The following is a 72,089-nucleotide window of genomic DNA, read 5'->3' on the forward strand; positions in this document are numbered from 1 at the left end:
AAACAGAGCACCTCATTTTCATACCGTTCTGCCAGTATTTCATCCTTGCCTTGGCTATTTGCTTCCAGTTTGAACCATGTGTCTGGATAGTTTGGGTCCCCCCACAACCTGGCCACAAAGAAAACCGAATCAATAGGGGATCCATCCTCATTTTTCCCCAGCCACTCGGGGCAAGAACATGGGAGATATTGGTGGACAAAAAAGACTGAACGAGAACACACGACTCATTCTATTTGAACAATTGCTCTCTTTCTCTCTCTCTCTGCTTTCCTACAAACCTACAGTCTGGAGATACATTTTGAGCGTACCTTCCCCTCCCATCTATCAGCCATTTCTGGGTTTTCATTTACCTCTATTACACTCCTGTTGCATACATTATAAATTACATTTTTAGTGATAAATTATGGACCCTTGAATGCTAAATGAACACTCCCGTTGCGGTTGAAAACAATCATAGATTTCCCAGAAATGAGTCGAGGGTTTGTGGGGGGGGGGAGAGGGGAGTCAGAGGCGCCCAGGGAGATGCATATTTATGAGATGGGTGCTGTTTAAAAACAAAAACAGAAGCAGGCAGGAGTCTGGAGGGATTTCGTAAAGGACTTCCTGTTAAAAGGCTGTTGTGACTTGCTGGGCTCAAAACAACAAAGCCATTAGAGAGGGAGGAGCTGGGTGGGGAGGGTGGAAAAAGAATCCTGCTGTGACTGTAAATGTCCTGCCTCGCTTTCCGCTTTCTGCAGCAATGCTGCATCTGGATGCAGTTTAGGTTGGAGAAGAATGTCCAGTAGTCCTTGTATGAGTTTTCCTCACTTCCCACTTTGACCTTGCTCCTGCTTTGTGATTGGTCATCAGGCGGTGAACACGAGCTTCATTTGCAAGTCTGATTGTTCAGACATAGAGCTTTGAAGGAAGTACATACCTGGAAGGAAAACGTAATACCAGGAAGTTCTGCATTTCTTCTTGGTTGATGTTTGGCCTTCCGTCTTCCTATATCACTACATGCCATGTTTCATTCCACCCCCAAGCCTTTCATTTGTTTCCCTGTCGGCCTGTCCCACTATTAGGGCTTGTAGAAAGTAAACCAATACATGTATTAACTAGATATTGTCATCTTGACTAGATTGTTTATGGAGGATACATGCAGGAACTGTTCTCACCTGGACCAGTAACTGACTTTCACTGGGCAGGTTTTTCATCCTTCACAAAGGTAAAATCTTCATTCTTGACCATTTCAGAACTGATGGTTCCCCGAAGGGTCCTTTCCAACTCTGCTGCTCAGTGAACCCCCCCTCCTCACGCCCAACTTGTCCTTTGGCTTCTATCGCTCCCTTTAATTCTCTCCTGCCTCTGACAGATACAGCAGGGCCTTGTCAGCTCGGTTCTCGTCTTCCGACGGGCTGTACATCGCCGTCCCATTGTGGGCATCTGACAGCTGCTTCGTTAATGGGAGATGAGGTTGTTTTGCCTTTTGATGCTTCATTCCCACATTTGCAGATGATTAGAGCATGAATTATTGCTGTAATTAGCTGGCAGCTCTGGAAAGACCTGGCACTGAACACAGACACGGTGGCTGTCGAGCATCCAGGATGAGCATCCCTCTCAAGACTAGACCGACACCCTCTTTAGTCCACCCCTCTCTCCTTCCCATCATCAGCTCCTTCCTTCCTTCCTTCCTTCCTTCCTTCCTTCCTTCCTTCCTTCCTTCCTTCCTTCCTTCCTTCCTTCCTTCCTTCCTTCCTTCCTTCCTTCCTTCCTTCCTTCCTCCCTCCCTCCCTCCCTCCCTCCCTCCCTCCCTTCCTTCTCCATCTTCCTACCCTAATGGCCTCCACTCCTTTCCCATAAGTCTGAAGATACCTGTTCTCTCTCTCTCTCCACCCAACCCAATTCTTCTATGGGGTAAAATGATCACTCTATTTGTTCTGCCTAAAATCGCTGTCTCTTGTGACAGATGGAAGCTGTAACTAGGGCTTTGATCACGAACTGTCCTTCTGCCCTCTCCTCCCTTCCTTTGCTGATGTTCTTTCATTGATCCTGAGGTCTCGGGATCATCAAACGGTTGAAAGAGTGACATTTCTAACATGGAAGCTCAGAACACCAAAGGATGCATCTGGTGAACAATTAAAGCATTTCTGGGTAAATCTGGAGCTGATTCTGCATGGGAAGGGAACACGCACCATATCGCCTGAAACAGAACAAAGGAGAGGAGTGACCTGATCATACGGGAGCGTGATTGCACTTAAATCACCCTATACTGTGAATTCAAAGCTGAGATGTTGTTTGTTCATTTCCCCCATGTTCCTTATGAGCAGAAAGAAAAAGCAGAACACGGAAATGCTACTTCTCAACTCTTAATTCCAAAATCCATTTTAGCTGGGGGCAGCTGGGAGCCGTAGTCCAAAAATGTAACTTTTTCTGAGCTCAGGGTGCAAGACTGAAAAACTCTTCCAACTCTCGGTATCAGAGTCATGAAGCTTTGGACACTTTTTGTGTGTGTGTTGTTGTTGCCAACTGAGGTTCAGCACAAAGACCATGTTGATGCGGTGCGGGTTCAGATGGCAACAGGGGTGCAAGTAGAGCTGTCTGCTCTCTGTAAGAGCACTTGAACTGGGAGAGTGCACCAGACAATTGCCGAGCTTATGACTATGAACCAGGATTAAGTACTCTAGAAACTGGGAGAAAATAGAACCATTCATCCCTGGAGGGATAGAGCAGGAGAAAGAGTCCTAAACTTGTCTACAGATTCCCCAAAGGTGGCTTCCATGGGTGCAGGTCTGCTCAGTTGTGATGGAGAAGAAGCCAACGTGAGCCTCCCATCCTCGGACTAGCAGGAGCTCAGCCAAGGGAAGAAGGAAGGGGGCCTCGTTTCCCTTGTGAGAAGTGATGGAAAGGAATAAACAAGTCAAAATAGTTCTGATTAGTCCTAGATCTGACATCAGCCTTGACCAAAAAAAGGAAGAATAAGAGAGGAGAAGAGAAGAGAAGGAAAGGAAAGGAAAGGAAAGAGAAGAAAAAGACACACAGAGAATCATGGCATTTACTACATATTTCAGGCTTGGTTTGCAATTGGGATCAGAGTTATGGGATTATGTTTTATTCCTTTGCATTACCTTTTGATCAAGGGCCTGAACTGTGCAGTGTTCCAGTAAAAGCTCACATTTTTATCTGGAAATGACACTTTGAGCAGAAGACGCAACACTGATCACACAGCTTCGAAACTTCCTGGGATAATTTGCAGCGGCCGATTATGTCCTGCTAGAAAGAGGGTAAATGAAACACTGAAGGGTATCTGGTGAGAGTGTGGACGTTATTTGGAAAAGGGGACAGCTGAGCGTGTGACTCTGCCACCAACTTCTGGCTCCATTACAGAATGCCTGGATCTCAAGGATATGCAGGACTCCTGTCTCCTGAGAACAAGACCACAAGGTTGAATCAGTTGGATTGTAGCTGAGAAAATGCAGATGATATTTTCCAACCTTCTAAGCATTGTTTAACTTTGTCATAGTAAAGAAATCTCATTAAATCAATCATAGACTCATCAATCATAGAATCAAAGACTCTTGGGGTTAGAAGGGGCCTCAAAGGCCAACGGGTCCAACCCGCTGCTCAGTGCAGGAATTCGAGTCAAAGCAGATCTTATGGATGGTGGTCCAGTTTTCTCTTGAAGGCCTCCATTATTGGACCACTCACTGCTTCCTGAGGTCATCGGTTCCATTGTTGTACTGCTCTAACAATCAGGATTTTTTTCCCCTGATGCTCAGCCTAAATCCAGCTTGCTGTAGCTTGAGCCCGTGATTACAAGTCCTGCACTCTGGAATGATCAAGAAGAGATCCTGCCCCTCCTCGGTAGGACGGCCTTTCCAGGATTCAAAGAGTGCTATTCCATCTTCCCTCCTATCTCTTTATAAATAAATAAAGCAATTTCTTAATCGGCATCAATTTTTCTCTGCTGACTTATAAACTGGTACCAATTTGCTTCTGCAATTGCTGCCATTTATATATGAAAAGCCTTCTAAATGAGCTTTCATCGGGAACCCATTCAAGAATCCTTTCTTATCCCCTGCTTGTAAGTCAGCTGCCTTAGTGAACAGGCACCACAGAATAATTGCCATAGAATGGCCATGTCTGCCCAAGTTAAATGCGTACCTCCATTGTCTGATAACTGGGCATGATCACATATAAACCTCAAGATTCCTGCACGTATCTGTTTTTTTTTTCCACCTGGGAGTCTACAACGGCTCAAGGGCTACAGTGCTATTCCTCTATTTTATGGCCCTGTTAACCTGCAGAGTGTAACCTTCCTTTCTTTTCCCTACCTCCTATAAAATGAGTAACTCTTTGTCAGTTTAATCTTTTTCTTTCTCTTTGGCTCATCTTGAAAGGTTTTAGGCACAGTTTTCCAGGTGGCTCTGGTGAGCTCTCTGCAAGATGATGCTGCTCTGACCTAACCATGAACCATTGCACCTTGATGGGTGGTGTAAACACTGATTTGATTGATCATTTCAAGGTAAGTAGAAGGCTAGGCAATTTTCTGCTTGATGTGGGATAGCATAAGATGGTGGACTTCTTCTTGCTGGTTTCAGGAAATTTGTACGTTTCTGTAAGCCCTTTTTGCCCAATGCATAACACTGGAAAATGCACTAAGTGTTATCATGCTGCATGGACTTTTTGGGAGCTGTCCTTGGTGCTTATGGCTGCTTTGTCTGGTTTCAGATCAGTGCTGCTACATGGGGTGTCTGGAGCATCCTGACCACAGCAAGTGCTCAAGTTGGGCATCGTAGTATGGCCAATGTTGTTTCTCAAAAAGATATGACATTGAAGGATCCCCTCAACATGTGCCCAGTGGTGTAGGGTGGATTGCGGGGTCCATGTACAGATCGTGTTGGCTGGACAGCATGTTCCAGGAAGGCACTGAGCGGGCTTATGAGGCATCAGGGTGGAGATATTGCTGGAAGCTGGTGTGCTCCCTGGATCTCTGGAGCTTCTAAATCCTGGATTAGATCTGTGTGCAGACCTAGCCTGTCTGAGCTCATGTCACAGCCATGATTGGGAGGCTGGAACCTCTTGTATCTGAATTGCTATGGCATATAAATGGCCATCCAGAAAGGCTCAGAGGTCAGTCACTCTGTCTGATAATGATCCGTTCCTTAATGAAGGTGGAGGAGATGCCTTCTGTCTCTCGTCCTGATGAGGAGGGACATCAAAAGCAAAAGCACAGCTAATTTAGCTCAGTCGTGGGGAAAGCGGAGTGCTGATTAAGGTTCACGAGGCGGTCCCAACCGTCATCGTGTAAAACTGCAGTGAACTAAGATAATTAGCAGGTTTTGGAAGAGAGCTACCTGTCAAGTGGGACTCCCAGGCCTCCGTCAGAAGAGCTCAAGGCTGTAATTTGAGGATGTCGCATCTAACGCCGGGCTGGCTGCTGGCACCCACCCTCTTAAAACAGACACTGCCAGCCTCTGGGATTAGGCTGGCAGCCTCCGCCGTCTTATGGGGGGAAAAAGCTTCAGAGCAGCTGTGGCTTGATTGGGGGAGTGGGTGGGAAGAGGAGAAAGGCTGCATTTCATGGCAAAAAGACAGAAGTTTGTTCATTTAATCACACCCCACGGTTTATGCATGGCCTTGAGGGATCCCGGAAAAATAAGTAATGAGCACACGACTCCATTTATATCATAGCCCCTCTCCGTGCCTTTTCACCACCAGGAGACCACCTGGTGCAAATCGTGGATGCGTGCAGGTCCCAGCAGTTGTGAGATGTGTGCAGAACTGGGAACTTTAACAGTGTCAAAGTACTGTAGCCTCTTTTCTGTTAAGCATACAGACAAGTCAACTGAGGTCTCTAGTGAGACAAAGTTTTTAAAAAGTAAGAATTTTAACTCTGATCTGTCATTCTCAAATGTTATATCGGGTGAAAAAAAAAAGAAAAATAATGAGAACTGCTATTTTTTAATGCGCACTTTTGCAAATCAAGCCCGCTCCCTTAGTTAATCTTTAAGGCACTGCAATGTACTCATTTCCTTCATTTTTAATTTTTCTTTTGTTTCATCCTGCTATACTGGCACAGACTAGCATGGCTTCCTCTTCTAAAATGCTCAGGGGCGATCTTCTGAATACTGCCCCTCCCTTTTCACATGAAAATGAGAATTAAAACATTAAAACGCTACTTGGATCATGCGTTGCAAGTGCTTCTGTCTCGTTTTCTCTCCATGAAAACCCCCTACAAAAAACAGTCAAACAGGGAAAGACAAAATAGTCGCATAATGCCTTTGAACTGGGATTTGGTGTTTCTTGAGAACAGTGCCTCCGATTTTACAGGAGAGTGAACTGAATCCAGAGTTTAGCCAGAACTGTCCAAGAATGACCTAAGGTGCTATTTTGGGAGTAGGTTTCAGCACCATGGAAAGCTCCCACAAACAACCTCAAGCTAGCCTGCTCTACTCATGTGTGCACACACATATACGCCTTTATTTATCCTTGATAGAAAATGCTGTGGATCTTTGCTCTTCCTGGACCTTTTTCTGGACTGGATAACTCACTTCAAAGCATGCCATGCATTTTTAATTGCTCAAGGGGAGAAATGTAGGTTTTTTTTTCTCAAACTCCTTGGAACTTGCAGAGATCTCTTTTTTTTAAAAAAAAAACTTTTATTTTATTGGCTCTCCCTATTGGGAAAGAAGTTTTTGAAATGGATTTTAAAAAGAGAAAAAAAAGAGAGTCCAGGCTTTCATGACAGCTTGATTTGTGCTCTGATTTCTTAAAGTATGGAGGATGATGAAAAGGGGGAAAAAAAGGAAAAGCAGCAGATCAAAGAGCTATAAAGAGGAGTTAGTGGAGGATGGCGTAGGAGGGTGGTGGGGGAGGAACTCAGCACCAACAGAAGCAGGATGAAAAATGTATCCTTTCCCCAAACTTTTCCAAACTTTCAAGGTGTGTAGGCTTTTTTTTTTGAGGAGAGAGAAGGCATTGTGGAATTGTTGATCTCAAGCAATGGTCTGTACACTTTCTTCTTTTGACGGTGCCCTCTGTTTTAAGGTCTGCCTAAATCAGTGGTTCCCAACCTGGAGTCCTCAGACGTTCTTGGACATCAGTTCCCAGAAGCCTCCACCACTTTCTGTGCTGGCCACGATTTCTGGGAGCTGCAGTCCAAGAACATCTGGGGACCCAAGGTTGGGAACCATTGATCTAAATCAAACTTCGATTTGAAGACCATGTTTTGGAGATCCATCATTCACAGTGCACGCACAGTAATTTTCCTCAAATGAAAAAAAAATCAGTTTGAGGGTTGCATCTGTTTTGTGTTGACAGGTGTACATGAACCAGCTGGATAGATCAGTGAGTTAAGTAGCGGTCAGGAGTATGATTTTCCCCCTGTGCCTCTTGGGAGAAGAGCCAGCCTGTGTAGCCTTGGGTAAGTTGCACAGTTCTAGGGTGCCCCCTAGAGGAAGGGAATGGAATTCCACTTCTGATTACTCCTTACCTAGAAAACCCTAGGAAGGGCTGCCATAAGTCAGAATGTGGAGCCAGAGGTTGGGAGTTCAATTCCCTCCTCTGACTCCTGGGAGTAAGAGCCAGCCTGTGTAGCTTTGGGCAAGCTGCACAGTTTCAGAAGTACCTCCAGAAGATGGGAAGGGTAAACCACTTTTGAGTACTCTCTACCTAGAAAACCTGGGGAGGGTCACCATAATTCCAGAAGTGACTTGACGACACACAGTTGTACACTAAATTATTGCATGTTGTTCTATGCAAATGATGTCCCCCTTTGGTGATGTGCTTTCCGGAGACCACCATATTCACCTCCCCCCCATCCTGAGGACCCCCTTCTGAGGCTAAAACTTGTGATTCATCCTTCATTGCCTGGCAGGCCCTTAACTGCAACCAGCCCTGGAAGGCAGTGGAATAATGGAAAGTCAGGAACGGAGGCGAGACCACTGAAGGAATAAATTAACTCCCGGCTCTTTGCCGTCAGGCCACGAGCCTTTCTTGACGAGGCAGGCCAAACGAGAGGAGGGGGAATTGTGTTGGCGCCAGGCACTAAGTGAGTAATGGTAAGTACTTTGTAACGGGCTTCCAGGAAACAGTGGGAAGCAGTGGAGCCATATAAATGAATCCCGCTCTGCCATGACCTCTGAGAAAAACGTTCCCAAGAACTTTTGGGAGAAACCAGGGCCGGCCCTACCCTGAGACACCTTGAATTCATTTCGGCTTCCTTTGGCAGCCCCTGTTGTTGTTCTTACATGCTGTCATGTCGACCTCGACTAACGGGGATCCCATACGTGAGTGATCTCCAGAATGTCCTGTCCAAAATTGCCCTTCTCAGCTCCTGCAGACTCAAGCCTGTGGCTTCTTTAAGGAGTCAATCCATCTTGTATTGGGTCTTCCTCTTTCCCTGCTGCTTTCCACCTTTCCCAGCAGGATGCTCGATAGCCTCAGCTTCAGGATTTTGGCCTCCAGGGAGAGTTCAGGCTTGATTGGATCAGGGACCCCCTTGTTCATCTTCCTGCCAGTCCAGCGTGCCTGCAAAAGCTCTCTCCCAGCACCACATTTCACATAAATCATTGTCTTCTTCCTATCAGCTTCCTTTACTGTCCACTATGTATGAGTGTGTCCAGATTTCACACTCATACACAGTGATCAGGAATGCAATAGTGTGGACGTCTCGGTCTCGGTCTCCAGTGGCACATCCTTAGACTGGATGATATTTTCTAGTTCCTTCATGGCTGCCTTTCCGAGTCTCGGTCTTCTTCTGATTTCTTGACTGCAGTCGCCATGTAGATTGAAGACAGAATCAAAGTATGCAAAAATCTTACATTTCCCCTATTTCTAGTTTACATATATATTTTTCCCTTCTCTCTCTGCCATTAGGTATGATGCACCATGATTTGAATGGGTGGAGGCTCCATTTGTTGCTCAGCCACGATGCCTCGAGGGAACCTAATGAAAGCACACACGACCAGCTTGCAATATATACACTGAGGCACCTTTTCTCCACTGCAGACGCCACATTGCCATGCAATGTTACATTTGCTGGTGAATTGCTTTTGCAGCGCCGTTCAGTGTCTGCAAACACTGGCTGTTGCCTAAAACAGGGGCTCCCTGCTGACAGATATTGTGTGACCACAGTGGATGGATAGGTTGCCGACCCTAATCTGGGATATTTGCCTTTAATACAGATTTTCTCTCATTATTAGTCCCTCTTGTCGTTAGTATAGAGAGAGAGCAAGGCCCTTTGTCTGCAGGCAGAGAAAGTCAGACACCGACTGAGAAGCTGGCCAGAGATAGCAAAGCCTGGCAGGCTAATTTCTCTGTAATTCCCCCCCCCTTCTGTCTGCTCACAACAGATCCTTGTTGTGTGCTGTTATAGAATTGCAAGCATGTCTCAAGGCAGCAAAGGAAAAAAATCCAATCCAAAGGAGCCCAATTTATCTACCTGCACAGGGGAGTGTACCTGTTGCTTCCCTGCATGATTGCTCAGCGCTCAGACTTCACCTTCATCTAACAGGGCTGGGTGAATCCTCTGCCACCCTGTAGGAGCAGTAGTCAAGGCTTCACCCCTGATCAGGTAGAATCAGGATGATTCAGAGAGAGGATGCCTGCAGGGTGTGTCTTCATTGGGGCTGAATCTCCCTCTGTCCAGAACTCATGCCTAGACTGGTAGCTCTCTGTCACATCCCTCCCATGAAAATGGAGAACTCCCCTGCCATAACGTCACTGGATCGCCCAGAAGATTCCCAGTCTTGTTTGATTTTAAGGGTGAATTTGGTCGGTCACTCATGAATGGGAGAAGGATCTTCAGGTGGAATAGGCGGCTGCCAGGTGACTTGGGCTCCTGCTGAGCCTTTTTCACAGGTGCTGCTACCTGTACATGAACAAAACATAAGGCTCTGATGGAGCAAACCTTAGAATCATAGAGTTGGAAGGAGCCTATATGGCCATCGAGTCCAATCCCTTGCTCAATGCAACAGTTCATGTCAAAGCAGATCCTGATGGATGGTGGTCCAATTTCTCTTGAAGATATTCAGCGTTAGAACGCTCACCACCTCCCGAGGTCATGGGTTCCACTGTCGTACTGCTCTCACAGTGAAGAAGCCCCCCCCCCAATCTTCAGCCTAAATCTGGCTTCCTGTAACTTGAGCCCATGAATACGTCTCCTGCACTCTGGGATGATCAAGAACAGATCCTGCCCCTTCTCTGTAGGATGACCTTTCAAGGATTTGAAAAGTGCTAACCTATTCCCTCAGTATTCTTTTCTCAAGGCTCAACATGCCCAGTTCTTTCTGTCATACCTCCTAGAACTTCAAAGGGTGGAAGCCTTCATGTCTCTCCTGACCAAAATCTTCTCCCAGTCTGGTTGCTTCAGAACGGGAAATGGAGATTTCTTTCTTTCTTTCTTTCTTTCTTTCTTTCTTTCTTTCTTTCTTTCTTTCTTTCTTTCTTTCTATCTATCTATCTATCTATCTATCTATCTATCTATCTATCTATCTATCTATCTATCTATCTATCTATCTATCTATCTATCTATCTATCTATCTATCTATCTATCTATCTATCTATCTATCTATCATCTGTCTGTCTGTCTGTCTGTCTGTCTGTCTGTCTATCTGTCTGTCTGTCTGTCTATCTATCTATCTATCTATCTATCTATCTATCTATCTATCTATCTATCTATCTATCTATCTATCTATCTATCTATCTATCTATCTATCTATCTATCTATCTATCTATCTATCTATCTATCTATCTATCTATCTATCTATCTATCTATCTTTTTGCCTCAGGCAGCCAAAAAGATGGAGGGTCAACTGTGTTTCCACTTCTTCTTCTCCCCTCCCCCCCCTCCGGCACCACACGTTTTCCTCACGATGACACGAAGGGATGAACTTGAAATAATGTAAGCCACGGGGGCCGAGCTCATTCCTCTTTTTTCTTCCTTCCTTCCCTCCCTCTAATTCCAGTCGAACGTTCTCCATGGAAACATTCTGCTCGGGCTTATCAGCACTGAAGTTTGAGAAATACTGTTTGAGCTCAATCGTGCCAAAAAGCAATACGGAGACATCACACATCGCTTTCTTATTCCCAGCGCTTAATTTCTGCCATACTACAGTGCACTCCCCCCCGCAGATGATTTATTTCCTTTGCATGTGCCGGGAGGCGGGGGTACATAATTCTGGGCGTCTTCTATCAGATGTTGATAAAGTGGATTACTCAGATGCCTCATCAAATACTCCTTTAAGTTTAATGACTTTTCTGTTGCCGAGATCTTTTACAGGCAGAAATCCTCCGCCTTTACACAGAAGATAAAGTCTAATTGTTGATTTCTGAGGATGGAAATTTTTTACTGAGATTGCCCCAGTTTTTGCCTCTATTTCTCCCAGATTCATCTGGTGACACGGGAGTGCAGAAGACTCTGGAAACTAATAAAAGGCTTTAAGCTCAGTCAAACTCTGTTGACTTACTTCTGTTTGTGCTGCTGTCAATTCTGAGTTCCATTTTTGAATCACCTTCCACGTAGGGGAAAGAAATCAACTTGTGGATTACAGATCAATTTCATCTGATGCCTTTTCCTCATTTTTTTGGCCTGCCCCCAACCACCTTTGCATAGATCAGCCTTTGTGAGTGAGGTCTGCCAAGACAACAGTGTCCCATTTCCTGAAATATTAGGGCCAAGCCCTGAGACCAGGATGCAGGTGCTTGGGATGTCACAGAAGTGAGGCAGGTGAGGGTTGATGGAGATTAACCAAAATTGCTGTAATAGAACTATGCGTTGATGTAATAGCCAGGGGAAAGATCCTTTCCTTCATGGCCAGGAGGCAGCAGAATATATACAACCAGCACTTCCATCAGTTTTTGACATTCTCCTCTAGCACATACCTTTCATGTAACCTTTCCTACAGGCACACATAACATGTGATGGATAGCTCTATGTGTTTGGTCTCTGGCTGTGGAGCCAGAGGTTGGGAGTTTGATTCCCACTGTGCCTCCTTGTCAGGAGCTGGACTCAATGATCCACAGGGTCCCTTCCAGCTCTGATGTTCTAAGATGAATGTTTCCAGATCCTATGCTGCTGCTGGAGTTTTTGGAAAACTCACCACCAGCCCAACGAGAGGCATTTTCCAAGCAGCGCAGGACTGTTGTAACAAGAAGGCTCCAGATGTGTCTTACAGAAAGAACTGGCCACAAGGAATGATACAAAATTGTGCTGATGAGGAGAAGGACAAACCAGGGCTAGGTTTTGATGTTTGGTTTACATACTTTGAGTCCCTCAAGAGGTCTAATGATTCCCTGTAACCCAGCGTCTCCTGGGCTCTCAAGACGATGTGGGCATCTAAGAGGATACGTATGCAACAGTTTCCTAACAGTCAGATCCTGCTTTAACTGTCATGGTTCCATTGTACAGAACCTTGGGAGTTGTGATTTGGTGAGATAGGGCTGGGATTCAAGGGAATGGACCAGAAGCTGGATCACAGAGTGTTTTAAGTTCCTCACCAAACTGCACATCCCAGCGATCCATAGGGTGGAACACTGGCCATTCAAATGGCATCAAACCTTTAGAGTTGACCAGAGGAGGTCCCTTGGCCAAGTCCACCATAGAATAGTCTTAGTGACTTGTTAGGTTGCAACCTTCTGCTGAATGCAGACCAGGAGCTCTCCATATTTTGCCCACAGCTCCAAAGCAAAGGGCACAGGCCGATGTGCAATAAATGATTCAGATATTACATGTGATTCACTTTGTTACAGCTGCTACAGCTGCTGCTGCTGTTCTCTGCTGTGACGTTGCTTTGGATGCACGTCAATGCTAACAGCCATTTCAAGATATGAGAGGTGTTCAAGGAGATGTTTACTATTGTCACCACCTCCCAGTGAGTTTCCATGGCCTTGTTGATTCCAGTTCTTTCTGATCCCTTAACCCAGTGGTTCTCAACCTTGGGTAACCCAGGTCTCCTTTGAGTGCAACTCTAAGAAACCCGGGCCAGCACAGCTAGGGCTGAAGGCTTGTGGGAGTTGCAGTTCAAGAACATCTAGGTTGCCTAGGGTTGGGAACCATTCCCTTGCCCAACACTATCCTTTAACCACACTGGCAGCCTATATAAATGCCAGCAGTACTTCAGTCAATGTTGGTTTATGAATCAATTGCTCTGAACTTTAATATACGTTATAAGCTTTTTCTAATTCAGGGATGAGGGAACACTACATTTGAACCAGCAACCCACTTCCTCTGGTTGGTCATGATTGCTCTCCAATCTGGTGTATTTAAAAGGAAGGAAGGAAGGAAGGAAGGAAGGAAGGAAGGAGGGAGGGAGGGAGGGAGGAAGGAAGGAAGGAAGGAAGGAAGGAAGGAAGGAAGTTGATGATGGATAGATGGAAGGAAGGAAGATTCCATGCATTCCCACATTTATATTAGAAAATGTACAGTTTGAGAAGGTAGCTTTGAGCAAGGATGAAAGCAAGCTATGGTTGTGACTAACAGCAGCAGCAGCAGCAGCAACAGCAACAACCTTACACCTGCAGAGCAGGAAGGGACCCTCTGGATCACCAAGTCCAGAGCAGGACGGGACCCTCTGGATCACCTGTCAAGGAGGCCCAGCTGGGAACTGAACTCCCAGCCTCTGGGTTCGCAGCCAGAGATGTAAACCATGGAACTATCCAGCAGTTCATGATAATTTTGTCTCTGATCAGATCTGAAAATGATGTTTTTTAAATAACAAAGTCCAAAAGCTGGTTTGTAAGCCAATTCTAAAGGATTACTAACAGGTAAAGAGAACCTGCTGGCTTCACTTGGAAAAATTGCAAAAAGTTCCTCTACTGGTCTGCATCTTGCAGAATACCTCAACAGGGCCAGAGGCTATGGTCATTGTGATATTCTCAGCACTGTAAGCCAATGAAATAACCCTTTCCATCTGCAACAAGCTGGGACCTCCGCAGCTGCTTCAGAATTTCACAATGTCTGGAGGAAATTATGATAATATATACATCAGCATGTAGCAGTCAATTTTTTTTAATTTCACCATGCAGCTGGACTCACAATGCGCATCTGGGAAGCTGTGATCTGTGCACAAGTGCACAAGGGGGAAATTAGATACATGCTGTGCATTTGTGATAGGGCCCTGGAATAGAAATTCTCAGTATCATGGGCTTGCAGAATCCCCCGTGGAAGGTTTAGAAGAATTCAAGAATGTTTGGAAACCTAGGGGAAACTGTGTTTGTATGGTTCCAGTTTCGGCAGTCCAACATTCAATATTGGGAAGAGATAATGTTACAGTGCTACAGCTGATCCTTCAATGAATGGTCAACAAATAGTAGCTGGAGCTACGGATATCCATGAAGGAAGAGATGGTGTGTAAACCAACAGGTTGTGTTGTGTGGAGGAGGGGAGATTCAAATTTGGGATACTTGGTGCCCATCAGCAGAGGCAGGTATCTGATTTTGTGGGGGAATCTGCTCTGAGTTTTACATCACTCTTTTCAGGAGCTGTCCAAAATTCTGCACCTGATCTTTCAAATAGCACCTTGGAGAGCCTCTTTCAAGTTCAAATTCACACCAGGAGTGGATTTACCACACCCACAACATCAGAGTCACTTGTCTCCAGTGTATACAGGTTCATAGCTCACATGATTTTAGTGTGGAAGGTCCCAAGTTCATTCCACAGAACCATCTCCAGGTAGACCCAAGCAAGTATATTTTCCAGATCACTGGAGAACATCCAAAGTCGATGATACTGGTCCAGATGGACCAGGAGCTTGCCTTGGTAGAAGATAGCATCTTACATAAATATGTTTCACCTGGAAATTTTTCTTTGTGAAAAAAAATCCTTGTGGTGCATCTTCTGTCACAGTCAGTGTGGTGTAAAGGACAGAGCATTAGATTAGGCCTTCAGAAACCTGGATTCAAATCTCTGCTGGACACACTGGAGGGAGTGGGGTTGGCAATAGTGAATCACTGTTTGAACATAAGAATGTAAGAACATAAGAAGCTAAGAAGAGCCCTGCTGGATCAGGCCAAGGGCCCATCTAGTCGAGCTTCCTGTATCTCACAGTGGCCCCCACTAGATGCCTCTGGGAGCACACGAGACAACTAGATACCTGTCTCCTGATAACCCTTCCCCTGCATCTGGCCTTTGGAGGTACCTTTCTTTTGAACCAGGAAAACATCTCACATACCTTGAAAACCCTACTAGGTTTACCATCGGAAAAGACTTGTTGGCATGAAACCTCAACAACATAGTTGCTATGATTCAGTGATTTATAGATCACTGCAAACATCCACAGTACAGGTTGGACACCATAACGAGCCAATGAAAACCATCATAGGTTATCCTTGCATCATTTAGAAATGGTTGGGAGAACTGTTATCTCCAGCTGCAAATGAACAAAGTAGTAGTGTATAACTAAAAGACTTCAATCCACTTTCAATCAATATTCCATTAAAACATAACCAGAGAGACTCTGAGTTAACAATAACTCTTTCTTGAGAGGTACTCAAATATATTTCATATTCCACCGGGCCCTTCTCTGTTCTGCATCATTTTTTTTCCTTTTAAAACTAGCAGTTGTGGAAAAGATCTGGATATTTATGAGGCTGGTTGCTAAAGATGGATTCTTAGCTGAATTGTCTTGAGGGAGAGGAGATGTTTTATATATGAAAAAATTCCAATTGGTATCTACAAATTCTTTCTTGAAGGCAACTGGTCTCCTTGCCTGGGATCTCAGCTTTGATGTGCAGTAATGAGTCTGAAAGCCGAGGCATACATCATGATGGCCCCCATCGTCACATGGAGAGTCACAAAATGCAGGTAGTTGTCCATCAAAACTTATCCCAGTGGTTTTCAACCTTGGGTCCCCAGATGTTCTTTGCCTAAAAGTCCCCGAAGCCTTCACCACTAGCTAGCAGTCTGAGAACACCTGGGGACCCCAGGTTGGGAACCACTGACTAATCTCTTTCTTAAACTTTATTTGGTACAGAGCTTGGAAACGTTACTTCCTTGGACTGCAACTCCCAACATGGCCTGATGGATATCATGCAAAAGCTCTTAGCTTCCACATATGATCATTAGGGTCTTCTTGAGCTTTCATCTTCATATTCCCTGAGACCAAGCAATGATAGATTTAAAAGAAAAAGCTCTATTCAGATCCCTGGGAAATAAAGGCATGGAATTCACATGTGTCTTAGTACTGTACCGCACATGTGCTGAGGTTTCATCCGGAGGAGCCGAATCATCAGTTTCTCTTTCCCTGAGCTCCCAGGGCCAAAACGGAAGAATGACGGCAAATCTGGAGCCCAACACTTCCCTGAATCTTAGCATTGCATCGTTCTCCATACGCAGATGCAGAATCTACTTGTGCCAAACCCTCAAATGCTGGACGCATCTGAAGATGGCCCTCCCCTCCTCCGTCTGCTGCAAACCACTTGGGACCATATGCCACCTTTTATCTGGGCAAGTTCTTTTTACGCGCTTGCTTCCCTCTGTTGAGTCTCCCTCGCCACACAATGTTGAGCTGTGATAAGGGAAGCTTTCCTTCTTCCTGTCACCTCTGGTGATTGATCAGCTGTCGGCCTGCAATCCCAAGCTGTCAGTCAAAGCTTAATCCACCATGCTGGCGCATTCTCTTTGGTGACAGGAAACTGACACAGTTTCCATTGGACTTAATCAGCTCTTTAGGCTCTCCGAAGGCACCTGCATTTTGTTCTCAGGAGTCTGCACTTAACAAAAATAGTTCCAATGTCCCACCAAGATAGGAGAGGAGTTGGGGAAAATGATGATGCGGGAATGAGTGCATCTCCCTAAGATAGGCCCCTCTCACAGCAAGGAAGTTATCTCTCCACTCGAGAGAGCTGTGGGGAAGATTGCACATCATCGACACCCACGGTGGCCTCATTCTCTCTCTCTCTGTCTCATTCTCTCTTGACGTCTGTGGCCATCTGAAGTCATCTGCTAGAGGGAGATGGTTAAATGATAAGGGAACCCCACTGGCTTCAGGCAAAGACATCCGTGAATGGTTCCTGGAGTGAAATTCAAGGTGAATTTCAAAGTGATTGCTCAGGGAAAATAACGAGGAACTGTTGACAGAGGATGAGGGAGAAGGGAAATGACTGGTACAGGTTCCTCACAAAGTTTTGCCCAGAAGAGCTGTCAAGAGTGTAGCTCATATGTCTATTTCCCTCCACAGCAGTTGAGCTGGCTTTTGAGTCATCAAAGGGTCTTCTGTCACCTGAAACAACCAACGTTCTCAGCCTCCATTCCACCTTGTTATTCTTGTCTTAATCTACCTTCCAGAAGGCATATTTGAATCGCTCAGTAGCTTAGGCCTCTGGCTATGGAGCCAGAGGACAGGGGTTTGATTCCAGACCACATTGCAACTCAGCTCAAATACTTGAGAAGAGGTTGCACTGCGATCATCCCAAAGATATGGGTACAGTATATGGGTGGTAGCAACCATGATGGATTTTCTAAAGGCTTAGCTTTCAACTGAAAGAAATGGACACAAAAACCTGATTAATGTCCCAGGCCTGCTGGCTCCAGCATTAAAGCATGGTTAATATAAGGGTCTACCTTCTAGGCATGAGGAAAATATAACTAGGTTGCCTCCATGAGAGGTGTACTCCTCCCCTGTTCCATCGCTGAAATAGGAGTGGAGAAACCCCAGCTTTTGCCAGTTTTGCACCTCACCAACATGGCAAATTTGGTGTCAGTGGCCTTGGCCCACCCATGGGCAACCGCAGGCCACAGGCAGACAAGAATTCCAGTTTCCTGAGGAGTCTTTCAGTAATATCTTTCCAGCTGGGCTTCTTGTCACTTCCTCTCCTGCTGGAGAAAATAGTTTCTACTGTGTCTCTCCATTTAAGCCCCATTTAGGCAGACATTTAGAGCAGCTGTCCATGGTGCTGAACTCCTTTTGAGGGCAGGGTTCAGTCTTTTAGATAATTCCTCTAAAACCCAGGATTCATTGCTTCAGTGGGCCTGGAGTCACCAGCCTCGGCTGGTTGAGGGAGCTGTCTCTGTTCATCATGGAGAAATAGAAGAACCAATATAATAGCCATCTTCAGAAATCTGGAGGGATTTTACATGGCAGATGGGGCAAGCTTCTTATCTACACCTCCAGAAAATTCAACAGTAAGATCTGCTTAACAGTAGAACATTTCATCTTTGAAACTTGCATGCTGTTGTTTGCTGGAGCTTTTTAATGAGGCATTGGATGACCATGTGCCAGTGATTCTCTAGATTTCCTTGCTAGCAGAGGGTTCGACTCTATGATACTTGGTGGGTATCTTCCATGCCTACAATTCTATGATTTTATCTTAGAACATAATCTGTGACCTAAACCACTGAGCTATCCAGCTGTATTTTTTTAAGGGGCTACAGGCTTCTAGGTTTTCTCTTAAACATTCTGCCCAGACAGACAGTCCGGGTCTGAGTGAACTTGCTCACCCAGTGAACCTGTCAGAAAAAGAAGCAGCTGTCAGAATAAATATTAACTAAAAGTTGCTTACGCTGGCACATTTTTTTAAAGAGAGGGGGAAAAAAACTTTTCAGTATAAGTAAACGTAAAATGATTGCACACCCTTCAGGGACCAAACAGCATAGCCACTTTCATTTGCATTAATTAATTTAATAGCTTTATGATTGTAAAGAGATTAGGTGGGAGATGCATTGATCTATAAATAGAACTTAAAGATAGGGCTATAACAGAAAGATGAAGAATATGGAGGCCCCTCCTTTCCCCTTTCGTGTTTTTGAAACAAAGAGGAGCCCGACTTTTGTCTGTTTCTCCTCCTTCTCGTTTCTTTTAAACAGATTATCTTTTTTTTTTGGATGGGGGAAGGTGAGGCTGGTGGCAGCGGTTCATTATCATTCATGAGACAGATTCGCAATAATTTACATTGCCAAGGAGAGTGAAGAATGGAAGATGCTATAATGCAAGAAAATCAATTGGATTTTTAAATAGATGTAACTTGCATGAGATGAAATAGGGGATCATCCAGCCTGTTCTGCCTTCCAGACTAAATTCGCAGGCACCAGGAATGGTCTCACTATCTCCACCCACCTGGGGGAAGGGATATTTACAAGGTGTGATCAATCTCCAGTCAAGTCTCTCTCTCTCCCCCTCTTCCTCTTGGGCATGTCCTCAGTCATCTCTCCCCTTCCTTCCTTCCTTCCTTCCTTCCTTCCTTCCTTCCTTCCTTCCTTCCTTCCTTCCTTCCTTCCTTCCTTCCTTCCTTCCTTCCTTCCTTCCTTCCTTCCTTCCTTCCTTCCTTCCTTCCTTCCTTCCTTCCTTCCTTCCTTCCTTCCTTCCTTCCTTCCTTCCTTCCTTCCTTCCTTCCTTCCTCAATTTGGTAAAGAAGTGGCTCCAATATCAGGAGCCTCCTAGAGTGAAAGAGGTTAATGGGATTTGATAATTTTGCTGTTCAGCTGCCAGAGTCAGAGGGGGAGAATTATTCTCCACCGCCCTGCAGTGCACAAGATATTGGGAAAAGAGAGAGGCAATAGAGAGTCATGCTGAGGTAATAGGATGAAAAGTCTGCCTTTCTCTTCCTCTTTTTCTTTGGATCAACAGACTAGCGAGGACTTTGAAGAGGAGTCATCCTTTTCTCTTTTCTGCTGAAGTCTTCCGTATACAGCTTCTGCCTTCTCTTTATGTTCTCCTGGTCTGAAAGTGAGCTTCCCTGTTGGTCATTCAATGCTCCTAATCTATGTTTAGATTTATTGGTTCTTCCACAACAGACCTCTTGTTTTCCCCCTTTTGTTGTTTTTCTCTATTTCTTTGGAATGGTTATTATAAATGTATTTCTTTCCAACCTGGGAATCTCATCTTCCTGCACTATCTCTGGTTTCATTTTGGACTGTCTTATTGAAAGGTTTTCACGGTAAGGAAACTTCAGCAGGGTTTACAATCGCCCCCTTCTGTGCACTGCTAAGAAAAGTCAGCTTGAGTGTCATCACTGTTGCCTCCTCTGCCAGTGTCACCTTCTGTTACAGCTGCTGCCACCCAGGAGCTGCCTTGAAGAGGGTGGATGCCTTTTAGTCTGGTGTCTCAGCTTGGGTGATTCTGCTGGGATTCCAGACTCATAATGGAGTCCGGCCTCCTGATGGCTTTGCTCTCAGCTTCACTGATATACTCAAACCTCATCACCATGTTAAGATGTGCATGCAAAAATGAGAATATATCTAAAACCTAACATGCACAATTCCAGAGATGCACATAACAAAGTAGGCAGTGTTGCTGGGAATCAAACGTTGTAGAAGGATGATTTATCTCAGAATGTATGTTCTGAACATTGCACCTAACCTGCCATTACAAAATGGAATTCCACAAGTGCTAATGCTGTTTGATTGCCACAGCAGGGACCTTTGGTGAACTCCAGTATTTTTCAAAATAGCTTGCTTTGTTTTTGTGACCTCCCTTCAGGCGGTAAGTGTGCACTCCTGTCATTTGTCTGCACTTAACTGGTGTGTCTTCACAGGTGTGTCTGATGGGGACACAGGAGAAGGAATTCTCTGTTGCTGCCCCCAGACTTTGGAACTCCCTCTCACTGGAGGCCAGCCTGGACAGAGGTTAAATCCTAGTTTTTTTTTTCCATTTCAACACTCATTTCACAGACCAGAAAAAGGAGAAACACTGAGATGGCAGCAAAAGAGAGGACAACAATGTCTCCTCCCACATATATATGGAGATATATCCCTTTTCTGCCATGGCTTATATTTACTCATGATGAGTGACAGTTCCCACCCTACCCTGCTCATTTCTCGGGGGAGCTTCTTGATTGATTTCTCGAGTGGCGAGGAAATGGTAGTATAAAAACACTGGCAAACAAGCTGCGTGAGGCTGGGTCATTTTGTGCAATCGAACTGAATTACTCGAGAGAGAGAACATCCCACTGAGCAAAGCGTTCTCCAATGCACAACACCGTGGGGGCCATTAGTTTTGGTGCTGATTCAGCGGCCTGCTTCTGGACCCCATGCTGGCCTCCCCCACATGATAAGTTTCATCTGTTTCCGGCTAGCAGCCTCTCCAGAACTAGGATGCCTGGCCATCTCTGGTGCCGCAGGATGCTCAGGCTGGTACCCTGATGTGGACCGGTCTGGTCCCACCCCTAAAGGGTTTGGGAACGGTAAAGTCCAGACTATGAGATGGATGATGGAAGATAATCTTAAAATTTTAAAGGGCAGTGGGAAGCAAAAGTAAAAGGTGACAGAAATAAGGTCAGAATGCTGAATGCAGTTTTTCAGTGCCTGTCAGGTAGAGAAAAAGAGAACTGCTACAATAACTAGGGCAAAGAAATAGAGGAGAACAACAAAAGGGGAAAAGCAAGATCTCTCTTCTGGAAGATCAAAGAAATGAAAGGGAAATATAAGCCGAGATCAGGAATATTGAATGCCCAGCATACTATCTGAGCAGGAGAGGATAAAGAGAAGGTGGAAACAGCATACTGAAGACCTATGCAAAAGAGAGAAAAGGATGACAGACTTCTTTGAGGAGGAATCCTATGGTGAAGGATCTGCAGTTCTAGACAGTGCAGTGAAAGCTGCTCCAGAAGCACTGGGAAGAAATAAATCACCCCAGGTAGATGGGATACCAATAGCACTATTTCAAGCCACAGAGGCGGAATCTGTCAGAATCCTAACAAGAAGATGCCAACAAATATGGAAAACAAAACAGTGGCTCTCAGGCCAGCAATGGTTGATATATATTGCATTTTGGAGCTTAGCTTACTTTCTCTACCACATCAGGTACAGAATTCATGGCCCGGAACTAGATAATGCTATCGGAACCCTTTAGTTCTGATTCCAGTTTTTGGCAGCTGCGTGGAAACAAGCCCACTCCATCTTTCATGCAACAGCCCTTCCGATATTCAAAGATGCCCCATGAGTTGCCTCTCCTCTCCCCAGGGCTACATGTATCCGACATCTCCATCAACGCTTCTGTTCTTAGTCACCATCAGTGCTACTTGCTTATTAGAATCTTAGCAAGATTTCAAGGTGATCAAAGTAAATAAATTATGTTCATCCGCTCGGTTTTCTTTAACAGAACGCCTGGCTCGTTTCTTCTTACAGGCAAGAAACGGCTGAGTTTTTCTCCTTCTTGAGATATTTTCTGATGATGATGAGAAGTGTCATGTCTGTGAGAAATACCTTGTGTGGAGATGGTGCAAATTACAAGCAAAGTTGCGAGAGCTGCTGCCTTGTTCCACAAACTTAATTTTTTTTAGAAGCATTGAATGGCGGGGTTGTGTTGCTTGCGAACCACCAGCCATTCTTTCCATGTTTGTTGTCTATGTGAGTCTGTGTTTTTTGTCTTGGAGATGATCTAGTCTTTGGAATACGAGTAATTTAATGAGGTGTCTTCACATCCTTGTCCAAAGTCCGAACAAATAATCAGGAATAAGAATAATCTTTTTGCATACAGACTCCTGTATAGCTCAGTGGTTTAGGTCTCTGGCTGTGGAGTTAGAGGCTTGGAGTTCGAATCCCCCACAGGGCCTCCTTGACAAGGCTGGACTCAATGATCCAGAGGGTCCCTTCCAACTTCGCAGTTCTGAGACCGAATTGCTGGATAGCTCAGTGGTTGAGCCCTCTGGTTGCGGAGCCAAAGGTTGGGAGTTCAATTCCCCAATGGTGCCTCCTTGGTGGGGGCTGGACTGGATGATCTATAGGATCCCTTCCAGCTCTGCGGTTCAACGGTTCTTATTATTCTATGCTGTTTGACTGAAAGATGTTCAGTATCCAAATTTGTGCGGGATCTTGGCCTAGGACACATGGAACAGAAGACATACTTGTGAGAAACACAGAAGGAGGTGTGTGGGCCATGAGCACCTTTACTTTCCTAGACCTTCAGTTTTGGTCCTACTACTCCTCTGTAGAGTCTATGCTCCCGTCCTCCTCCAAGATTAAGGGAAACAGCATGATTTATCTCTCCATCCAGGAAGGGTGACTCACACACACACACACACATACAAACACACACACAAACACACACACACACTCACACACACACACACACACACACACACTCAGTCCCCCAGGGAAGGCTGCCTGAAATGCCTAGGGACAAGGCACTTGTTTTGATTCTCAGCATGCACAGTGTTTTCAGATGCCTGCATGGGAAGGTGAGGGGCTAGCAGTGCGCTGAGCATGAAAATCAGGGAGGCTGCGGCATCTATGTGGGAGTTCCTGCCGCCATTGTCAACGTGTCCTTCATAGTCCTTGGAGATGGCCTTTTTCTTCTGCTAGGAGGCAGTGAGTGGGCACAAGAGGACGGCGTTGTTTTGGGGAAGCAGAGAAGCTTTCATTGGGTGTCCACACCAACCCACAATGATCATGCTGTGCTGAGATTCATCCTCTTCCCTTTACATCAAAGCCAAAGCTACAGAGGAGTTTATATCACGTTTTGTAAGAGTAATTGGTATTTACGCTAGCAACACACATCATACTAGCATTCAGCCTTTGGCTATTAAGCAAGAGCAAAAACTCTGGTAAACTAGTAACTGGATAAAAATAGAAAACTCATCTTTACTACTCCAGGAATCTATTCGTTGATAGGGCAGGAAGAAGAGTCCTAAACTTACAGAAACCCCTGGTCATCCCCTCCCCCCCCCCGGTGTATCGCACCTGCTCAAGCGTTATGGAAGCCCATGTAAGTTGCACCATTTACGACAAGGAACAAGCAAAGTGACCTCAGAGAGAAAAGAAGGAAGGAAGCTTGAAAGTCTACATGCTGATCTAGAAAAGACAAGAGGGGACAACATATGGCTGGACTATCTGTGTATCTACTGACCTCCATTCACATGTCTGTGTAGCTGTTGTGTTCCAGCTAATTTAACATACCGTTAATTAATTGCCTTACACAGAGTGAAACAAGGGCATAAATGGGGATTTCTTAGTGATGCAGCCCTAAATAATTGGGTCAGATGGGGACCACAACATGGATGCAACTCTCAGATGTGCTTTTAATGGTTATCCTGCCTATTTTAGTTTATAACAACCCATTTTGCCTTGCATTGCCAATTTTACCTGCTGCCCTATCTTTACACATCTGGCAGGTTTTTCTAAAGGTTTCATTCATACCACCTAAATAGAACCTCTGCCTCTAGGGGCAGTATACCTCTGAACGTCAGTTATACAGGATAAAGAATGGGGTGGAATGTTACTTTCATGCGTTGTATATGTCACCACCCCAAGGTGTCCTGCTGAAGGCCACCATTCCTTGCATTTCAATGTGATGTGCCCAGTAGATGTCAGTAGAAAATATGATAAGCACAGAAAATGACTTGGTGAACAACTCATGGATTTCCCCACTTTTCACTCTGCTGCCAGCAGCTGGGTCTGGGAGGTTTGTGTTTTAAAAGCTGACTTTGGGTAGGGCTGTGAGTCTACCAGCTTTAGAAGGCAGCTCTGGGCTTAGCATTTCAGCTTTCTGAAAATCTCTCTTTCTCATCATTTTCCTTGCAAGTTTCTAGCCCTCAGGACTGTGAAAATAAGACCTGAAAGTACTCCCACCAGTTACAGACAGAAGCTGAAGACAACTACTTTTCTAGGTTCAGGATTTGGATTTTCTGCCTCCAGAATATTAATTAGTTGATTAGCTAGCACGGAGAACCCACCTACCTCCCAGAGTTAAGTAGCCCTGAGCTTAAGAGAAAGTACAGGAATGATCTTTTCCTTCTGATTTTCTGCTCAGTACAAGATGATCTAGATCAGTGATTCTCAAAGTGGGGTCCCCAGATGTTCCTGGACTGCAATTTCCAGAAGCCTTCACCACTTGCTGTGCTGGGCAGAATTTTTGGGAGTAGTCTAAGAACATCTGGGGACCCCAGTTTGAGAACCACTGACCTAGATAAGGGCTGGGGGGGGGACACTGATCTCATGAGCATGATGAATCTGATTTATGTTTAGTGCTTCTCAGTCTTGGATGTTCCTGGACTATAACTCCCAGAAATCCTGGCCTGCACAGCCACTGGTGAAGACCTCTCGGAGCTGCAGTCCAAGAACATCTGGGGACTCAAGGGTTGGAATTGTTGATCTATTCTACACCCTGCGGGAACTATTTGTAGTCCTGACACTTAACTTCAGCACCTTGGAGAGCTCTGACCTAAACCTGAAGCAGCTTTCCATCTCCACTTCTCAAAAAAGAGAGAGTGACTGATGTCTTCTGGATAGAGGGTAGAGCTATGTATGGACAGGGGCCTTCTGGGTGTACCAAGAGGTGCAAATGCCTGCTCCCCTTCCAGGCATTACAGAAACGACCCCTAAAAGGGTCTTATGGATGAGCAGAACGGGTTCGCTCCTAACACACCACATACCATCATGGTAGAAAACACAGGAAGAGGAGTAGGGCGATCTCTAACTTCCTGGAAATAAAGAAATAAATGACTGCGCTTCTAGGAACCTCCGCCCAGTCAGTTTCCCTGCCTGTTTTGGTTACAACAACCAGCACTTCATAAAGAGCTGTTCTGAGGCAGGCTGGGTCGCATCTTTCCACCCAACACAGCAGGTGCCCTGAAGCTTGTTAGCTCATTTCCATCCTCTCCCCCTTTTATACTTTATATTCTCCTGCCATTTCTTTTTGTCTGTAGAACAATGCAGTTGGGTGTGTGTGTGTGTGTACCGAGAGGGGAAACAAAATCCTATCAGAAGGCCGATCTGCAGCTGTCGCTGGAGAAAATGCCCTCCAAGAAACCTCCTCTCGCATCCTTCTTCTCCTTGAAAAAAAGGATGAAAGGAGGCTGCAGTCCTTAGTTCTTTCCCTTGTTTTCCAGGGCACTGGTTGCTACTTCCCACATGCCCTACATATAGGGTGGGCATCTGGGAAAGTTCACAGAATCTATATTTCCTGGCCTTGAATATGTTGTGATGATGGGCCAGAGCTTAGAAATGGCTCACTTTTCCAACGCATTACTTTCCAAGGAGCGAGCACTTGGGTGTGGCAAACCAGACCAGCCCCATCTCTGCTGTTCTACTGAAAGCAGACAAAGACCTTTCTCTCCAGGCAGGCTTTCTCTTAAAGACGAGTTGCCTAAGTAGATTTTTTAAATGGTTTGTTGTGCCTTGTTGCTTTGAATGTGCTTTTGATGTTGCTTCTGGCTACCCTTTTTTTTTTAGTGGGGCATCTGATCCTTTGTAGGCTGGCTGGATAGCCCAGTGGTTTAGGTCTCTAGCTGTGGAGCCAGAGGTTGAGAGTTTGAATCCCTCACTGGGCTTCCTGGGGGAAGAGCCAGCCTGGGTGGCCTTGGGCAAGCTGCATAGTAATGCCAGGGCACCCCAGAAGGGAATTGGCAGAAATGAGAACGCAAGTCATGGGGCTCACAGTCAAGGCAGACTTACTCTATTTTTCTGTGTATAAGACGCCCCCCACTTTTCTAACCCAAAATTAAGACTTAGCCCCCTTAAGTGGGGCTTAGCAAGTGTAGGGGGAAAGAGATCAAAGCACTACAGGATCGCTTTGATCCTTGCTTTCCCCTCCACTTGTTTTTGTTCTCTCCTCAGCTTACTTCTGTGTATAAGACGACCCTCAATTTTTAGTTGAAAGATTTTAGATAAAAGTATAGTCTTATACATGAAAAATATGGGAAATCGTACCAATGACTCAACTTGGACTTGATTTGTTTTTTTCCCCTCCAGCGACTCAGACCCAACTGATAGTTTTTGGTTTGAGATGTCGTCTTTTTAATCCTGCAAGCCGCCTTGGGTCCTTTTTATAAAGAAAGGTGGATTAAATATATTTTGAATAAATAAACAAATAAGAAAACACAGTTCCTTTATGCAGCCATGGCTGCAGTTCCCTGCTTGGTGATGGGATGAGCATGGGGCTGGCTACCTGTTACTCATCCCTGGTGTTGGTGGGGTGTGTGTGATGTTCGGTTGTGAGCAAGGTGGGAAGGAATGAGGAAGACTTGCAAGCAGAGCTTATGTCCTGCACTGGCCTGACCTCACCTCTTTTGGGGCCCAAGGTCTTGTGCTGTACAGGAGGAAGCAGACAGCACAACCAGGCAAGAGGGAGTGAGACGGAGTGGCTGGGCAATTAATGGGAAAGTCAGCCCGGAGAATGAAGAGAGGGAGGGTGGGGGAGAGTGAACGGGTGCAGAGAAGGACTGAAAGGAGGTGTTCGATTCGGGAGGAGACAGAGAGAGGGAGACGGCTGCAGGCTACTTAAGTAAAAGGGGCTCCTTCTCTGCCTTTTTGAGTTATTTCCATTTGCGAGCTCGCCAGACACTTTTACTGCCTTTCTCAATGGGAAGGCTATGCTAGGACATTCACAGAAAGTAATGCAATAAATGACTTCCCAGGGCTTTGGCAGGGGTAATGATGCCTCTTCACAGTAATGAGACATGGAGTGAGCTCCTTTTAGAAACAGCATTCCTGGCTCTTTGATGGACACTGGCTTAAACAGCTTTGAAAGCAGTTGAAGCAAACCCATGAAGGTGATGAAGGACTATCTGCAGTGGTGCAACGGAGTCAAGGCTTCTCGGGACCACACCCAAGTATTGGCTGATTAGCAGGGGTCAGGGCATCATCCACTCCTTCCAACCTCCTCTGTTCTCTTTGAGAGGAGCTGCAGTCCTCACAATGGCTGGAAGAGAATGGATTTCTCCAGAAGCAGGATGATGTTCCAAGCTATTCCTGTTGCCATGCAAAGTGTTTGAGGGGGATTTGGTTTTGAATGGGCAATCAAGAGCCATTAATTTTGCAGAAAACCTACTCTTGGTCTGTCGATCCAGAGTAGTCCAGTGCATTGCTTTATCACGAGACTTGGATGTGTTTATAGAAATGTCAGACATATCTTATGAGGAAGAGAGGTCCACCATCACCACGGAGAAGATCCAGCTGATCAAGACAACGTGACTGTTTTTCTATCAGCTGTTCTGTTGCACCCACAGCCTGGGTTCCTCTTCTGATCATAATATGCATATATATATATATATGGGGGTTTATGGTCACATACCTTCACAGATTTCACAATCGCAGGTGAGAAGCGACAGCTTTAAGTTTGCTCCCTGTTGATGGGATTATAAGAGGGCTTTGTTCATTTTCTACTTTTTGGACCCCCTCTTTTTTGGAGAAAAGTTCTCAGAAGTATTTTTTTTTTTGCACAAAAACCTTGCATTTTGTGCATAAAAACGTGTTCTGTGCACAGAAATCTTGCATGTTCCACTGAATGCTAGGTTTTCAGGAAAACATATATTTTTTTTCTCATGCAAAAACCAGGGGGCTGCTTTGTGAACGGTGTTGCCACACACACGTCCCTACGGGCTGGTTTTTCCACTTCTAACGGAGGAGCGAAACATCGCGCAGCCATTGCCCACTTTTTGATGGGGCCCCTCATGGTGTTGACAGGCTCTTTTTCATCGAGGACAAAAAAAAAAAAAAAACATGTTTGAGTTCCTGTCGTATTCTCACTGGGTTCCCAATAGCTGTAGACAGCACAACAAAGCACCAGTGCTTTGAGTATGATGTTGGGTGGCAGATGATTGAACTGACACTTTTCTATCAGCAGGTTACCAGTAGCTGCTTGCTCCATGGGAAGTTTCCAAAAGCTTTCCAAGGACAATCCTTTGCAGGAGTGCACGATGGCAGCCTAATTGGGTACATTGTTTGGCAATGATGATAACAATGATGAATATCTGCACCTCGTACAGTGAAGTGGCTGCACGACCTGAATTTTTAGAGACTCTTTATGAGGCTTTCAGGTGACATTGTCCTCCACTAGCAACCCTCTCTCTTTTCTCTACTGAAGGGATGTTGGCCAAGTCTCTTTGAGTCCAAGTCCCAAGTCTGAGTCCGAGTCTTTGTTACCAAGTTCCAAGTCTGAGTCTGAGTCTTTGGCTCCAAGTCTGAGACCAAGTCTTTGGTCCCAAGTCCAGAGTCCCTATTAAAAATAAGCTTTCCCTCTGCCAGAAAAGTTGTGAGCTGTGAGTCTGGTCTGAGTCGTGGGGCAGAGGGGAAACCCAAGTTGACCCTGAGTCACTGAAAAAAAGAGAGTCAAGTCTGAGCCACTGGGGGGGGGGGGAACTGAGTTAAGCCATCAGTGTGACATAACTCTGACCTGACTGCAAGTCTGATGACTTGAGTATGCGTCTCTGGTTTACTGTGCCTTTCTCCTTAACTCTGGAGGAAGGAGAGGTGCCTAAAACATTAGGAAAGATGAGAAGAGCAGAAGGCCCAAGGAATGTTCTGTGTCACCACCTGGGCTGTCATCAATGGGGCATCTAATGAAGGAAGACAGGAATGAATTGATGGGGAGGTGATGTCTGGTTGCTGGAGAGCAAGGGGAGGAGGAACCTGACCAGGCGTGGGGGAAAATGGGGATGGTAGTTGGTCAGGTTAGGCTGATGTGCTGGATTGCAGTGATCACACAGGATATCAGAGGCTGGGGGTAGGATAAACAAGAAAAAGGAGACCTCTAATCAAGAGATGGAAGTAAAGAGAAGTGACTAGCCTCTTCCTTTAGGGCCCCATACACTCTCCAGTTTCACCCCAAAGGTCCCCACTGTTAACCAGGTCCTATTTTTAGGTACAAGGGTACCCTGGAAAAAAGGCTTGTGGACATGTGGATCGGACTGGCCTACAGATATATGGCCCATGGAACAGACTTTGGCCTGTTTCATGCACAGTGCCATTGACTGCTTCCTGCTGGCAAAAAGGGCTGAACATTCTTTCCAGTCTGGACTTTTGCACGATGGAAGGAATGAAAACTGACAGATACACGATTGCAGTGGCAACACAGCTTTGGCTGAGCTGGAAGACGAGGGAACACTACGGACAGGCTACAAGGCTGAATACTTTCAGCAGCTCCAGCCCAGATGGGGTGAGAGATACCAGTTCTGCATGGTAGGGGCACTGGAAGACTAAGGTCTAGGCATCAGCCGGTGAAACATGGCATATGCTGGGGGATTCTGGGAACTGTAGTCTAGGGATCCTCTTCTTCTGCAGTTTATTGGAGCAAAAAAATCAATGAGCTCATTAGCAAAGGAACTTTGATGGTTAAAATGACAGAACCTTGGTATGTGCGTCTCACGTCTCTCAACAAGAGGCACTCTTGTGCTTCCTGGGTCTCTCACGGCATCACTCATCTGAGGGCTAGTTCATGCATTAAGGTGTCACTCGCTGCCCTTTCTTTATAATCCCTTTCATGAGATTTCAATTTTTTTTAAAAAAAACCTCCTTCCTTTTAGGCTCGTGTTTTGCTCATATGTAGATTTATTTAAATTGAATTCATCATCAATCAGTGGAAAGGCAGAGGATCAATGAGCTAAACATTCTTTAATTAGTTGAAACCTTGATTACAGGTATGCAAGAGAGACAGCGACAGACTGACAAGGCTGGGAAAAAGAAAGATGCTGACAAACCAAAATTATCAAAAATTTCCAGAAGGGAAAGTTTGTCAGTCCATTGCAGGGAGAGAAAAATGACCAAATAGACCCACATCATCAAAGGCATCCATAGTCCACAAATATCGGTATTTAAGGTCCCACCCGCTTGTTGTTTATAAAGTTAACAGGTGGTTCAGTGGACCACCTTTCTCCTGTGTTTAGAAAGTGGGCCATTTCAGTGGGCACCATTTTTATTCATTCATGATGCCAAAGCAGGTAAGATTCTGGTTTCTCCCACCCTCATAATTCTGAAACAACGTCCTCCAACCTGGAGTACACCAGCGATACTCAATGAACCAGCACGCTGGGGTCAAGAAATGGCAGAAATGGGCATTGTGAATACCAGGCACAGGCTATGGGTTTCCCACCTGGGTAACTCACTGAGCAAATGGGAAAGGATGTGTAATCCTTAGATGTGATCCTTAGTTTTTTTTTCAATCAACAAACCATCAGTGGCTTCCCAAGAGGGTTTTGGCTGGAAACCAGACTTTTGTCTTGAATCAGTAGTATTCTTGTTGAGTTCTTTTGAGACTGAAAATATGGTTTCCCTAAAGGTAAGCCACTTCTGAGCCCTCTCTACTTAGAAAACCCTGGAAAGCATCCCCATAAGTCAGAATTGACTTGATGGCACTTGAATGGACAGTTGATGGCTGGTCCACCTTTCTTCCAGAGTAGCGTTTCCTAACCTTGGGTCCTCAGACATTCTTGCACTGCAACTCCCAGAAGCCTTTGCCAGCACTGCTAGTGCTGAAGGCTTCTGGGAGTTGTAGTCCAAAAATTTCTGGAGAACCAAGGTTGGAGCCACTGCTCTAGGATAATAATGGGAGAACTTTTTGGCTAAAAGTCTTCATCATAGGCATCCTTCAGTCTCGAGAGACTATGGTGACATGCTCTGAATTGAGGAGTGTCCTCTCCAGAGCATGAAGCCCAGGTAAGGTAATATGGAGGATAGGCTGTTACCCAAGCAGCAGATCCCCCCTCTCCACATTGCTGAAATGGTCCAATACAACTGGTTCCAGCAATGTCGTAGGAGTTGGCAGAATGACACGAGCTGCCTTCAGGACTCCAGCTCTGGATTTTGCCTCTAGGTTAACCTAACCTAAAAGTCTTATTCTCTCTTCTTCTGGGGGCTATAAGATGGCAAAAGGCAGGGAAATGGTTGATGGGGTCATGTTCGTCTTTCTGCCACCCCCTTTCCTCTGTTCTCCTTTCCACCAAGTAGACTGGCTGGTCTTTCCATGAATCTGAACTGACCACTTGCAGAGGACTTTTTAAGGTCATGGTAAGGGCAACTGGTTGTCCATCTACAGGGGAGTATGCAGGTTTGGGTATAGGTTGGGTACAGAAGAAAGGATGTCTTCTCTGGTGCCAAACTATGCCTAGATGGCCATAGCAGAATGCCTTCTTCAGGACACGGGTGGCCCCAGTGAGATAATGAATCAATTCCATGTTTTAGCCTGATTTTTTTACAGGAGCTATCCATGGTGCTGAAATCTAGCCTCCAGCGATGCTCAGATCCTGCCTCAAGATTCAGACCCAAACAGATTGACTGCTCCACTGGCATCACAGCCACCAAACTCCCTCTTATGCCCCCAAGATCTTCTTCTTGGAAGACTTCACTGAGCTAGAGAGAGAAAAGAGAGAGAGAGAGAGACAGAAGCGGAGGGGCAGGATTCCAAGAGGCTTTTTTGAGGCCCCTGTTGCCTAGGGAACCACTTCCTTCAGTTCCTGAATGCCCCATATGGTTGGCTTCCATGGATGTGTCAGCTTTAAGGGAAAAGCACGTGGTCTTCACCTCCTCCTGGCTGCTCTCTGTTTCTCTCAGAGTTTGAGCCAGGTATCCCATGAAACAGACCTGGAGCCGAGCCAGGCTGAAAGCCAGAACATCAAAGCGACTGATCAAAGCTTCAGAAGCTGGCTTGGCTATTCAGTAGCAGGCACTTCTTGGAGTCATGAGCCCTGGACGAAACAACAGTTGCAAAACCATCTTGCCTAAAACTGTTGCAATTCTGTTTATATTTTTCCAAAAGGGCTGGCTAGCGAAAGCCTCTCTAGCCACTTTTTTCCCCAGCTGCAAATAGCTTGGGGATATTTCACTCCAACCTGCAACCTCTGTTTGCTCCATTTCCCCCCCCCCCCCGCTCCCTTCTGGGTCAAGATTTGTGCATGAGAACCAACAGAGAAGTGTCGAACCATGAAAGGATGATGGAAGGGGAGGGCATGGGGGGGGCGGGAAAGAAAGACAAGCAGAATATCCTTTTCTTTGGCAGCCACTGGAGAAAAATGGTCTCAACATTCCCATTGTCTGGTGCTTTGGAATGAGGATTAAGATTAAGATTTAGAGGAGGATTAGTGTTAGGGTCATGAGTAGTTTCAGTTCACATTTTTTTTAAAAAATGGTGATGATCTGTGGTGTAACAACCCCATTGAAAAAGACAGCAGTGATTACCTAAATCTTGTTGCTGCTTGCAAAAGAGCTCCCATAACAGTTCAAGCTTCAAGGTCCCCAAAATGTAGGTCCACCACTCCCTCAGTCATCATCATCATCTTAGATCTGCGTAGCTGGAAGGGACCCTATGGATCATCGAGTCCAGCCCCTGTCAGGGAGGCCCACTGGGGGAATCAAACTCCCAACCTCTGGCTCCACAGCCAAATCCAGAAACCACTGAGCTATCCAGCTGTTTCTGCAGTTCTGCCCCACCCCCTGGCATTTGTATGTTGAGCCCCCAAAAGATGATGTCCTTTTCTATCTCATTCAGGAGCAATGAATCTCCTGCTTATCATCACAATGTTTTGATATATCCTTTCATATGGAGGACAAGAAAACTGGCTAGTTTTTGTTGCATCCAGACCTTTTCCGGCGGGTTGGTGCAGAGATTTTGTCCCGGCTGCTGTTGGCCTCCCTGACGTTCATTCTTCTTACCAGAGGTGGAGCTGATGTATCGGCTAAATCCTTGCCTGCTTCCTCTCTCCCTGACGAAAGCCATGCTTGTTCTCGATGCTCCACCAGATTGAAGTCTTGTTGGGCTTCCTGATGCTTCTCTTCATGAACATGGGTGACACTGTGGTTTTATCATTCCAAACAGACCACTTAGGCAGGAAAGGCTGAAGGTCAAGCTCTGGTGAAGCAGGGCAGCCTGTGCACAGCGGAGACGTTGAATAAATGAATGTAATTATATCAATATCACACAGAGTCTCTGGGGGCTGCAGGACGCAATTGGCTTTCACAGAAACTGCACAGAAATTGTACCTCAGCCCCTGTAAGCCATTCGGCAGCTTCCAGGAAGAACGTTCACTGAGAATATCGTGGGAGTGAAACATATTAACACCCTGTCACAGGAGCTGGCAACCCGAGGAAATGTGGGAGCATGACCCCAGCACTATAGCACTAAGGGCTCTCCATCAAAATACGAAATCTGCATGACATTAAAATAGCTACGGAGAAGGAAGGAGGCTCATTGTTTCTTCCCCTGCTCATTCTTTTCCCCCAAAGCCTGCAAAATATGCCGCTTTTTTCATATTCCCAATAGGAAGAGAGTCAAACCAATAGATAAATTTGCATGTGCAGGAAAGAGAAATTGACCGAGTGGGGAATGGACACTCAGGACTGCAAAGGCTTAACTCTTAACAGCCTGGGTGGGAATCCCCACGAATCTCATCATGTCAGCATTGAATTAGCTCTGCCCGTTCCTTTCTCTGAAAGGCTCCTCATCTTTAGCATGTATAGGGCATGCAGTTCAACTCATGGCCCCTTCCATGCTAGGAGGAGGTTGACCTGATAGGATTGACCTATGAAACCTATAACTTTCACCCCCTTTTTGAAGAATATATCACATTCCTCAGCTCACCTGTCCTGGTGGAAAGAAGTTGATGTTTTAGAAAAAGAGAGTGCAGGAGATAGAGAGAGAATGAAATTGACAGATTTCCCCATCACTTGTTGTGAATGAAGCTTTCATGTCATCGAAGACATCCCCACTGTAGGCCAGTTCTGAAAACTTGTGACCATTGTGCGTTTTCCTTAGAGTGTTGGGATGCGATGCATATCCTGCTGTCGGTATCCAGGCATCGCATTGTGCAAGCACACAGATCCCCTGTTCATCATCTTCCCCAAGGCTCTTGGCATGTTTTTAGTAAGTATACTTTGCCATTTTGCTTCCAGGCTCCTGGCCTTGCTCTAAAGCCCCCATCGGCAATAAGGACAGGTGGTCTCATGGGCTGCCTCCACCCCCATGGACCACGAGCAACTTGAAATCCATGTCCAAATTCCTGGACCATCTTGGACCATCCAGTAACAAAGAGACCATTGGGTGAGAATGTGACAAACCCAGACCTACTGGGATCTATCACACAGTTACTAAGCTGCCACCAACCATTCCCTATAATAAGTCACACAGACCAGGGATGGATTTTTAAACAACAAAAGAATAAGGTTTATTTTAAATACAAACAGGGTAAATAAAACAATCAGGTGAATAAAATAAAGTAACGTGGCTTATTCTCACACACACAAGCATACAGTTTGGTTCACCTAGAACCTTTAACTTAAAGCACAGACCCTGAACCCATCAGTTCTGGCTAACCAACAGACCCCTGAACCTTTCAGGCTGGTACTCTGACACACAGTAGTACCCTGTCAGACACCCAGACTCCCACAACAGCTTCTTCTTCCCCAGCTGCTGCTTCGTCCCAACCCAGTGTCTCACAGTCTGTCTCAGCATCTCCTCTTCACCACACAGGCATCACATATTTATACAGTACAGCCCCTCCTCCTGATGTCCCGCCTTCCACTCCCCATAGGATGGAACTTTCCCTCCAAACCCATGACAGACAGGTAACATCAGTGCTGTTATGTAACACCTCCCCTCTTTAAAAGTTGTTTTGTAGGGGGAAAGCTAAAAGTGCTTTTCACCAAAAAAACAACCTGCATAAAATACACAACAACATTTATACATACCATATAATACTTACATATACTTACACTCCAAGTTAACCATAGCAAATATGCATTTAAACATTTTACCATATACAGTACATCAATTTACCTTTATTAATACCAACCAAATTCAAAACCAGGTACATTTTAACTTTTTGTTTTCATTATATACATATAGTCCATGTTCTTTCGCCGTCTTCAGTCTTCAGGTCTTCTTGATAAGGCGTCAGCAACACAGTTCACTGACCCTCTGACCACCTTCACTTCAAAGTCATAGTCCTGTAGGTTTAAAGCCCACCTCATAAGTTTACTATTGTGGGTTTTCATTGTCTTTAACCATTGCAATGGTGAATGGTCAGTACACAGAACAAAATGTCTTCCCCAGATGTAAGGCTTGGCCTTCTGGATCGCGTAGACTATGGCCAAACACTCCTTCTCCACGGTTGCCAAATGTCTCTCACCTTTTTGAAGTTTCCTACTCAGGTAGGACACTGGATGCTGGTCACCATTCTCATCCTCTTGGCACAGAACTGCTCCTACCCCGCTGTTAGACGCATCGGTGTAGATGATGAACTCCCGGTCGAAGTCTGGAGCACGCAGGACAGGATAGTTGATTAACGCCTCCTTCAACCTCTGGAACGCCGCCTCACAGTCGCTGGTCCACGGGATGCGGTCATCAGCCTTCTTCCTCGTCAGATCGGTCAGCGGAGCCGCAATCTCGCTAAACCTCGGGATGAACTTTCTGTAGTAGCCCACCAACCCAAGAAATGATTTGACTTTTTTCTTGGTGTTGGGTCTAGGCCAATCACGAACAGCTTCTATTTTGGCCTCCAGGGGTTTTATCATTCCTCCCCCTACCATGTGACCCAAGTATTTTATTTCTGGGCTACCCAGCTGACACTTGCTGGCCTTTACTGTTAGCCCTGCTGCACTTAACCTCTGCAGCACTAACTCCAGGTGTATCAGGTGATCTTCCCAGGTATTACTGAAGATCCCTATGTCGTCAATGTAGGCCACTGTAAAGTCATTGAGCCCTGCCAAGGTCTGGTCCATCAGCCTTTGGAATGTGGCTGGTGCATTCCTGAGACCAAAGCTCAGGACTCGAAACTCATAGAGACCAAAAGGGCTGCAAAAGGCAGTCTTTTCTTGATCCCTGGGATCAATTCTTAATTGCCAATATCCCTTTACCAGGTCCAATGATGAGATGAACCGACAACCCCCTATGGTTTCAATCAGGTTGTCTAGCCTGGGCATTGGGTAGGCATCAGGCGTGGTTACACGGTTTAATTTCCTGTAATCAACACAAAACCTAATGCTCCCATCAGGCTTGTCCACAAGGACTATCGGAGAGGACCAAGGGCTAGAAGAGGGGACGATTATGTTCTCCCTCAGCATTTCGTCCAGCTCCTTCCGCACCTTGTCCCTATAGGGTCCCGTTACTCAGTATGGGGATACTGCCTGCGGGGGTGCATCCCCTGTGTGGATCCGATGCATCACTCCCTTCACTATCCCCGGCTTGTTGGAAAACACCTGTTGATATTTTCTAAGCAGCATTTTTAGTTCTTGCTGCTGGTCTTGGGTGAGTGCAGGACTGATCTTTACCTCCTCTGGGTTGTATTTTACTTCCCCTCTACCCTCCCAGAAGGGTAATTCAGCTTCCTCACTCTCAGCTGCTTTTATCGCGAATAAAACCCTCTGTTCCCCTCTGTAGTAGGGTTTTAGGGCATTCACATGAACCACCCTCCTTGCTTGGTTCTCCTCCTGCTCTATTAGGTAGTTCAGGTCTGACATCTTGGAAATGACCCTATATGGTCCTGCCCATTTGAGCTGCAGTTTATTCTCTCTGCAGGGCCTAAGCCAAAGCACTTCCTCCCCTGGGTCAAAGTGCCTCTCTCTAGCTTTGTGGTCATACCATGTTTTCTGTTTGACCTTCTGCGCTTGCAGGTTTTCTGCTGCCAGCTCTAGATTTCTCCTTAGGTCATTCATCAAGGTGTCTATGTATGTCACAACGTCTTGTGGGTCATCCTGGGTGATCTGCTCCCAAATTTGTTTGATCAAATCAAGGGGCTCTTTCACCCCTAAGTGTGCAGCCAACATGTCAGAGTGACCCCTTTGTAAGATCATGGGGCGATACTTTTCAGGTACCACCAGCTGACTTCTGATCCCATCTCCCCCTTTTGAGATATTCCTCAGGGTCTCTCTATATAAAATCCCCTTTTCCTCCAGAAATCTCACTGGGGTTTCAGGTGTTAGCTGGGCGTCAGTCACCTGTTCAAAACACTTTTGGAGAGTGGCGTCTGCCTTTTGCTCCTGTCCAAATCTGCTGTCTGTGGTTAAGGTTTCCACCACAGCTTCTGAACTCCCCTCTGCTTCCGCCTCTGGCTCATTATTACCCCCCTGAACTGTCCCTGTGGTGGCTTGTGAGCGTGTAATCACTAGCACCCGTTTCACATGTTCAGCCAGGTCATTTCCCACGAGCACGGCTGCTGGCAGAGTCGATGAAATCGCTAGCCGCCAAACTCCCCCCCAGCCTTGAAAGTTGACAGGTACCTCTGCTACTGGCAGAGAGATTACCTGCCCCTCAATCCCTGCTACCTTCATGCTCTCATTTGGGATTATAAACTCCCTAGGAATGATATCTGGATGGCATAGGGTTACCTGGGAACAAGTGTCCCGCAGCCCCCTATACTGACGGTCAAGTATTCCTACATCCACCCCTGCTGTCTCAAACAACTGAGAATCTGTTTTTATCAGCAAGCAGCGCTTTACCTCCACAAGAGGACCATTTTCCTCAGCCTGATCAGCAGAGGTAGCTGTTCCAGACTGAGTAGTCATGGCAACAGGCTCCCTCAGTGACACTGAGCCTTGCTCTTTCTGGACACAGAACACAGCTTTTGGCTTGGTCCCACTAGACTTCTGAGGCACCATTCCTTTTAGCTGCTTTAATTTTTCACACTCTGAGATTAGATGACCCTTTCCCTGACAGAAATAACATTTTCTAGTGTATTTGGATTCTCTCTCCTCTTGTTTCGGTTTTCCCTCCAAATTCTGAGGGCTTGGTTTCATGCCTGAGGGCTTCCCTTCACCATGGGCCCCTCCCCCTTGCTGGCTTTTCCCTGGTCCCTGAGAGTACTTGCTGTAGGTTTCTTTGGGTTTACCTACAGATTTCCCCTCACCCAAGGGCTTTCTTATTTGGGAGATAAAATCCGCGATTTCTGCGGCTGCTGCCACAGATTTCGGTTTCCTTTCCCTCACCTGGAATTTCAATTCCCCCTGCAGGACTGAATAGAACTGTTCCAGGGCTATCAAGTCTTTAAGCTGCTCATAGGTCTCTATTCCCTCCTGCGATAGCCATTTCTCAAGCAGCCTCACCAATTGGGCCCCCACTTGGGTAAAAGTCTGTTCTGGTTTCTTGGTGAGGGACCTGAATCTTTGTCTCAGCTGCTCTGCATTTATCCCATGTCTGGCAAACACCAGTTTTTTAAACTCTGCAAAATCTTTCATCAATTCCTCAGGCATCTCGGCATAAACCTCAGCCAGGCTACCACTGATTAAAGACCGCATGATGGTCATCTTCTCAGTTTCCCTTACTGAGAAGTCCACAAACGCTCTTTCCACTAAGGAAAAGAACACCTCAGGACAATCTCCCTTGTGGTACACAGGGAATTTCTTCAGGTCAGCCTTAGACAATTGGCCTCCCTCAGAATCCCTATTATTATTATTGTTCTGGTTCATCAGTTCCAGTTTTCTTAATTCAAACGCCATTTTCTCTCTCTCCAATGCCAATTCAAATTGCCTTTGTTTCTCTCTTTCCCTTTGCTCCATTTCAAATTGCCTTTCCCTTTCCTCCCTTCTTTCTCTCTCTAATCTTTCCTCCATTTCCCTCACCCTCAGCTCATGCTGTTGGGCTAGGAGTATTTTTCTGAGTTCTGGGTCCTGCTCTCCTGTGCTGTCACCTTGCACTGAGCCAAATTCCTCCTCAGAACCTTGGTCAATCTGGGGGTCTTTCACTTCACTCATTTCTGCTACTTGGCTTCGAGTCAAGGGCATAACCCCCCCCTCAGAACAGGCTGCTTTAAAAAGTCAAGCCTCAAAATAAAACGACCACTTTTTTCCTTTTTGCCTCAGAACCAGCTCTCCCCAGAGATTGCTGCTGTTCTTCAGCACTAAATTTGCAACAGTATCGAGTCAGAGCCTACCCCCCTCTGCTGGGCCTCTCAGCTGGCAAGCTAGCTCGCTGTTGCTACGCAGTTTTTCCTCAGCTTTTCCCGCCAAAACTAGGCTGCCTCAGAGCACCTTAATCTAAGTCTCCCCAGTTGGCACGTTCTTCTACTAGCGCACCTCCCCGTGAGGTACACCTAGAAGATTACCTACGCGCCTCAGACTGTCCCTGACTAGACCCCCCTTGCTCTGGGCACACCTGCCAAGGCTTTGCTGGACCGCTGGACAACTGGACCAGTCGTATCCCACACGCTGGACACCAATCAATGTGACAAACCCAGACCTACTGGGATCTATCACACAGTTACTAAGCTGCCACCAACCATTCCCTATAATAAGTCACACAGACCAGGGATGGATTTTTAAACAACAAAAGAATAAGGTTTATTTTAAATACAAACAGGGTAAATAAAACAATCAGGTGAATAAAATAAAGTAACGTGGCTTATTCTCACACACACAAGCATACAGTTTGGTTCACCTAGAACCTTTAACTTAAAGCACAGACCCTGAACCCATCAGTTCTGGCTAACCAACAGACCCCTGAACCTTTCAGGCTGGTACTCTGACACACAGTAGTACCCTGTCAGACACCCAGACTCCCACAACAGCTTCTTCTTCCCCAGCTGCTGCTTCGTCCCAACCCAGTGTCTCACAGTCTGTCTCAGCATCTCCTCTTCACCACACAGGCATCACATATTTATACAGTACAGCCCCTCCTCCTGATGTCCCGCCTTCCACTCCCCATAGGATGGAACTTTCCCTCCAAACCCATGACAGACAGGTAACATCAGTGCTGTTATGTAACAGAGAACTTGAGACAGGAGCTTCCAGATAGAGGTCCCATGACCTAAATGTCTAAGACACCCCTTTCAGATTTCCTCCAAGATCTTGTGCAGAGAAACATATGGAGGAAATAGGGTTTTTTTTCTCTTGAAGGCAAGAGGCAAAACAATTCACATCGCTATGTGTGCATTTGTGTGTATTGCTCTGTGTTTGTAAGGACTAAGGACATTGTGTGTGTGTGTGTGTGTGTGTGTGTGTGTGTGAGAGAGAGAGAGAGAGAGAGAGAGATGGGGGAGGGAGAGGGAAGAGAGAGAGATAATTTTGTATTCTTGAAGGCTTCCACGGTTGGGATCCAATGGTTGTTGTGGGTTTTCTAGGCTGTTCGGCCGTGTTCTTAAGATTTTTCTTCCTAAACCTTAAGAACACAGCCAAACAGCCTGAAAAATCCACAACAACCAGAGAGAATTTTCTTGTATTATCCCATGAACAAGCGTTATGTGTACAACACACACAGAGAGAAACACACATACAGATACACACAGAGAATGACCCTGTGAACCTTCTTCTCAGTGGAAATGCATCAAATTCTTGGACACTTTAGATGGTGGAGCCAGGCATCCACACTGGGTCCAGGATGAAATGGGGAAACTCTGTGCATCTGGGCCAGATGGAAACCCTGTAGTCCAATACCAAATGAACTAGTTTGCTGCCGTCATATTTATCCTTACATGTCTCTGTGGGTGCAAGGTTTCTGTCTGGCCAACGCCTGTCAAAAGCTGGACTTGTCTGGAGGTTTGGGAGAGCAGGCATGTCCTTGCTCAGCTGCTTCCTTCCAAGCTTTTGTCCAGCTGGGCTTTCTACTCGCGTCTGGCTTCTAAAGGCGCTCAAGATTTTGCTCGGTGACGGCAGCGCGAGACCACAGACAACGGCAGAAAAGAAAATCGTTTTCCGAGCGTCATTTGCCAGGACAGCAATTTTAAATTCAGGGTGGAAATGGCTTTGTAAGCTTTGACCAGACAGAGCTGAAATACTCTTTGAGATTCATTCCAGAGCGTTGGCCTTTCCTTCTCCGCACTGACAAGGTCAAAAGACTTCAGGCCAGGATTATAGATGGCTCCCTTGCTGATAACCCAAGTGTTGGTTTATGGGATGTTTGTCCTCTGTCCTGCCTTGTGTAAGCAACATTGGGCAGAAACGTTTCCTCTGAAGGACCTACATAACGCCCACTCAAGCTGTGGAATTCTCTTGTCTAGGCCACAGGTAGACATCTGATCATCTCCAGTAGAGCATAAGAAATCTGGTGAGGGGATCCTGTCTAGTCTTGCCCAGGTGGAATGAATGAGGCTTTTACTTGAACAAGGAGGAGTTGAAGATGGCTTTTCATGAGCTCAGGAAATGTTGAACTGCGCGTGCAATGGGGAACAGTGCAAAACCTGAACAAACGTATATTGAAAGGCCTCCAAAAATCCTCAAATTCTTCTTAAAATCAGCTTTTGGAAATACCTGGGTGTTACAGTACTTGTTGCACCGAAGCCACTTAGTTCTGACTTCTTACACCCCAAAGTTACTTTGCAACTACTCACTGCAATACTTGTACCCAAAGTGAATAGTTACTCACAACTATTCAGCAATATTTTCCAAACTTTGAGAAAGAATTAAGAGAAGGTGTCAAAGGGGATGCAAGAGAATTCCACTGGAGTGTACAGCTGAATCACAATGTATGTTATGTATAGAAACACACCTCACCTCTAGAATCTGCACAACATCTGGCAAAAATACAGGGTATTTTAAAAAATATATGAGTCTTTGTAAAACAATGGCTGAAATCCAGAAATAAGACACAACTAGAGGAGGTCCATTGAATCAGTGGGAATGTGGTAAGTTAACAGCTATGGTGGTTCCATTGATTCAATGGCCCTATTCCTGTTGTGTCTTTCTAGTGGATTTCAGCCAATGCATCTATTTCAATATGGGAAGGACTAAGATGCACATAATAATAGTAAACATGAAATGCAAGCACACTCTTAATTAGTGGCTAAAACTTGAATAAATTAGGTGATATGTGGAACTATATGGTCCACCTTGGGAAAAATGCATGAAACGGGCATACAAGTTTATATCTAGGAAGGATGCAAGAAACTGGGCATCTTGTTACTTCTGGAGCGTACATGGAACAGATCTGTTGAAGCAACAGAGAAGCTTTGCATAATCTTAAATCAGAGAACAGGAAGGTGAATTGTGGAGCACTTTGGCCATGGAATCACCATGCTCCTTGAAAATGGACAGGATGCTAACCTGTCTCTCAATAAAAAGATGGCTGGGAAGAGGGAAACCCATTGGGATTCAGAGGATCTCAACAAAATCAAAACAGAGAGATGAAATATGCTTAGATGAAGGCAATGGGGTCCCATGTGGAGCAGAATTCATAGAAGGAGGAGAAACATCTTCCACCGTCTTCCACCATTGGTTAGCTTCATTGTGCCTGTTTTTTTTAAAGGTATCATGGAGGCGTGGGCCTCTCTGTTGGCTTTCTCTGGCAAAGAGCTTAGTAAGAGAAATACCTTAGATTAAAAGGCCTTGACACATTCTTCATATGGATGAGACACCAATGGATCATGGTGGGGGATTAAAAAATGGGTGAAGACGTGATTGAGGGTCGGTCCCTCACACAGATTTCTGGTGGGCAGAGCGTGACGACGAAGAGATGCCAAAGTAGGAAGAAGCCTTAGAAATGGGGAGATGGAAATAAGACCTTGACTCCTTCACTCTCAGCTACCGACGGAGATCATAATAAAACAACCGTCTCCATCCACTGACCCAGATCTGGCGAATGATTTAAAAAAATGCCTTCGGATCTGTGGAAATATAGCTTGAATAGCTTTCAAGGATCATTAGGCATCTGACAGTCTAAATATAGGACTGGTGGGCCTTTCCTCTCTTTACTTATTTCTTCTTCTCCTCTCTTGGCAGGTGGGTCTGTTTAGCATTGCACCAGTGATGCTGGCAAATTTTTCTGCCAGAGCACAAAGAGGGAGCTGCCAGTATCCGGGCCACGAGAGGACTGTGTAGGGTTGGGATGGTTTGTCTGTGCATGGAAGAATATTACTCCATTTCATTTCTTAGAAAGCCTCATCATTATATTTGTAAATATTTCCCCATTTTGCTCTCTCTTCTTTTGGGGATTGACAAGACCTGGCACCTTGGCGCAGAGAAGCTGCTTGAGCATCATAGGCATTTGTCACTGCTGAAAAATACTTTTTTTTAAACTAAGAAGAGAAGCAAAAATCCCCCTTATGCATCCGGCTGTTTATTAGTCTCCACGGTGTCTTAAAATAAACCCAAAATTATTGATGGATCATCTGTCAGCGAGGCATGGCCAAGACAGATGACATGAAGCCAACCGAATTAGTAACAAGGGTGAGAGATAGCTTTGTCATAGCGAAGCACCACTTCTGCATTTTCAGGCAAAGTGGAAAATAAATGCATGCATGTGGGAGGGACGAAAGAACCTCATCAGGGCAGAAAGCTTGAATGCGTGCATAGCTGGTTGATCTTGCCACCTCAGTCTAATTCATGCACATCCAACGGTGTGAAACCATGAGGAGATGCCTCCAGCCCCCCTCCGAAAAACAAACCTCTCCCAGTAGACATCAACGAAGGAACCAAACCACGCAGTGCACGAGGAAAGTGAGCAAGCTCCAAAGCTGGGATAGAAATGTGTCTTACTTTGCATGATGTGGCATTTCTCAGAATCCCACCTGTCTTCTCTTTGTCTCTTGTTTTGTGGCTTGCGACACTTTGCTCTTTCTTCCTTCTGAAACGTGTGTGTGTTTTTACATTTTTCCTCCTAATGTGGGCAGTTATTTGTGCATTTTACTTAATTTATGCCACTTTCCCCCATTGTGTGGGTAGCGTACGTATTCCGCCCCCTCTTGCACATGTACACATTTTTGGCACCTCACATTTCAAAATGTGTCTGTTGCTTTGCAAACACTTCATTTCTCCAAATCATCCTGGGGTATCTCGGAAACCTGAGAATTTTCAGGGCGAAGCAGCTCGCTTCTTGCAGCAAGTCTTGGAAGGGGCAAAAAAAGAGGGTTGTATGTTGGTCCCCTGATTTGCTGTGAGGACCAATATCTAGAAAGACCCAGATTCATTCTGTAGTGATTTGTGCCCTGTTCACATTGCTTTCTGCTGAGGACTCGAAACGGGTTGATAAACTGGGAACACCAGCCTGAAAATGGTTTGCACTTGAAAATGGCTACAATAAGGGGGAAGGTAGAAGTGTTTGCAAAAAAGGGATGGCTATTTTAGGAAAATATCATCATCATCATCATCATCATCATCATCATCATCATCATCATCATCATCATCATCATCATCATCTTAGAACTGCTGAGCTGGGGAATTGAACTCCCAAACTCAAACATAGCCCCACACCAAAACTACTGAGTGATTCAGCAGTTTCGAATGAAGGCCATCAGTATCTACGTAGATTAGAAGCTATAGCAAGTTTTCTCCCTCTTTGCCCCTTTGACACCCAAGACTAAGCCTCCTTTTAAACCTTCCCACTGCTTCTCCTGCTAATCGCCTTAAATACCAAATAATATATATTTTAAAAAATTCCTGGGATCTCTGCCTTCACATTTCTCAATCTCTGGATTACAATTAGGCTTTTAAAATGATGCTTCCGCGGGGGCTTGAAGTAGATTAACGGAGACGACCCGGCAGTGTCTGTAAGCCTCCGAGTTTGCAGCAGGGCTCCCGAGATATGTCTGCTCAGCTCAGAATCAATAGCTTTGCTTAAAATGTCATCAAGCTTTTTTTTTTTTTGAAGAGGTTTTTCCCCTTTTACGGAGGGACCAGTTTGCCCATAGACTCTTGTGCTTCCTTCCTACAGCTCATCCCTTCTGCATGTCAGAGAAGGACCGTTTCTGTGCCAAAGTTCTTGAGAAGTTCCTCCTGAAGGTGAACCTACAGATAGGAATAGCAATGCACACCCTTGTTGGTGAGAAGATGAGTGTTTACAGTGGGGTCTCTACTTAAGAACGTCTCTACTTAAGAACAATCCAACTTAAGAACAGCTCCATTTGCTAAAGTTTGCTTCTACTTGAGAACAGAAATCCAAGATAAGAACAGGAAAAAAAAACCTTTCCTGCTCTTTTTTTAACCTTAGGTCATCTTAGGTTAAAAAAAATTCTCCCCCTAGTGGTAGAGTATGTATTAACCAGCTTTGCATTAGTTCCTATGGGAACTAATGCTTCAATGTACGAACGCACCTCTACATAACAAAAAAACAGCCAGAACGGATTAATTGGTTTTCAGTCCATTCCTATGGGAAATTTTGCTTCAACTTAAGAACATTTCAACTTAAGAACACCATTCCAAAACGGATTAAGTTCTTAAGTAGAGGTTCCACTGTAGTTTCTATGGACGGAAAAGAGCAGATACGGATTAAATGGTTTTCAATGCATTCCTATGGGAAATGCAGATTCAACATAAGAACTTTTCAACTTGAGAACCACCTTCCAATACGGATTAAGTTCTTAAGTAGAGACCCCACTGTATTCTTTAAACAGGAGTTTTCAAATCTGTCCAGCCTTTTTCTCTTTAGAGGTCCTTACGCTACGAATTTCATAGGATCATAGAATAATGAAGTTGGAAGCGGACTCTAAGACCATTGAATTCAACTCCCTGCTCAAGGCAGGAGTACGAATCAAAGGATATCTGCCAGGGGGGTTGTCTAAATTTCTCTTGAAGGCCTCCAGATTTGGAGCGCTCACCAACTCACAAGGTAATTTATTCCATCATCATACCGCTCTAACAGGGTGTTTTTTCCTGATATTCAACTGAAATCTGGCTTCCTGTCACTTGAGCCCATTGTTGCATGTCTTGCACTCCGGGATGATCAAGAACAGATCCTGCCCCTCCTCTGGACAACAGCCTTTCAAACATTTGAAAAGTCTACTTCCACCCACCTGTCCAATTCATGGCTTTTTGGTGGAATTTTAGTGGAACCCTGTTAACTATTTGGGTCTTTTTTTTCCCTCTAAAAGATTCTGAAGAACCTTCTGATAGATAGGTATGCCCTTTACTTCTCTTGTTGATGAATTCAAAGTCTTACTCTGCACTTGACAAGGTGCTAGCGAATGGGTGGACCCCTAGCCTTCCAATAGGCTCAGCACTTTGGGTTGCTTCTGGCAACTGTGGACTGAAGCCCAGAGTGGATTCACACGGCCTCTGAAATCAGAATGATGGAGCGGGTCAAGTCAAGGGAAGAGCCGAGGTAGCAAAGGGCAGGCCAGAGTCAAACCAAATGGTACATTCATCGTGTTTGGATGGTGCTCTTCCTTGAGAGAAGTACAAACACCCTGTTTGTCACAGTACACGATTTTCCTCACCTCTGTGTCTTGCATTTAGCATGCTTTGCGATTCATCCCAGGAGGGTAAACATGGCCATCATTTGCCAGTCTGATCGCTGAGGCAGGTTTAGCTCCGGGAAATCCTGTGTTGGGAAGGAAATCCAGTTAATTGCAGGGAATATGCACTCTTTTTAAACCTCTCGTTTGCAAAGTTGTGCCTCCTCACGGACGGAGCTGAGCTGAACAAGTTTGACGGGAATGTCAATTCAAACAGTTAAGAAATCCAGTTTTATTGCTATTATTGTTTTGCACTCTTCCGTAGGTCTTTACCTTCTTCCTCTTTGCTGCAACTTGGCTGGATGTAGAGAAAAAAATTTGAAGCTTCGGATCCCTCTCCCATGCTGCTTTATTTACCCAGACTCTTTCATCCCATTCCTGTTTCTTTATCTCTCTCCCTCCAGCCTCCTGCAAGGTCACTGTAGCATCCAAAACCCCGCTGACTATATTCCTCCGTCTTCCAGCACACGTTTTTCTCCATCCCAGTGATGTCCAGCCTTCCACCAGATGGGGAAAGCCTTCATAAGAATGTTCTCCATCTTGCCGAGTGCCTCTTGGTGGAGAGACATTTCCTCTGGGCATCTACAGGTTCCCACTGCCGGCGTCTTGCAGCCGGATGCAGCTGCTTGGCGCTGTCTGCCTAGGATTAATTTTGGTTTCTCCCCACACCACTTTCCATCTGCTATATTATTTCCACATTTAATTATTTAGCACGGTCTGTGTGGGCGGCGGTAGAGAAGCAATTATCCTTCAATTGAGCTACTTGACTCTGGAACTGCCACAATTAAAAAGGGGGCGGGGGAAGAATCACCTTAGCCGACATCTGCCTCCTGATCAGAAGAGCCTCACTGCCTTGAAAGTGCAGACATGAAGTTGCTGTTGTATCATACTCTGATGGTTTCTGTTGAGAAATGTTGGTTGGCTGGGAGGGGTGGACCTGCAATGGCAGATGATTGAATTTCAACAATGCTTCCTTTGAGGAGTCATGGAAATGTAGAATTGGAAGAAACCCAATTCATCTGTTCCAAACCCCTATTAATCCAGGAACCCACATCTAAAGCATCACCAGAAGGTTGCTTCTCTAGCCCAGCTATGGGGATCTCACCACCATCCAAGACAATGCATACCAAAGTGTAACAGTTCTTACCATCAAGAAGTTCTTCCTAAGGTTTAGCCCCAATTGCCTTTCTTGCAATCTGGATCTTCTGCAGAGCTTCAGAATGTCAGTGTTTTTTTAAAACAAAAACAAAAACAAAAACAAAAAACACACAAAAAACTACAACTCCCAGAATCCTCCAGGCAGCAACGTTTCCAACCTCTGATCTTTGGGTACCTGCCCTTTCACATGGAACGCCAGAAAAACAGCCCTATACCATCTTCCATGTACCAGCTCCAGAGGCAACAGAAGATGGCTGATTAACCTGCTCTTATCTTCTCCAAGCTAAATACACTGAGCTCCTTCAATCTTTCCTCATGGGGCTTGGTTTCCAAACTCTCCACCACCCAGTTAAAGAAGTGGAAAGAATTGTATGCCTTTCAACATTCTGCAAAAAGTATCTTTTGCTATTTGTGGCTCAAAGCCAAATAAATGTCTCATTCTGCCTCATCTTAGGGTTGGCCCTCTATGACTACAATACATCCCATCACCCAGATGTTGGAGCAAAGAAAAAAAAAAAACAAGGCAGCTTCTCCGGGACTCTTGAAACTTGCTGCCAGTCCTGGATGGACATTACAGATAAGGAGACCATTGAAATGGGAAATGAAAATTCTGTACTTTCACAGTCCTTTGACCTGTAATTAATTACTCACATGCCCTCCTAGTAGAAGGAAGAAAAGATTGGCCATTTGATAAATATTTAATACTATAATCTATAAGTCAGCAATTGCCCAAAATGTTCCTGTTTGGGTACACAGCATAACTTTTGCAGGCAATTTGCCTTAAATTATAAAATCATAGAATCAGGGAGTTGGAAGGGGCCTCTTAAGGCTGTTAAGTTCAACCCGCTGCTCAAGGTAGGAATCTAGCTGAAAGTAGATCTGATAGACGGTGGCTCAATTTTCTACTGAAGGCCTTCAGCATTGGAAGTGCTCACCATCCCCTGTGGTCATTGGTTCCATTTTCGTACTGCTCTGACAGTTAAGACATTTTTCTTGATATTCAGCTGAAATCTGGCTTCCTGTAACTTGAACCCCTTGTTCTGTATCCTGCACTCTGGGACGACAGAGAACAGATCTTGCCTGTCCTCTGTATGGCTACCTTTCAAGAATTTGAAAAGTGCTATCCTATCTCTGTCTTCTTTTCTCAAGGCTAATCACGCCCAGTTCTTTCAGTCTTTCCTTGCTTAGTTTCCAGCCTCTCTTGATCGTCCTTGATGTCCTCCCCTGAACTTGTCCCAGTTTGTTGGCATCCTTCTTAAAGTGTGATGTTAAGAAACCACTATAGGTACTACCAATGGAGCACTGTGTGACTCAGTGTACATCTGATAGTATCTTCAGTGATTTCTTAATAATAGTAATCATGTGCTGTCAAATCAGTTCTGACTTATGGTGACCAGTTCCTGGGTTTTCTAGGTAGGGAGTAAACAGAAGTGGTTTCCCATTCTCTTCCTCTAGGGGGCGCCCTGGGAAGAGAGTGCTCAGAGATAGTTTGCCCTATGTGCAGCTTGCCCAAGGCCACCCAGGCTGGCTCTTCTCCCAGGAGGCACAAGAGAGGATTCAAACTCCCAACCTCTGGCTCCATAGCCAGGTGCCTAACTCGTTGAGCTATCCAGCCAGATACGGTGACTTCTTAACTTGATACAGTGATTCTTAACTTTGCCTCTAAATGTTGCGCCATTTGCTTAGCTACATGAGAAGATTTGGGCCGTTGTACAGTAGAGTTGTTCTGCCAGTCGGATGTGAGCTTTATACAACAGCTTGATCACCCGATAATTCCGAAACTATTTTAAAGAGGTTAAAATGGAAAGAGAAGTTGAAAGCAACATGAAGGGGAACTTTGAAATCTTCCGACAGCCCTCTTCACCAAAGGAGAAGGACACGAAAAGGTCTACAGGTTATTATTATTTTTTTAATGTGGGGAGTGGGGGGGGTAGAAAGGACAGAGAAAAAGTAATAATGTAAACCACAGGGCTTCTAAAATTATAAATTAGCTCTTTTTTTCTTAGCTATCTTTTCCTCCAGTGCCCTACTGTCCAGGCAGTGCAATCAAGGAAAGTATTGGTATGAAATTGGCCTCATGCATTATTGGGTTTTGCGGAAGCTCATAAGAGCAGAGAGAGCAGAGCTGAATGGAAAGACAGCATGAATCTTGGAACTGAATACAGGATGTGACACTTCTAGGTCACCGGCTCAGGCGACTCTCTGCCAGGAACGAACAAAAGCTTACCTGATAAATCTGTGAGAACACTGCAGGACCTTTCTCTCACCTGGGACCTTTACATCCCAGGGGAAATATACCCACCAGCCAAGGATCTGCCTTTTGTAAAGAAACAAAACAAAGGACAGTAACCATGGCATTAAAGAAGCACGGGAAGCCAGATTGCATGGCAGCCTTTAAGCCCAATTTAGCTAAGGTCATGTATGTATGTATGTATGTATGTATGTATGTATGTATGTATGTATGTATGTATGTATGTATGTATGGATGGATGGATGGATGGATGGATGGATGGATGGATGGATGGATGGATGGATGGATGGATGGATGGATGGATGGATGGATGGATGGAAACAGATCCCCAGGACACACTAACTGGATGTGAGCTTGATCTGTTTTGGGGCTGAGCACATGGTTTCTGTTGGACAAGCTTCTCTGGCAGGTGGGTGGCCCTTCTAGAGAATTGGCTTGAAACCCATCCACCTTGGGTGCCCCGCAGAGGAGGCAGGTGACTAGATATAGGATGTTCAGAATCCGTGGAGTACAGCCCCCAGAAATCTGAAGCAGTTCACCCAGCCAGAGTCCAACATGATGAGGATGGAGGAAGTGGCTAGGTTGGCTTAGTTCCATGGGAGATACAAAGCATTACAGGTTTGCTAATCTCCCCATCTGTTGTGCGCCATAAAAGTTGTCTCTCAGGAAACTACTAGACCCACAATGTGCACATTTCCTAGAGAGTTTAGCTCCCCTAACCATTTGCTTTCATCGTGTCTGAGAGAAGCCATAATTTCTCAGCTGAAAGTGATCACAGACCCTTGAAAGGACAGGGAGGGTTTTTTTTGTTTTTTTGTTTTTTTTTTGCAAAAGTCCAGTTCAGGGAATTCCTGCAGACCTCTGAGCCCCATAGTCCCTAAATTCTGAAAACTTCATGCCTCCTGATGAGTCCAGTTCTGTAAAGATGGTGAAGCCACTACTGAACTTTTCAGGAGCTGTCCAGGTGCTGAACCTTCTCCTCCAAGGACTTTTAAGAGCTCCGGTACAGTTCAGACTAAAACAAAGAGAGCAATCCCTGACTCCCATATAATTGGTGCCACCTGCTTCTACTGAGTGCCCATTCGTGGAGAAAGGAGACTGCATTCAAAGAAGCATTGCCTGCCCCATACCTGCGATGCCACAAGAACCTGCCACAGAGATATCTTTTGGCCCTGAAATCCCATGGCATGGGCTGCTTGTTGACCCAGCAATTCTATGGAGATAGGAGTGTGTCCTCCAGAGATCAGGGAGGGAGGGACCATCCAGCTGGAGATGGCAGAACTATATCTGTGCATTCAATATCCTCAACTGATTTGGGTCTCCTTTGTCAGTTTTCATGCTGGCTGACCTCCCTTTTCTGACATGCACGCATGCTTCCTGAAGAGAAGGCTGGGAGAAGCGCCCTTCAGCTGCTATGCTGTGCCTGGTTTTCTATCTCCTTCATGTTCAAGTGTCATTTTTTGGATGGCAATGATTTATACGGCTATTAAAGCTGCCCAGACACTGAGTGCCCTTAGGTAACGACTCGCTTCTGGATAAAGGATGGTGGCCATAAATATAACCTCCAATGCCTGGACATACTGGAAAGCAATGACACCAAGACCTTTATCTTTATTCTTCACATCACTCAATTGACCCTCTGAAGCTGCCATGAGACTCTTCTCCTCACCAGGATAGTTTTACTCCAGAGGCTCCCTGTCTTGTTCATATTTCTGGCACTGCCAGTTACAGATGGCTTCTTTCCATGTAACTCTGGTCTCTTTCAGGAAGGACCGAGTGCCTTCACGCCTTTGCTTATGTGTGGCAGGGATGGTCTGGCTGGTTTGTACTGGGCTGATGTGCCTCCTTCTGTCCGTCGGTGCCAGTTTCCACCAGAAAATAGCTAGACCTTTGTGTAGCTGGCCCTATGACTTATTTAGGGGACTCAGACGATCCCTGGTGTTAGCTGCTTCAGTGGTAGGGATCTTCATTTAAGATTCTTTGGACCAAAAATCCCATATTTCTCCTCACTAGGATTCTCCCCACCAGAGCCAGATATTAAGGCCATCTAAATTGTGCTCACCTGGATAAAATACTCAGATGGCCTGCTTCCTTCCTTGGAGAGGCCCAGCTTCCTGTTTGAACAGGACACCTCCTAGCAACCACTGGGGATTCCAACTAATCCTAGGGGCAGCTTCCTTTTCAAACAGGAGGTTAGACCCATTCAAGGATGGAATCTACTAGCTGGGCCTTCTCTCCAGGCAAAGAGCTGTCTGTAAACTCTGGCTCCTGTAGGTGAGACTCTCAGAAAAGAGGATTATAGGATTTGTTGTCCAAAATGTCCAAAAAGCAGAACCCAAGAGACTCGTGCAGCAGCTGAGGGGGAGCTCTGAAATATCCTTCTGAGAACAAGCCATTGGCTTGTGAAGCTGATGTGGTGATTGAGAGGATAGGGGACTAGCATGGTGTTGTGTATTTTCTCACTTCAGATGGTGGGGCACCTTGGCCTGTCCCCGAGTCCTAGCTATGCTCCTGAGCTCTAATTTTCAGAAAACGTCCAGAAGGGAAGCAACTGTTTCAGTTGGTTGCAGCACACATAACTGAGTGAACATCACCCCAAAGTCTGGGGAAGCTTAAACAGTCTTAGGGAGATTCTTCTCCTTGAGGTGTACCAAAGTTCACCCATGAGGAACTCTCAACAGCAGAGGCAGTCCCACAACTGGTGGAAAAAACATCTGTTTGTCATAGCGTTTCCTTTTCCTCACCTCTGCATCTTGCATGGCTTGTGCTTTGTTTTGTGATTGGTCAACAAAGACAGAGAGCGAATGAGAGAGAGGGGCAGGCCATATGACTATTGTTTGGCAAGATGGATAACAAAAATGGGATTAGTTGGGTGGAGGGAAGTGAAGCTTTGGTTTCATGTTTACTGAAAAGAGCAGGGTGATTTTTCTACCTTGCTGTGACCAGTAGGAAAAGCAATGATTTATAGAACCCACTAGCAAGCCTAAGAGCTCAGTTGGGAGACTGGACCATTTCTCTCTTCCCAGAAAAATGCAGTCACTGGTTGACTGGCCAGGCCTTTTTCTATGGACAAGAAAGTGGAAGAGAATCGAAAGTTGTGGCTTGACGCACCACATAACCAAAGAGAAATGCAATGTATAGACCTCTTTTTTCCTTTCCAGAGTTTCTTTATTTCCACTGAGAAATTATCTTCACAAGCTGACCTCCTGCCCATTCACTGAACCAACTGGGTTTCATGAGCCAGGTCACTTCAATAATCTAAGACTCTCAGAGGAGAAGTGTCACTGATCTGCCATGTCTGAACCGATGTGTCTTCCGTGCTCACCACATAGCGATCACAACAGGGCAGAAAGAAATGAAAATTCTTTAACAAAAGTGAAATCAAATGTAGTACCAAGAGACAGCCATTTGTCTGATTTGCCTAATCCATGGATAATGTATTCCCATGAATATTTTGGTTCCCTCCCTTTTAAATAAGTGAGATGCGCAAAAGGGTCTGTGGAGCACTGACGTTTGAGTGCCCTCTCTACCTTCGCTTCACACTGGCTGATCCACCCCAAATTTACAACCGAGTGATCAAGAATGCAATGCAGCTCAAGGTCTGTAATCAGAAAACCCGCACTCTGGTGACATGGAAATGTTAAGCACATTTCCATGTTAAGCACATTTCCATGTTCCTTTCTGATCGGACATGTTTCTAAGCAAGCAGCCTTCTGCTAGTGAATCTCCCAGTAGACTAGAAGTGAAGAGCGAGAAAGAGAGAGCGAGCAAGCGAGCAAGAGAGAGTGCCGTACAGTAATATCTGTCAATGTCACCTAAACTTACCACTCTTGTCAGCTTCAGTTCTGAGTGGAAAGAGGCTGGGGAGCAAAGGTTATAATGCCTAATTATCCATAAGCTCCAGAAACCACTCAGTAAATATTCTCTCTCTCTCTCTCTCCCTCTCTCTGTCTCTCTCCATTCCCCTATCTTCCCCCTTGTTCAGTGAAACATGACTCTCTCTCCTAATTGCACCATATGTCGCCAAGGTCCAAGGTGGAATGTGGAATTTGGGTTATTTCCTTTCCGCCAGGATTCCCAGCACCAGGTGCACTCATGTGTGGTGAACAAAGCTTGCTTGCATCATCTTCAGTGGCCCAGATCATTTGGGAGCCCTCATCTGGCCATGAGTAATTAATTTGGAGAGCATCTGCAATGTACTGTACATCTCCTTGGTTGTGCTTCTTTAAGGCCCCCTCGGAGGTTTTGCTAAACCACATGCTCTTCAAGTTAGATTTTTGTTTCCACCCAATAAACGCTTTGTTTTAGAAAAGAAGCCTTCTCCTTTTATGTGATCATGGGGATGTGCACATGCCATCCTACCCTTCATAGTTATACTGTGTTTCTACCACCTTTGCTGTGATTTCAATGTTCAGCGTTCAGTTCCCTTCTTGTGTGGTTGATCCCAGTGAACAAGGGATCACATGCTGTCCCCATGCAATGCAGCCAATCAAATTCAGTGATGTGTTGACATGAATGTGGGTGAATTGAGGCCGTCAAAGCAAGGACAAGGATTCTTGTCCATTATCAAGTTTGATTTATTTTGCCTGTCCAGCTAGTGGTGAAGGCGTCTGGGAGTTTTCATCCAAGAACATCTGGGGATGCGAGGTTGGGAACCATTGCGTTGGAAGAACACTAAATGTCATAGCAAGATGGGGAAGAAAGAGGATGCCACTGGTGCCTTTCCCAGGCACCAGATGGGTTTGAGTCCCTGAGGGTCTTGGCTCTGAGGTCAGCAGTTCAGTTCAAATCTTATGGAGCTGTCCATGGTGGTGAATGTATACTAGGCTCCATGACTGGGAGAAGAATGGGGTAGAAAACGAACAGTGAACAAAGAAGACATAGTTCAGAACCTCAGATAGCACCCCCAAAGTTCACACTAAAACCTGAAGCGGATTCACCATCCTGTGAATCCAAAGCCAATCAGCTTCTCATTGGAAATTTTTTGTGTGTGAAATATATGTATTCTTGAAGGCTTGATGTAAAATGCCTTGTACAACAATTCACAGCCACACTCTTGCCCATTTGGGCCATCTGGTACCTACTGATCTCCTGTGTAGCAACTCACAATGTTGCCCTCTGAGTCCTTGATTTTCAAGCTGGGCTTTAAAGAAAAGCTTTATATGCCCTTTAGTGCTTAAAGCACTCTCTGGGTGGTTTACAGTTTAATCATGCTGGCTATCCATTGACCTCCTAGCAAGCTGGGTACTCAATTCACTGACCTCAAAAGAATGGAAGGCTGAGTCAACCTTGAGCCAGCTACCTGGGATTGAACTCAGGTGGTGAACAGAGCCTTGGCTTCAGTGTTGCAGGTTAACCACTGCGCCATAAGGCTATATAATAGCTGCTCTATATGTTTATCATAATAAGTTGGCAACTTCCCATGGCACAGCAGAAGATACGTGAGTAGAGCAAAGCTGTCTGAGAACCTGCTTGGGGTGGGTGGGTGGCTTTGCAGCATCTAAAGCAGCTCCTCGTCAGTATCCTCCTCTTTGCACACATGGCACTTTCCATTACGGACAAGCCACTGAAAAGCACCCGGGAGTGAAGTTTGTCATTCCATTTGGTGTTTCAGAGGCTCCTGCCGTCAATGCCAGCCATCTTACTCCTGCTTCCGGAGTGGCTCAAGAAATAAAATAATTTATCGATGTCATTTATTTTCCTGCCAGTGGGGCATAAAAATAAATCTGCACATGTCTCCTTTTCTGTTGCTCTTTATCCATACTCAGCTTTCACTCAGCTTTCTATTTTTCTCTCTCACTTTGTTCTTTGACACCCCAACAGACTAAATACATGACCTCCTCCCCTTTCCCATATACACTATTTCTCCCTCCCCATTCAGACTCAGGAAGAGCAATAGAGGCTGAAAACTCAACCTGATGACAGCAAAGGCGAGGGAGGAAAATTATAACACTCATTAGCTGTGTTATACAGGCTATGGAAGACGTCTAGGCTGAAATTTGGGATCTGAATGTCACTTATATAAGAGCATAGCTTTCTGACACCAGATTAATTTGTCTGAAATAGCCACCCTTCACTGTTTGCAGGAGGAGAGGTGAGAAAGCTTGGATCTCCTGGCTTGTCTGATATTCAGATACTTGGGAGTAAGAGACCCAATAAAGTATGAACGTGAACAACTTTCAGAGAGAGAGAGAGAGAGAGAGCAGAGATTTTTTTTTCTTTTTAATGGTGAAATCCTAAAATTGCCTATTGAGAAATAAATCCAGTTGAGTTCAATGAGGCTGCCAGGTAAATGTGAGAAGCATGTCAACCTTTCAAACTTAATTGCCCAACAAGGTGATTAGGGTTTGTCCAGGAAAATTATGCTAAACTGCCTTAGAGGTGATAGAACAGCAACAAGCACATTTAAATACATGGAGGCGTGATTCTTCCGAGGGTCAGCAGAGGGTGCTCTTGCTGAAGTTCCTACAGAAGGGCCATGAAAGGAGAACAGTGACTAGAGATGGCTTCTGAACCAGTGAAAGAAATTGAGTCAGGGGCTCAGGTATCACCACCGTGAGTCGGAAGCTCCATCTGGCTTTCTCTCCTTCCCTGGCCTGCCAGTCTTTGTCCTCATTTGAGAGCGGGGTTCGTTAACGGCATGTTGATTGGGAGTCCATCTTATGCTTTGCCTTTGCCAAGGACACAGAGATCAAAGGGAGGTTCATCTCCTTCCTCCTTCTGAATATCTTGTGCGCACTGATCGGGATCAAAGCTGTGGCAGGTCTCCCTCGAGGAGACGGCTGAGGGGAGAAACGCACACACACAAAAGGGGGCTTCCTTGCCTGAGCGTGATGCATATTTATAACCAGAAAGCCAACATTAAAACAAAAGGAAAGCGCCAACCCAAGCGAGAAAGCGAGGACTCGTGTTAATGCACCCAGGTATTGCTGCAGCCACTCGGAAACACAGGACGGGATTAAGAAGGCCGGGGGGATGGAAAAGAGAATAATTTCACACCGGTTAACAGGAGAGATGAACAAGACCCCCAGTCTGAACGGTGGACCCGAGCCGGCTCGAATTCACTCATGATTAGTGATGCAAGAGTGAGGGCAACGGATCTGAGATAGGGAATGAGATTTCATTCCTTAAGTCGTGCTCTGTATGAGAGATGGGGACGAACAAGAAAACTGGGGGTTTATGAGGGTTCATGGCTCGTGGCTACCCATGAAACATGAAACATGAACTATCAAGACCGCCCCCACCCCAAATGAACTGGTTCACAGTTCATTTTTTGGGTTCATGCCAGGGAGGGTGATCACCTGCCTGCCTCTCCCTCTGCTCCCATCGCCTCCCTGCTTTATCTTTTGCACGCGGGCAGGAGGTCTGTCACCTTGCACGTAAGCCAGGTCTGCCGCCTACACACATGCGCCCGCCTGTCAGCTGAGTACTGGCTGCAGAGCCGGAGGGCAGATGTCCGAGTCCCCTCTGTGCACCCCAGAAGAGCGAGCCTGTGTGGTTTTGGGCAAGCGGCACTGCCTCAGAGCATCCCTCAAAGAAAGGGGATACCTTCCCGGGCGAGGGCTGTCGTAAGTCAGAAGGGACCTGCCAGCAAACAGTGATTGTTCTCAACAGTTTATGCAGAACGAGTGAGATTCGTAGTTTTTATGCCATTCCAGAGACCCACCCATAGGGCCCATTGGGCGGTACTGCTGCCAGTTCTGGGCTCCCACAAAGAAAAAAACAGTTCTGGGATCAGAGCTGTGGATTTGCAGAATGGCACATCTCAAGCTCTCCTGGGTCCCCCTTTAATTATAAAGAATGTGATTCCTAGTGCATCGAGCAGATAAGCTGTCCAGCATCTTTCTCTCTCTCTCTCTCTGTGTCTTTCCCTCCCCTGTGTATTCCTATAATTTTGCTTCCTGTTGTGTGGAGAGAGAGAGGCTGGTTTGTTTAACCACAAAGAAGGATGCAATCAAAACGGACTGCTGGAGATTCTGGACTGGAGAGAAGGCGCCGTTTAATATCTAGCCATGTTCAGGATAGAAGGCGGTTGCCTTGTTTTTTTATCTTGAGGGAAATAAAAGCGACTGCCGTGAGGTTCATAAGAGAGGATTGATGGTGTCTCCACTTATTGTCTGGAATAAAGCTGAAGCCAAGGCACAGACCAGCAACAATTTATCGGCAGGCGAAGGCTGAGGAAACAGCTTGCAGGACGAGGGAGAAGAGGGAGGCCGAAGAGAAGCTGGATGGTTCAAAGCCCAGACACGAAGGAATGGGTGTGGAGAACCTGGAGGTGGAGGGGGAGAAGCTTATAAATGGTTTTTTTTTTTTGCACTACATGCATGCTGCTGGCCATGCTGGCAAGCCAATAAAGTAGTACAATAAAGGACCCATGATGGCAGACCTCTGTTTCCCAGACCTGTGATATCTGGAATTTATATGTCACCCACAAAGCAGACCAAAGAGGACATAGATTTGCATAAAACTCCATATGCTAATTTATATATCTAGGTGCAAAAAGGTGTTTATTTTTTCATTCGTTCGTTCGTTCGTTCGTTCGTTCGTTCGTTCGTTCGTTCTTTCGTTCGTTCGTTTGTTCGTTCGTTCATTCATTCATTCATTCATTCATTCATTCATTCATTCATTCCATTTGTAACCTTCCTTTGTAGTGCCTAAGCACCTCTCTGAGTGGCTAACAGAGTCAAAAACACAACGACCCATCTCCACTTGCAAGGACATAAATAATGAGATCCAGCAAGCATAAAAAACTCAGAATACCAAAAAAAAGGAAGAAAAAACAACAACAGGACAGCCAATCACAATCATTATCTGATTCAAGGATGTCAAAGGGGTAAGATATTTCTGAAGTTCTCGTCAAACAGTATAGTTTTTACATATTTCCTGAAGGCCGGAAGGGAGACAGCCTGGCGTTATCTCTACAGGGAACATGTTCTACAGCATTGTGGCCACCAGCGAGGAGGCCCTGGGTCCTGGTGGTAGTTTTCCGGGCCTCTCTAGGGGTGGCTGCGTGAAAACGTGAAACCTGGCCGACCCGGGTGGACAATCTTAGGGAGTGACACTCTCGAAGGAAAACAACGAATACAGAAACAGAATGCATTTCACGGGCGTGTGCAAGACAGTGGCCGGGTGACCTGCCTGCCCTCTGAATCTGGTATCCAGGTCTGGCTTGCAATGGACAATGGGCAGCCTCACGGTTTTGATCTCCTTTCTTCTGGGCCTTTACTTTTCAATCGGATGTGGGCTGGGTGGCCCTTCAAAAGCAGGGCACCTTCAAGAATACAGTGGGGTCTCGACTTACGAACGGCTCGACATATGAACGTTTCGACTTATGAACCACTCTCATAGGAATATATGGACTCGACTTACGAACTTAGATTCGAGTTACGAACTCTTTTTTTCCTTTTTTTAAAAGCTAAGTCATCTTAGGTTAAAAGGAAAAAAGAAAAATATCCCCCTCTAGTGGCAGAAGGCGGAAGAGCAGCTTCCCATTGGTTTCTATGGACGAAAAGAGCAGATACGGATTAAATGGTTTTCAATGCATTCCTATGGGAAATGCAGATTCGACTTAAGAACTTTTCGACCTGAGAACTGCCTTCCAATACGGATTAAGTTCGTAAGTCGAGACCCCACTGTAGCACCATTCTTGGCTCAAGCGGAAGACTGTCCTATATAACAGGCCAGATGGCTAGCTTCTCTGGAGCACTTCTCTTTGTTTGTATGTTTTCCCACAATTAAAACTGGAAGTGAATCCCGACATTTGTTTTCTCGATTGGTTCCTACAAAAATCAGACAACCAGGTGTGATCCAGTTCATATTTCATCTTGACATTTCCTTGCCACTGGTTTCCGGGATTGCATTTGTATCCTGCCGTTCCTCCAGTGAACTTCAGGTCGTGAACGTGGCATTTCTCCCTCCTGGTTAATTCTTACCGTGTCTCTGTTATGTGGGTCTGCCTCAGGCATTCTGACTGGTCCAAGACCACCGTGTGAGTTTGATACTCAAGTGGGGACATGAACCTCGGTCTCCTGAGTCCAACTCTGTAACCACTACGCCGCACTGATTCTTGATTTCACTTCCCCCTTGGTACCATCAGACCGGCGTAAATAACTGGTTAAGATGGCACTTTCTCACAATGGTGATGCTTCTGAGATTTGAATCCTCCAGCCAACCACCATAGTCAGGTCTGTAGCAGAGACTGCAGACTCCAGATGTCTCCCATTAATGTTTCTGTCCATGTATTGACCGAGAGAGATCAATTTCACATATACTTGTCTTGCTCTGATAGATAATCAGCACAGGGAATGCAGCCAAACTGGACTCTTTATTAGAACATGTTCCAGCCTTCCTCATATGCCCTGAGGAAAGTGCTGCTTAGGAATGGGATTTTTAGATATTTTTTTTGGACTACAAATTCTGCAGTTCTCCATTCTGGGAATTCTGCTTACCTTGTCCTGTGTTGTTGTTTAGTCGTTAAGTCATGTCCGACTCTTCGTGACCCCATGGACCAGAGCACGCCAGGCCCTCCTGTTTTCCACGGCCTCCCAGAGTTGGGTCAAAGTCATGTTGGTAGCTTTGATAACCCTGTCCAACCATCTCGTCCTCTGTCGTCCCCTTCTCCTCTTGCCTTCACACTTTCCCAACATCAGGGGCTTTTCCAGGGAGTCTTCTCTTCTCATGAGATGGCCAAAGTACTGGAGCCTCAGCTTCAGGATCTGTCCTTCCAGTGAACACTCAGGGTTGATTTCCTTCAGAATGGATAGGTTGGATCTCTTTGCAGTCCAGGGGACTCTCAAGAGTCTCCTCCAGCACCACAGTTCAAAAGCATCCGTTCTTCGGTGGCTGGCCTTCCGTATGGTCCAGCTCTCACTTCCATACATCGCTACTGGAAAACCCATAGCTTTCACTATGCAGACCTTTGTCGGCAAGGTGATGTCTCTGCTTTTTAAGATGCTGTCTAGGTTTGTCCTGCTTACCTTAACATGACCTAAATGTGGCTCACCTGGGAGGATGGCCTCAGCTGGAAAGCTTTGAAGCTTAGCTAGGCCTAGCACCACCCAAGCTTCCTGTTCCTTCCCCAGTTCTAGCTGGGGCCTCGCTTTCTGAGCAGGAAGCTGGGGTGGAGCTAGGCCTAGTTAAGTTTCAAAGTCTTCCAGTTGAGACTGTCCTCCCAGATGAGTCACATTTTAGTGTTTCTAAGCTCTCTGTGTGTCAGGGAGCACTTCCAGAATGGAGAATGGTGGGATTCGTAGTCCAGAAAAAAATCCAAAAATCCCATAGTGCGCCTTTTTGGGATGGTTCACACATGGACTGTGTTACCTGGTTTTCTGAACAGTGGGGTACCATACAATAGATGATGGATGCCTATGTATCAAAAAACATGTAGTGATTGAATGACCCTTGTTGTAGTAGACGAGGTAGAGAAATTCTCGCCTGGTGAGCTTCTTTGTTCGAAGAGTGGCGCGTGGATAGTGTGATGCGGATCGATTAGAAGAGTCACACAGTCCGCGTCCGTGGTGGATCAGTGAGTGGGCACCGTCCGGCCCCATGGGGCTGGACCCTCGTTAATGGCAACTGTGCGGGCATATTTGTATACGAATACTGGGAACCTTTACTCTTTATGTTGCTCATCACGATTGCAGGCGAGAACTGGAATCTCCCTGCTTAGTGCTGAAGAAAATATAGCCATCCTTTAGTATAGAGAAGGGAAACCCTGCTGTTGTCTCTCATTGGAGATAAGAGAGGGCTTTAAAGCTTTTAAACTTTGAATATCCAGTTATTTAAATACTTTTAAAATTTAAAGATATTTAAACAGCTGGGTATTTAAATTTTAAATATTTTCTGAGCAGACGTTCACAAAAGTGAGCTATAGGTTGGAGGCTTGAAAGCAGCCGGCTAGGCACATTCACACTGGATTTGGGCATACGGCAGGTCCCCCCTCGTTTTTTTTCCCGGGTGTAGATTTGGGGGTGCTCGCTGGCAAGGGTGAAGAACATGGAATAGGTGAAAGGGAACTGACTTCCTCAAAATTCTGCCACCACCCCACCCAAATCCAGAGTGGTGACCAAAAAAAAAAAAAAAAAAAAAGCCAGGCTTATTCATTTATTGTTTGGAAGAAACTCAAAAATAATAAAAGAGGAAGGGAAAGAACCAAGCACGTCTGTTCCAAAGCAAAGTATATAGGGAGACCGTTCGTGGCCCAAGTGTGATCCCACAAACTGTGTGGGTTGCCAACAGGCCTGAACAACACAGAGGAATGTTTTTTGGGGGTAGAAAATTGTACATGGGAGAGGGTCTTTTATGTGGCCGCTCCCAGACTTTGGAACTCTCTCCCACAGGAGGCCCCATTTTAGCTCTCCTTCAGCAAACAGGCAAAGACCTTTCTCTTCCGGCAAGCATTCCCCGAGTGACTGTCCGCCTGAGTGAAGTTTTTTTAAAATCGATGGTTGCACCTTCCAGCTCTGAATGTGTTTTTGTTGATGTCGCTTTTGTTTACTGCCCTTTCATGTGGTATTTTGGTTTGCTCCTTTTTAATATTTGCACACTCGCTGTTGTTCGTCTTAAGTACTGTACTGTCTTCTAACGCGGCAAGCTGCCTTGGGTCTTTTTTGAAGAGAAACGCATGGTAAAAATGTTGGACATTGGATATTTTCAGACTACACTTTGAAAAAGAACTCACCCAGCATAGCTAGTGGAGGATTCTGGCTTGGGGGATTCTGGAACATGTAGTCCAGGCATCTACCTTTTCTAATCTCAGCCTCTTCCTCGCTGCCGCCTGGTCGAAGAGCAAGCCCCAGGCCGACGATGCTATCTCTCAAGGCCAATCGGCTAAAGCCAAGCCTCTCCTGTTCATCTGTTAAGCCGAAGAGCCACCGAGACCCGGAGACACATTTTCGGAAAGCCATGTGGTGGCGGTGCATGGCGAGAGAAAAAAAGAAATTAATTAGACCAATCAAATAAAAGTGGCACAACCGCCCCTGAGGGATCTCTGCTAATATATGCGCCAGTTGTGTTTAGGTATTAATACCCTGACAGAAGGGTTTTAATTATGAGCCTTTAATGCCAGCTTTCTATCTCTCCTTGGCCTCAGCGGTGAGCAGTGGAGACAAACTCGGCTCCCCCAGGAAAAAATGTTGTCACTTCCAGTCATTCTCTGGAGGTTGACGCTCCTTTCTCGTTGCCTTTTGCACCCCCCCCATTTTCTCCCCGCTTCCCACAAGTCTGAGATGCTGCTTTCTTTCCGCTGGGAAGTCTGTCAAGAGTGGGGATTAGGCCTGATTAGCGCGATGTGTTTGCCAGCGGTCCTCGTTTCCGAGGGTGAAGGAGAACCAGCCCGGGTTGACTCCGGTCAAACTATTCTGAGTACAGCCATGCTACCTGGGAAAGACCTGAGGAGACTTCATGGGAAAGATATATGTATAACAGTAAGAATCATCATCTGCCATCAAGACAACCTCTGATTTGTTGTTGTTGCTTTGCTGCTTAGCCGTTAAGTTGTGTCTGACTCTTCATGACCCCATGGACCAGAGCACACCAGGCCCTCCTGTCTTCCACTGCCTCCTGGAGTTGGGTCAAGTTCATGTTGGTCGCTTCAATGACCCTGTCCAACTGTCTCATCCTCCGTCATCCCCTTCTCCTCTTGTCTTCACACTTTCCCAACATCAGGGTCTTTTCCGGGGAGTCTTTCTTCTCATGAGATGGCCAAAGGATTGGAGCCTCAGCTTCAGGATCTGTCCTTCCAACTTTGATTTAGGGTGACCCTTTTCAGGGTTTTCCAAGTAGAGGGTAACTCAGAAATGGTTTACCACTCCCTTCTTCTGGGGGTGCCCTGGGATCCTACACCTTGCCCAAGGCTACATAGGCTGACTCTACTCTCTGGAGGATTCAAACTCCCAGCCAGATACCGAACCCACTGAGCTACCCAGCCACCAGGAAAGACGTTAGCCACAGACTGAATGCAGAAAAGTGTCTGTCGCACTAGACAACAGGGTTTGTGTGCCGGGAACAGGCCAGACTTCATACTCTAAGATCCCTCTTAGGGGCACTGAAAAAATAATAAATAATGGCCACAGGTCCTTCCTTGTCGATTTAATGGCCTCCACTTATTTCTGCAAAGAGATCCCAAGCAAACTGCTGCCATGGGGGCGGGAGCTAATGACAGGCAGGACGCTTCCTGCAGCTGGTAACAGCTGGGTTAATGCAAACATCAAGAGACAGGGAGGGCCACTTGAGTGCCCTTCTCTGCCTCTCCAAGGCAGCAAAAGATGAGAGGACAGGGAGCTCGCTTTCTTATTCCATCCTCCAATCGCTGCTTATTTCCAGTCCATAGATTCCAGTTTGACAAGAGCCTGGCATGATAGTGGGAGACTGGCGCCCAAGGAGGGGCAAGGGAGCAGCAGAAAATGCAGGTTGAGAGCAGCCATGTCAGCAGTGGCTGATGGGATGGTGTGGAAGGGAGCGTGCCATCGTAGGCTAGCCCCACAGCCCAAACTGCAAAAAAAGAGGGTGAAGTAACTGCAATGCAGAGCATGCAGTGTAGCAGTGGGATCTTGTACAATGCAGAGCTCAGTGGAAGAGACAAGTGTGCTGTGCAGTGGGATGCAGGACATGCAAAGGCAGGCATCCTCATGCTGAAGATGAATTTGTGAACTCCAGTGCTTGGTGAATATGTGTGTAATACTGAGATTCCTCAAAGCAGCTGGGCTTTGGCTTAAGGGAAGAGGCCGTAGGGTCTGGATGACACCATGTCCAACTGAGGATTCAGCTTCACTTAATTAAGCGCACCAAGCCCAGCATGTACCCAGATCCAATTCTAAATGTGAACTGTTAATGGGAAAAGGTGCCACTAAATCTGAGCAGTTTAGCTGAATGTGGGAATGCAGGGCACCGAGGAGGATATAAGCCCCCAAGAGATCTCAGCCGAGATAAGTCAAGAGCGTAGGAGACCTTCTTGGTCCTCAATGCAAGGGTTGAGATTATCAGACCCCACTTCAACCCTGTGAAGCCAGTATCAGCCTTATCCTTTTCTGTTTTTCTTCCCCCCACTTTTCAGAATGCATTTTTAAAGCTTAAAATTTTTGGCTCTCCTCGTACTGATTTCTTTTCTCCTGGTGTATCTGGGATAGCCCCAATCCACACTAGAGGCTCAGAAAGAGGTGTTCATTTTCATTTGGGGTACGGCCAAAGTGACAGAAACACTCCCAGTTGAACCTGGAATTTGATGCCTGTCTGAAGCGAAGTCACAGCCCTGAAATCTCTCTCTCTCTCTCTCTCAATCTCTCTCTGTATGCAAGTGAGGGACTGTATGTGTGTGTGCTTAGCCACTGCATAAGCGTCGACATAGATATATGCATATATACATATGGTCTACTCTGTGCACTGTGAGAAGGGTGCAGATCAAAAGGCTTCAACTTTCAGTTTCTCTGCCAGGACTAGTGTTTTCAGAAGGAATACATCTTCTGCAAACCACTTCTCTGCCTTCGTACTAACCTTTGATTGGAGGTGTTCTGCTGTAAAAACAGACCGAAGTTGCAGCAGCTGCTCTGTATGCACATGTGTGTGTGTGTAAATGTGAGGGGCCCATAGCCTCTCCCTCTGGCGTCAAGCCCACCTCCGAGGTTTAAGCGCTAACAATCTCTCGGAATTGTGATCCGCTGACAAGTGCCAACAATGCAGCAGACCCAAAAGCCCTTTGTAGGTATGAAAAAGTGATTTAAATACAAAGCAACGACTCCCAGCACTGCAGAAAAAAAATCATTCCGTAATGATGACAACATGTTGTGAGGGGAGAGTGACACATCTGAAGAGATGGTGGATTTATAAGCAGGGTAATTGTTTCCCATGTTTCTGAAACAGGCATGAAGCAGACGCCTGTTCACTGCCATGGGGTAGGGCCGGAGGGAGTGTGGGCTGGACCTGCCTCAGTAACCATGACCTTTTTTAACAGAGTGGATAGACGCATCTTATGATGGGATGGCGAGGTGAGGACCTTTGTTTATTCAAGGAGTTCTGGGGAATCCAAACTCCATCGTTTCCCCTTCTATCCTTTAAAATATTCACCATTTTAATCACAGCAACCGGAAGAGGTAGCTGAAGCTGAAAGAGCGAGATGGGGAGAGAAGAGGGAAGGAGGGAAGAAAAGGCTGACCAAAGCCATCTTTTGTTTTTCTCGGCCAAGAGGGAGGATGTGAACCAAGAAGCGGCACCCTTCAGTTTTATCTTCACCCCCTCCATAAGGAAACTTCAAGCATCACAAGATCTTTCGAAACACATTTGATCTTATCTGATTTTGGGATCTAAACAGAGTTGGGTCAAGCCAGGTTAGCCCTTTGGTGGTAGACAACCAACACATTCCAGCCTCTCTGGGTAGGGTTGGGAAAGGAACCTTGGACCAATCTCTAGCTGCCTGTTAGAGTTGACAACACCAAGCTATTAAAACCAAGGGTCTAATTCAGGAGCAGGCATCTTCCAAGGCTCCTGTAAAGATATGAGACTCACTCCGAGCCTAAATATGGATCAGAGTCTCCAACTTCAGGCCCCCATTGAGACATGGAACTCACAGGGTGTGCTTGGACCGGTCATGTCTCCTAGGTTTACCTCATGGGTGGTGGTGGTTTGTTTTGAAGAGGAGAACCATATATACCACCTTGATTTCACAGAAGGAAAGAAAGACACTCACAAAGTAACTGATTATAACACAGATGAACCGTGTCTAATTTACTTGCCAAAAAAGGCAAGGTTTGCCAGGCCATTGAGGAATTTGCAGGGATGCTGGCGAGTCTTTGGTTCCAGGTTCCAAGTCCAAGTCTTTGGTACCAAGTCCCGAGTCCCAAGTCCAAGTCTTTGGTACCAAGTCTCGAGTCCCAAGTCCAAGTCTTTGGTACCAAGTCTTGAGTCCCATGTCCAAGTCTTTGGTACCAAGTCCCGAGTCCCAAGTCCAAGTCTTTGGTACCAAGTCTCGAGTCCCAAGTCCAAGTCTTTGGTACCAAGTCTTGAGTCCCAAGTCCAAGTCTTTGGTACCAAGTCCCAAGTCCAAGTCTTTGGTACCAAGTCCCAAGTCCAAGTCCAAGTCTTTGGTACCAAGTCCCAGGTCCAAGTCTTTGGTACCAAGTCCCGAGTCCCAGGTCCAAGTCTTTGGTACCAAGTCCCAAGTCCCAAGTCCAAGTCTTTGGCACCAAGTTCCAAGTCCACGTCTTTGGTAGCAAGTCCAATGTCCAAGTCTTTGGTACCAAGTCCCAAGTCTTTGGTACCAAGTCCTGAGTCCCAAGTCGAAGTCCCTATTAAAAACAAGCTCCCCCCCCAGAAAAAGGAGGGACAAGCAGGTGCCAATTCACAAGTCAAGTCCAAATCACTGAAAAAAAAAACCCTCCAAGTTGAACTGCCGGTATGACTTAAATCCTACTTGATACCAAGTCCCATGACTCGAGTCCCATTCCCTGGGAATTTGGTTAGGACAGTGTGGTGCGACTCACAAAGAATTCTGGGATGGGTGTTCCAAGATGGACCCTGACAGTTTCCCATCCTGGTCTAGATGGGATGGCCGTCCTCTATCACTTAGATGACTGGATCATGACAAATTGCATGAATCTTGTTTGGAAAGCCTTCCCAACCACTGGCTGCTTGGTGATCCTTCTTAAGGTGTCTATTTTCCTATGCTAATTAAACCTTACAGGAGGTAATATCATTCCTGACTTCCCTCTGCCTGTTTGCTATCTAAGAATTCTTCCCCCCACCTGCATGTTGTATCCTGTTGTTGCTGTCTATGCTAAAGAGCCTCTCTAATTACAGGGCGAAGGTGTCATGTTGTCCGACGGGAGGTGTCTGTGCTTTTTCACTTCACCTCTATTGAGGGGGGGGGGCGGCAGTCTGATGCTGCCTGGAATGGCATCCGATCAAAAGACACACACAATTGCACTGGCAATCACCAGCTTAATAACAGCCATCAGGAGTTTAGAAATTAAGAGGGAGTGGGGAGAGATAAATAAGCTGGTTTTGTTGTCCATGGTTTGAGTAATGTGCTGAGAGGAGGCACAGAGAGAGAGAGAAAGAGAGAGAACAGAAAGGAAGTTAAACCGAGGTCTCTTGTGGCTTCAGCAAACTCTTTTTGGAAAACGAAGTGCATGTAAGGTTCACCAGCACAACCTCTGGAGAAGTGCTTTGATCTTGCCCTGCGCTTATTAGGGATGACACTAATACACAGAAATATTTCCTTCAGAGGAAGAATTTGGTGCACCTGTCGTATGCGCCTCTGCCTCTGAACCAGAGTTTGGATGAAAACTCTCAGCGTTCTCTCATGCCAGCATGGCACCTTGGTCACTTCTTTCCCTCTTCAGATCCTTCTTCTCTTCAAAGTTTCCTCAGAACTGCATCTTCGCTTTGCCTTTGGCTCTTTTTTTCCTCTCCTCCCCTGGTGACCTCAGGAAACTTTCTTCCTGATCTCTGTCCCCTTTTTTCTCTCTCTAACGTCCCCTCAGAACCTCTTTGTCTCTCAAAAGCAAGCTTTCCTTCACACAGGAACTGGGGAAAGTTACATTTTGGACTCCTTAGGAAAGGTCTGGTTGGGGTTTGTGTGTGTCAGAGCTGGATAAGTGGCTCTTTTGGAGCTGAGGACTTGACCGTTCTGTTGGGCAAATGTGGGTCATGCAAGACTGGCATCTGTGGGGAGGGAAGGGAGGAAGGGAGAGGGACACATATGGCACAGCAGCCATTCCAGCTCCACACTGGACCAATCTTATCTGTGTTTTCTTCTGCCCAGGAAGAGGCGCCTGGAGGCATGATATGTTGGAACAGACTTATGATCCCCCTAACATGGCTTTCAAAGTAAGTGAGATATTTAAGGAGTGGTTTGACCAGTTCCACTCCCCTAGTGAATTTCCCTGGCTGAGTGGGGATTTGAACCCAGGCCTCCTGAGTCCTAGACCATCACTCTTCCCACTACACCACATATCTTCTACACCTACGCCGTGGAATGAATTATCCCACTACCTGAGATGTGGGGAGGGGGATATGAAGACTGGTTTCCACAAGTCAGCTGCTAAAAGGCACTTTCCTGGGGGGACCCACTTTGTGGGTGTATAATGTAAATGTCTGAAATCCAAACTTCACCAAACTTGGAGAGATTGTAGAGGAGAGTCTGTAGAAGCTTCCCTGTGATTTTGATGTCTCTAGGTGCTTGGGGAAGACTTCCTGGAAGGGAGCCTCTTGTGGGTATAGAACTCAGATGTCCAACATCCAAAACTCACCAAACTTGCAAGGCTTTGCGGCTGTTGTGAAAGAGGTTCATAGAAGACCACAGAGAAATCCATGCGTTCCCTCTCGCTCTTGAGAGCATTAGGAGGGCTCCTCTCCTGGTTGCCACAGGGGAGAATTGCGGCGTGTCAAACTGCAATGCTTTCAACTCCCATTTCCTTGAAGACAAGTTAAATGAATTAATCGAGTTGCACAAATGAAGTCAAATTACTCGACAGATAGCAAATTTCATAAACTCAAGCTGAGAACTGATGGAAGGAATTAAGGAAAATTGGATTATGAATGAGAAGCAGGGATAATTAAACAAAAAAAAATCAATCCGAGAAAACAAACTGTCCTATTTCAAAGGCTCCAGGTGGATCTCAAAGGGAGCTTGGAAGTCATTTGTCACTGAATTATTTGCCATTTGTTCTTTTCTGCAAAACTTTTCGAGAGGGTTAACTCTGTTAATCCAGTCATCGTTTTCAGGGCAACAGAGTTAATCTCTCTGAGTGGCTATGCTAGTTGAGGGATTCTCTGAGTTGGAAGAAGGGCAACTTTCCCATCTTGGCCTGTCGAACCCGGGAGCTTATCAGCTGGGGCAGATCCAAAAGATCAAGAAGGAGAGGTGGGAGCTTGTGGTTCTAGACCCGATGGCATATCATAGAAGATCACAAACTGAGCTGAGCTTTTGAACTAGATCCCTAAGGTATTTCTCACGCACATGAGGAGAGAGTCTGCATATGCTTTCATGTGGTTCATGGCATGAACGACCTTCCAAATAGCCTCTTAATTTTTTGAGATACTTCATTCTCTGTGCACTGTCTCTTCCTTTCCCCTTCCTGCCTGCTGCATGGATATCCAGCTCTTTTAAAAGTATTGAATACTCCACCTCCCCCTCAAATAAGAATAAAAGTAAAGAATGAATATTGAGTCAACTTGACTGGAAGCCATTCATTTTTACCCTGGTTCCAACAAAGGAGCAAACAAACCTGGGAATGCTTCTTTGCCATGCCCACCCCCTGGGAGATTCTTGTTATTTTTCATTTAGGAAGGGAAAATGCCATCTGAAGGATGCATAAAAGGAGGAGAAAATGGGCTGCCAAGCTAGCACATGCCCAGGAAGTGGCCAGAGGATGCCAGCCATGTGCACAGCTGCTGGTCTGATTAGGAGGTGCCGTCTTGGGAAGGAGAAGCTGCCCCCTCCAGCTCAACCTCCTAGCTATGGGGGTCAGAATTGTCCTAGCTGGAATGACAGGCAGAGCTTTCACTGTAGAAGGACCTTCCCTTATTCAGATGGAACAGTGGCCTGTGTGCCAAAAGCTCTTTCAGCACCAAGGACAGCAGAAAGCAGGTGAACTGGGAAGACAATAGATTTCCCAACTCACCAAGGTTCGGTTGGAAGCATTTGGCCCGGCAGATCAGATGGCCCACCACAAATGTTGGACAGCAAGGCAGCAGGGTGGGGAAAGGGTTTTTTTTTGTTTTTTAAAAAAGCTAGGAATGATTCATCGCAGACACGTCTTCCATGGAAGCGTTGACTTTGGAGCGAGGGCCTTCAGCTCAGCTGGAAAGAATGAGTCTGTTGCAAATTCATGAATATAATTTCTGGTTAATTGCCATTTTCAAGAGCATGAATGCCTGGCTTCATAGCCTGCATCCCTGGCAGAGTTTCATTTCCTGCATTTATTTTTTGCCGTATGGAACATTCTTTTACAACTGTGCGTAGATGGAATTTTTGGATTTCTTTTGTCTTATTCATTATGTTTCGTAAGCAGTCGAGATGATACAGCTATGATGAGGACATGGAGTCAGAGATGGACCAAGCAGAGGAAAACATCTTACCCTCAAATGGGGATCCGAGTGCTCCCCTCCCCCACAAATCTCAGCAATTGAAGAATTAATTAAATGAGCAAGGGGAAAAAAGTATTTTGCTCCTTCAATCTAAAATCAGGTTAGAAATAAATGTGTGAAATGAAAAATATGGGTGAAATCCAGTAATAAGTTGCAAGGAAGTTTGATCCATTAAATCAATGGAGATTTGGTGAGTCACTTCCTCTAATAATTAGAGGTTCTAGTTTTTAATGATTCAATCAGCCATTTCTAGTTGTGCCTTAGTACTGGATTTCAGCCACCCATTGTAGAGAGAGAGACATTTAGATAGGTCAGTTCCATTTTTTCAGCTGCTTACCTGTATTCTGGGTAGTCCAAGTTCAAGACTGGGTTAAGAGAGTAGCTTTTTTCTATCTGCATGAAATTCATGCATATTGCCATATACATTTATTCCTAACAGGTATGTTATGGAATAAATCCAATTATTCCAACTGAAGTAGCACACTGAATAAATGGGTCATGTTATGCCAATATTCCTTCCTTCCTTCCTTCCTTCTCCCATGATCATCTGACTGTGTTTCCTCTTGATTTTTCTCAAAGGTAGTTTTTGGTACTTCTGATTTCATTCCCATCTGAATATATTTATAGACATTTGAGTCTGATCCCTGTGTTAACATATTCATGATCTGAACATGATGGAATTGGGTACTTCCTTGTTCAAATTGTTTTGACTCTTAACCCTTTCTCGAAATTCAAGCATGTTCTTATGCAGAAAAGTGATTATATCCACATACACACATGGGCATACATAACCTTAATCTTATTTCATGCATTGCTGAGGCTCTCCCCTCCCTTCTCTGTGTCTAAATGACTGCTTTGCAATTATTTCTGAAGTGCCTTGTTTACCGAT

Source organism: Pogona vitticeps, chromosome 9 (genome assembly GCF_051106095.1).
Source record: "Pogona vitticeps strain Pit_001003342236 chromosome 9, PviZW2.1, whole genome shotgun sequence".
NCBI lineage: Eukaryota > Metazoa > Chordata > Lepidosauria > Squamata > Agamidae > Pogona > Pogona vitticeps.